General features: G+C 39.8%; 1 long non-coding RNA gene across 1 annotated transcript; it reads left to right on the top strand.

The window, feature by feature from the left end:
• Nucleotides 1-55,174: 55,174 nt before the first annotated feature.
• Nucleotides 55,175-71,115, top strand: LOC123379812. The gene is made up of 3 exons (XR_006584680.1): nt 55,175-56,325; nt 56,784-56,835; nt 71,060-71,115. It is a non-coding gene; the product is annotated as an uncharacterized LOC123379812 (long non-coding RNA).
• The last annotated feature ends 974 nt before the right edge of the window (nt 71,116-72,089 follow it).

Below are 72,089 nucleotides of genomic sequence, written 5' to 3'. Positions count from 1 at the left end.
TATTAGAATAAAAGTCATATTAATAATGAGAGTCAGTAGTTTGTTCTAAAAACTGGAAAGGGAGTATTTCATTAAGGAATGAATGTGGCTGTCCCATTAATTGTCACAAACATATGAAATGTATCATAATAGGCACCATGCTTGCCCTTAAAAGGATACTTCTTAGCAATAAAGAGACCCCAGAAGAACAATACATAAACCCCCAGAGCTGCTGTAAGACCAGCTTAACAAAAGATTTCCTACAGGATCTATTCTAAAGCAGTTTCAAACACTGTCTTTACATAACACTATCCAATGTGTATCTACAACCATGTGGACAAGACAAAGAGGACAACGGAAAGCCAATGAAATTAAGACAAAAAAATAAAGTTCCAGCCAACTACATCAGCAACATCTCCCTTTAACTATTAACCCCTATTCTCTTATATTCATCTTATTATCAGGAGGAGAATAAGTAGGAAACCCAGTAACAGATGTGGGTATTTAAAAGCAAAAAATGGGTGCACATGGGTGGCTCAGTCACTTAAGTGTCTGACTCTTGATTTTGGTTCAGGTCATGATCTCATGGTTGTGAGATTGAGCCCCACAAAGGGCTCTGCGCTGGGATTCTGTCTCCTGTCTCTCTGTCCCTCCCCTGCGTGCACTCTTTCTTTCTGTGTCTCAAAAATAAATAAGAATAAATAAATAAATAAATGCAAAAACAGAAATTTGAGACAAATTTTATTGACTTCTTTCTGGTTTGCTTTCACAGTGTGCAGGTTAACCCTTATTTTTTAAAAACAGTGTTAGATTAGCATCACTTATTTTTATGATGACATAAAATGCTCTTACTGTCCCAGAGTAGAACTCTTTGTAACACTTAGTAGAATTCTAAAGGTTTGTGAAGCTTGCATAGAGTCACCAACTAGCTTTGTACCGACTCTGCACTTTTGGCTAAGCCAGTTACTGTTTCCAGAACCATATCATGGTTAAACCCAGGTGCTTGGATAAATTACTGGAATATATTAATCAATTAAAGGAACAATCTCAGTTTCCGTCTACTTAGTATAAGGAACGTCATTAGTGATTGTATAGTTATCCTTGTGTTCTCAGAACAAGTGGGTAATTCTGTTTTTCTGTTAAATGAAAACATTTTTTCCCGTCCTGGCTATGTGATTATAAAGATGTACCTGCTAGCCTCCATTACTATCAATTCTTGTGTTTCCCTCTATCTACATAGAATTTTATTTTCTTCATTAATTAGAACTTTTAGGTTGCAAACCAACCAACCAACAACCAACCAACCAGGAAAGTCGTATGGCTTGGGTCTTTGAGCTCTCTGTCAAGCTTCAAGAGAATAATAATAATGATAAAGATAATAATAATGATGATAATGACTATAATTTATTGAACTATGATTACCAAGGTTTCCATAAATCATCTTTGTCTTGCCACGAGTCTGCAGGATAGGAGGTTTTATTTCTTTTTCATAGATGGTAAAGCAAGAATCAGAGAGGTTGTGCCTCTTCGGAAGTGACACAACTTTAAGAGCTGGATTTCAAAACCTGTCTTTTGCCCTATACTCTGTTGGCTCAGTGTAAACAATCTTCCCATGACTTTGTATATATCACTTTTCTCAGAGAAGGTGGCCATGCTGTGCTGGTTAGGAGAACAGATATTGGAGCCAGACCTCCCATATTTAAATCCCAACATGACCACGTAACTTGTGAATGAGAACAGCTTACTTAACCCTCAAAGCCTCAATTTCCTCATCTGCCATAAAGGATAATAAACATATTCAATTACTTAAGTTAATACTCAGAAAGCACTCAAAATTGTGCCTGGCCCCGAGTAAATGTCTCATAAGTGTTCCCTACCATTATTTTGAGAGCTTAATGAGATTATAATACATATATAAAGCAGTTAGCTAAGTATCTGGACCTTAGAAAATGCTTAATACTTCTATTTTACTTATTAGAATCTTTTCTTTTATAACACATACAGCTTGAACCTAGTCTTTTAGGAATATGATTGGTTTCTCCTTCTTCTCTCCTTCCCTCCATCCCTCCTTTTCTCTCCTACCTCCCTATCTTCTTCCCTTCCTCTCCTTTTGTGCCAACTATGACTTACTCAACTGTGTTTTCTATGAACCACTTTTTCAGGGAAACCCATTGCTTACCTTAATGTAACAGACCAGCATAAGACATATTTTAATTCAGTATCACATATTCAAACACAGAGCACTTCACTTCCTCATCTGAGGATCAGATGGATCAGACTTTTAGTAAAACAGTAGTTAATTAAAAAAATTAAATAATTCAGATTTCAAAAGTAGAAATTAACTTAAAGAGAACAATTTCCTGTTTTATGAGAGAGATTGATTCATCAGTTAAGGATAGTAATGATGGAACTCTCAATGTCTGAAATACATATTGGTCTAAAGTGACTGTATTAGGGTTCTCTAGGGAAACACAACCAATTATAGAGAGAGTGAGAACAGAAGAGAGAGAGAGTGGGGGTGGGAGAGGAGGAGAGAGGGAGAAAGTTTATAAGGATTTGGCTCACTTTCATATGGAGGTTGACAAGTCTCAAGCTCTGCAGTTGGAAACCTGGAGACCCAGGAGAGCAAATGATGTAAATTCCAGTCCAAAAGCTGACAGTCTCCAGACTCAAGAAGAGTTGACCTCTTGATTTGGATCTAAGGCAGGAAAAGACCAACATCCTGCTCAAGCAGTCAGATGGGAGGAGTTACCTCACCTTTTTGTTCTATGTGGGTATTCAACTGATTTCATGAGGCCCACTCACATTGGGGAGGACAATCATGTTTATTCAGTCTACGGATTCTAATGATAATTTCCTATGGAAACACTCTCACAGACACATTCATAATAATGTTTGCATAAACTTCTGGGCACCCCATGGCCCAGTCAAGTTGACCATTAATCAGCACAGTGGTCAAAATGTTTGAATGATCCAACTATTTTACTTCGGGTTTTGATGTGTAACTGCAACTCTGCCCAGAACAAACTTACTTTGCCTGTCTTTTGCTAAGAGATTCATTGCCTTCTTTTTTTTTTTTTTTTTAAGGCTTTTGATTTAGCATCAATCTTCTCAGACTTATCCTTAATTAGTTGGAGTAAGACTCTTCAGCTGTAATTAATAGCTGTGTAATGAGAAAAGGAGAACTCCAACCCCATCACTGCCCCATTCCCCACTGAGTGAATTGTCACCCTTCTTCAACAAAACATCTTTCTCTGACTTTTATGTACTATGAAAATTCATAGCTGCTCTAGGGTTGTGAGATTTTTCTGTGGCGAATTTGGCATTCATTGTAAAGATATTATTTTAGTTACCATCAAATTTAATTTTGGGGTCAGGGTTGCTGTTAGGTATAAAAAGAACAAACCCAGAGTGAAAATAAGAAAAAAGAAACTAAGGCAATAAGAAAATTCAGGTGTCAAGAGTAAACAACAATAGGCAAAGAAGCTCATGCAAACATAATGGCAACTGAAAATGAAGCCAAGGTCCTTTTGTGGGCAGTTTGTCCCACTCTTCAGTACTTGGTCTAGTGACCTAGTGACCTGTATTTTAAATCTATATGACAGCTTTATGGGAAGCATTGGGGGAATTTGGTGAGGCATCTCACAAACCATGTAATAATCACCTAAGAAATTCTTCCCAGCAAGACTAGACTTTTTAAAATCGGGCAGGTCACAACATGCTATTGCCTGTGTAAATTAAAACAGAATCTTACCATAAATAGGAACCAAAAGTTTATATTGATGTCCATCATTTTATTTTTTAAATGGCTGTCCTACTCTTCTATCTTTTGTTTTTAAAAAACAGCATTATTGAGATATAATTCACATACCGTATAACTCACTCATTTATAAGGTACACGTCAGTGGTTTTTAGTATGTTCACAGAGTTGTGCAACCATCATCGCTATCTAATTCTGGAATATTTTCATGACCCCAAAAATAAATCTCATATTCATTAGCACTTTTTTTAAAGTTCATTTTATTTTTTGAGAGAGAGGGAGAGAGAGAGAGAGAGAATGAGCAGGGGAGGGGCAGAGAGAGAGGGAGACACAGAATCCAAAGCAGGCTCCAAGCTCCAAGCGGTCAGCACAGAGCCTGACGTAGGACTTGAACTCATCAACTGTGAGATCATGACCTGAGCCAATGTCGGTGGCTTAACTGAGCCATCCAGGCGCCCCTAGCAGTCACTTTCTATTCTCTTACACCCACCTCCCTAGCCAACCACTAACCAGCACTCTATCTCTATGGATTTGCCTATTCTGGAAATTTCATATAAATGAAATCATACAATATGTGGTCTTTTATGATTGGTTTCTTTTATTTAGCATAGCTTTTTCTTTTTTTTTAATTTTTTAATTAATTATTTTCAATATGTGAAATTTATTGTCAAATTGGTTTCCATACAACACCCAGTGCTCATCCCAAAAGGTGCCCTCCTCAATACCCATCACCCACCCTCCCCTCCCTCCCACCCCCCATCAACCCTCAGTTTAGCATAGCTTTTTCAATGTTCATTCATGTTATAGTATGTGTCAGTTGTCCATTCATTTTTATTGTTGAATAATATTCTATTGTGTGGCCATACCACATTTTATTCATTCATCATTTGATGGGCATTTCAGTTGCTTCCCCTTTTGAATTTTTATGTATAATGCTGCTATAAACATTTGTGTACATTCTCTGTATCAACACGTGTTTTCATTTCTCTTGGGTACATACCTAGAGTGGAATGGCTGGGTCATATACCAATTCTGTGTTTAACTTTTGAGGTACTGCCTCCATCACGGTACTGCCAGAATCACAAAGTGATTTCTGAGGTAGTTGCACCATTTTGCATTCTGACCAGGAATATATGAGGGTTCCGATTTCTTCACATCCTGGCCAATACTTGTTATTGTTTGTCTTTGTGATTTTAGCCATTCTGGGAGGTGTCAAGTGGTATCTCATTTTGGTTTTGATTTGCATTTCTTTAATGGATCATGATGTTGCACATCTTTTCATGTACTTACTGGTTATTTGTACATCTTTGGAGAAATGTCTATTCAATTTCTTTGCCCATTTTTAATTTTTTTTTTAATTAGGTATTTGTATTGTTGAGTCGTAAGAGCTCTTTATGTATTCTGTACACAAGTCCCTTATCAGATACATGATTTGCAAACATTTTCTCCCATCCTATGGGTTGTCTTTTCACTTTCTTGATGGTGTTCTTTGAAGCACAAAAGTTTGTGTTTTTTAAATATTTATTTATTTATTTTGAGAGAGACAGACAGACAGAGAGCATGAGGGGAGGAGGTGCAGAGAGACAGGGAGAGAGAGAATCTTAAGCAGGCTCTGTGGTGTCATCACAGAGCCTGATGCAGGGCTCCGTCCCACAAACCATGAGATCATGACCTGAGCCAAACTCAAGAGTTGGACACTTAACCGACTGAACCACCCAGATGCCCCTGAAGCATAACATTTTTAAACAAATTTTTATGAAGTCTCATTTATCTTTTTTCTTTGATCTCTTGTACTTTTGGTGTGTAAGTAAGAAACCATTGCTAATCCAAGGTCATGCAGATTTATTCATATTTTCTTCTAGGAGTTTTAGATTTTACATTTAGGTGTATGATCTGTTTTATGTTAATTTTTGTGTGTGGTGTGACGTAGGTATCCACATTCTTTCATTTGCATATGGATATCAAGCTGGTCCAGCACCATTTGTTGAATAGAGTATTTTTTGCCCATTGAATTTTCATAGCACTCTTGTCAAAATCAATGGACCATTGTTATGGACTTAATATTTGTGTCCCCCCATCCCCACCAAATTCATATGTTGAAATCTAATCCCCAAAATAGTGGTATTTGGAGTTGAGGTCTTTGGAAAGTACTTGGGTCAAGAGGGTGGAGCCCCCATGGATAGGATTAGTTCTTTTATAAGCAGAGGCCAGAGAGCTAGGTATCTCTCTTCCCACCCTTTGAGAACACAAAAAGTCATCAGTCTCTAACCTGAAAGAGGACTCTTACTAAAACTCCACCATACTGGCACCCTGATCTTGGACTTACAGCCATTGGAATTGTGAGAAATAAATTGCTGTCAATTATATGCCATCTAGTTTATGATATTTTGTTATAGCAGCCCAAGTTGACAACCATAAATGTAAGGGATTATTTCTAGACACTCAATTCTATTTCATTAATCAATATATTGAGCCTTATGCCATACCATACTCTTTTGATTACTATAGCTTTACTGTACTAAGTTTTGAAAATTTGAAATGTTTTTCCAATTTTGTTCTTCTCTTTTAAGATTGTTTTTGACTATTCTGGATCCCTCGCATTTTTATATTCACGTAATTTAATTTTTTAATTTTTATTTTTTTAGAGAGAGAGAGAGAGCATGTGAGTGGGAGAGGGGCAGAGGAGAGAGAGAGAAAGAGAGATGGGAGAGAGAGAGAGAGAGAGAGAGAGAGAGAACCCCAAGCAGGCTCCATGCCCAGAGTATAGTGGATTGACCATGGAGCTCAATCCATAACTCTGGGATCCTGCCTGAGCTGAAATCAAGAGTTGGATGCTCAACTGACTGAGCCACCCAGGTTCCCCTTTCATATGAATTTTAGAATTAGCTTGCCAACATCTTGAAAACAACTGCAATTTTGACAGGGATTTCTATCCCTTTCTACAGATTGAATCTGTAGATCAGTTTGGAGATTATGCCGTCCTAACAATATTAAGTCTTCTGATCCATGAACACGGGACGTCTTTCCATTTATTTAGATCTTTGTTAATTTTTTTCAACAGTGTTTTGTAGTTTTCAGTGTATGAGTATTGTACTTTCGTTGTTGTTGTTAAACTCTTGATATTAAACCCTAAGTATGAATGATGTTTAGCAATGTTTGGGAACTATGTCTTGGTCAACTCTGCTCTGTATCCCTCCTTCCTGGCTTAGTGTCTTGAATTGTGGTTGGCAATCCCTGTGCTTATTGAAGTGAATTGAGAAAATATATTTTATATTTTTAGAAACTTTATGAATATTGGTTCTTTTTTATTATAGCATCTCATTTAAAAAAAAGAATAAGTATTAACCCTATTTAATAAGAAAGTTAACTAATAGATAATATATGAAGGCCAAGAAGATTAATTGGCATGGCCAAACATACTTGGACCATGTCAAATGTAAAATTAGAGCAACATTCAACATTTCCCCCCACTATTGTATTAATACTGAAAGTTTTTATTTTTTTATTAAAACAATTTTTTTTAATGTTTACTTATTTTTGAGACCGATAGAGTCAGAGCACAAGCAGGAGAGGGGCAGAGAGAAAGACATAGAATCCAAAGCAGGCTCCAGGCCCTGAGCTGTCAGCACAGAGCCTGACACGAGGCTCAAACTCACGAACCATGAGATCGTGACCTGAGCCGAAGCCCGATACTTAACCAGATGAGCCGCCCAGGCACCCCTGAAAGCTTTTAAACCAGAAAGCACATGGAAAAGATCAGGGGGAAAAAGAGGATGGCAGTATGTGACTTTTACTGAATTACATAAAAAATGTATATTGTCATATCATCCAGATCCTTTAGGGCTAAAAGAAGGGTTGCATTCAGAAGATGTATTTCTTTTTTGAGCTTTTCAATTAGCAAAGTGGAGAAAAGGCTTACAGTTATCACCACGTCACATTTCAGTGACTCATTGATGTGAAGATATAAGTCTCTTGACTTAATTAAAGTCTGACTACCAGAGATGGAGTTAAACATACAGCAAACCTTCTAGACACTCTTTTCTACTTGTGTTTCAGAGTGGAGGGATCTCTATTACCACTTGACATCTCCTAGAATGTTGTGTCTCTTCATTAGACTTGTGCATCCAGTTAAGCGTTTGGTTGAGCATCCAATAGAGAAGTGCATGAGATAAAACAGGTATTAAATTATTATGACTAAATGAGTGATGGGTATATTAAGGAGGGCACTTGTGATGAGTGCTGAGTGTTATGTAAGTGATGAATCACTGAATTCTACTTCAGAAACTAACTTTACACTATATGTTAACCAAATAGACTTTAAATAAAAACTTGAAATAAAAGTAAAATAATAACAAAAGGATAAAAATAAATTACAGTGACTGAAAGGAGAGCAGGGTATCTAGCATTTACAGACCAGGAAGACGTTGTCAAGGCGAGGCGACCAAATGGACAAAAAGTAAAGTGTTAGACCTGGCTAGATATTACTGATCATTACACTTAGAGTTTCCAACGCTGGAAACAGGAGGTGAATTAAGAGAAATGCCTGTCATCAAGGATATCAGACATTGTGGCATAGGGAGGAAATGCCATCATTGATGCCTTTCAGGTCTAAACTTGATGAACGATGATGGCTGCCTGGACCCAAGATGGAGAAATTTTCAACTGTAAGTGGTTCAAAAAGAAATGACCTCAGGAAGTATTCCCAAAGGAATACTTCCCCAAGGAAGTAATACCTCACGAAGTATTCCCCAAGGAAGCCACATTAAAACCTATGACATTTCTTCTCTGTAGAAAAATGTAAGTAGATTTTCAGATTTTTCCCTGAAAAAGAATTTGCAGATAAAGAAGTAAGTTGAACTGCGGTTGGCCACATATTTATTATCTTATTGATTGTTTGAGAGTCTAACCAATGAAATAAAGAAGTAAACGTTTTAATGAAGGCTACAGAATAGACCCTGGGCATAACATGTGGGTGCAACATTTTTTTAATTTCACTATATTTAAATCATTTTAGAGGTCTTTAAAACTTGTGCTTTTGCTGAGCCACAAGCTTGAATTCTGAATTTGAGGTTGGAATGAGAGAGCAAGTTCCTTAGTTGGGAAGTGACCTAGCTAGTGAGTAAGAGGTAGTCTTTAAAAAGTTGTTTTGTTTTATTGTGTTTTTGTTTTTAATTTGCCATCAGCTCTGGTAAAAACAGGTGGGAGGTAGGGGCACCTGGGTGGCTCAGTCGGTTGAGCGGCCAACTTCGGCTCAGGTCATGATCTTGCAGTCCGTGAGTTCAAGCCCCACGTTGGGCTCTGTGCTGACAGCTCGGAGCCTGCAGCCTGTTTCAGATTCTGTGTCTCCCTCTCTCTGGCCCTCCCCCGTCATGCTATGTCTCTCTCTGTCTCAAAAATAAATAAACATTAAAAAAAATTAAAAAAAAAAAACAGGTGGGAGGTAACATGAATATTTACAGTAAAATATTTGAATTACTGGAGTCTTATTTTGCAATATCCCTATCTTCTATTAGCATAGATAATAGAGTTTATTTAGAGGAGATAGGGCAGTCCCGCATTTCTATTAAAAAATTTCTGGGGCTCCTAGGTGACTCAGTTAAGCGTCCAACTTCAGCTCACGTAATGATCTCAAGGTTCATGACTTCAAGCCCCCCATCGGGCTCTGTGATGACAGCTGGGAGCCTAGAGCCTGCTTTGGATTCTGTGTCTCCACCTCTCTCTCTCTCCTTTCCTGCTCTCTCTCTCTCTCTCTCTCTCTCTCTCAAAAATAAATAAACATCAAAAAAATTTAAAAAAAGAAAATCTCAGACATGGCAAATAGTAGGAAGATGAAGCTTTCATCACGAAGCTACATTTCTATGGTAAGTATCCAAATTTAAGTGAGGAGAATATTAAATAAAAACTGCAAGAGTTTATTTTTTCATCTTAATTTCAAGGAGGCTTATAGTTTTTTAAAAAGAAAAGATTCATATTGCCATTATTGCTAAGGAAAGTTGAGATACAGTTTTGAGTAAGAGGTTACCTAGGCATTCTCCTCAAACTGTTGTGTGAATAATACACCATCGATTCCAGGTTATAAGGGTAAAGTTATTTTTACTGCGGTCGTTGTTTAGATGCAACACAGTTTTGTGGAGGGCTTACTCAGAAGTCTCTTTGACAGGTCTTTGGAAAATACGAACTCAAACTTAAGCCCTTCTAAGGACTAAGGATCTTTCAAGTCCCAGGAGAAGGGAGCCAGACTTGGGTTCATTGGACTTAGCAACACAAGACCTGCTTTTGAGGAAGAAATAACAGAGCTGTGAATTTGGACCCATGGTAGGACCTGACAGTAACTCTGAAGCTGCAAGGAGTCTTGGAGCACAGATTTTTGTTCTTTGTTTTTTATAAGCTGGACAAGCTTCAGTCAACAATACATCAACCTTTGTGTCCTCCTTTTTGAGACACTGGGCTCCGAGGCGGGGTCTCTGAAGTTCAGAAGCTGCTGGGCAGGGAGATACTATCCCTTCTGTCAGCAGATTTTCTCCCCACAGGCATTTGAGGGATAAACAAATGAATATATAGGCTAAGCCCTCCTTCTGATTTTGAAATCAATAATAGCGAAGGAAGGAGCAATTAAGAGGTAGATCAATAGCTGAAACAAAATGAGCACTAGGAATTTCCCTCTATTTGAGAAAATTGTCTTATATTAAGACACACTGGTTTTTTTCTTTTAAAATCATTTTTTTTTTCTGTTTCAGGTTTTCATTCTTTACATGGAAACAGTGTAATAGTTTGAGTCAATATACCTCAGAGATGGTACATTTTATTTGCCTCAAGCCTTTTATACTCGAATTTTTTTTTTATGATGACTTTTATTTTTGTTTTTAAGTCAATGGTTGGCTTTATAAGAGGTCGAGCACTCGTAGATACATACCCTCCTGCAGTGTGTATGTATTCCTTCTCCGGATCTGCAGAAATGCTGCTTTTCCTGAATTCATCTTAAAATTATCTTTCATGGAGGCGTAGAACAAGGTTTTCTGGATTTAGCAGATTTCAAGACAATTTTAGTAATTATAAACCTTGAAGTTTTAAATAAGACTGGAGCTCATTTAAAAAAAGCTGAGCCATTCTTAAGGGAGAACTATAAAAATTTCCAATCAAGGGCTATAAAATTGAAGACTTCAATTCTATACCACGGCCACTAGGGGAGAGACGGAGGGAAGACGATGAGGATGGGGTGTCACCAAGATGGGGAGAGACACACACAGACGGTTCTTCCCCCAAATGACAAGAGAATGAAAAGTGGCTCAGCTAGAGAGATTGACAGAGAATGAGAGACAGGAGGGGATATTTACTGCAAATGCTCTGAGAAGACACTCTGCTTTCTCACCATCTTAGTAAATAATCTGCTTTTGAGCCCTCCTTTGCTTAGGTTTTTGACCTCCTATGCCTCTTACGAAGGACGGGATGATTGTCTTTACTCTCCCTGTATCCTTTTAAAAATATCACTTGGAGCCCTTTTGACTGACTTTATTTCTTTGTTCACGAGGAAATAATCAATGTCCCTTGAAATGCATGTCCTTTCTAGTGATATTAAATAGTATTCCTGACTTAATCGGGAAATACCTTCCCTACTCTTGTTTACTAAAGCTAATGTTTCTTCTCTCCAAGTCTAGTTAGTCATTTAATGAATGGGTAAGGTGTTAGAAATTTACTTTTCAACTTAGCTGTTGGATCATTTAATTTAAATTTGACACAAAAGTTGCCTGATTGGCTTACTGTTGGTTTCAGTGGATATCTAGATATCTACATTACCTGGCTATGTGAAAGTTAGTACCTACTGATGTGGTGAATAAAATGATATTAAAAAAATTTTTTTTTAATTTATTCATTTTTGAGGAGGGGAGGAGGGGCAGAGAGAGAGAGAGAGGGAGACACAGAATCTGAAGCACACTCCAGGCTCCAAGCCATCGGCACAGAGCCTGACACAGGGCTTGAACTCATGAACCGTGAGATCATGACCTGAACCAAAGTTGGACGCTTAGTAGGCTGAGCCACCCAGGTGCCCCAATAAGATGATATTTGTGAAAACTGAAAACAAACTGAGTGTTGATGGGGGGTGGGAGGGAGGGGAGGGTGGGTGATGGGTATTGAGGAGGGCACCTGTTGGGATGAGCACTGGGTGTTGTATGGAAACCAATTTGACAATAAATTTCATATTAAAAAAAAGTTTCCCATTGCCTTGCACATAGCAGGTACTCCTTGGTTATTATTTTTCTTACTTCCTTAATAGTGAAGTTTATGAAAGATTTTTTTTTTAAGTAGCAAAATTATGATTTAGGATTAAATGGGTTAATAAAAGCTTTAATTTCCTTTTTTGAGTAGGTTTCATGTTCATATATACAGAAAGCCTTGCTAGGATCAAACTAAAATTAAAAATTTTTTAAATTTCACAACACTAATATTTAATTTAATGTTTCATATCTGCATTTATGGCTTAACACACAAAATTTCCTCTATTTTAACATGTCTCTTTGGTATCACTAACTAGGATTTTAGATATAAAACACAGTTCCTTCTTCTATGAAGCTAAAACTTGTGTCTGCAGTCTTGTAGGAATCTTAGCAATAGAACAAGTCATTTAGGGTTATTCTGGAAAGTTACAAAGTATTGTTACAGCTATGGGTGCCTATGATGGTTTCATTCATTCATTATTTTATCCAATGAACACTGATTGAGCACCCAGGTCCAGCTGTGCCCATTCTAGCCTACAGTGGTGACAAACACAGGGTGACTTCCTCCTTTCATGGAGCTTTTCATTGTTGTGATTGTAAATTAGCTGAGCAGTCTGGAGGTTTTGGTTTTGGAGGATTTATTTTAAACAACAATCATATCATGTGAATAGGTCAGGGATGAGGTAAAGTTACTCTGAAAGTTACTCGTGTAGATCTCGGTCTTCCTCTTTAAAAAAAAAAAATGTTTTTGAGAGGAGGGGAGGGGCAGAGAGAGGGAGACAGAGGATCCAAAGAGGGCTCTGCACTGATAGCAGTGAGCCCAATGTGGGGCTCAGACCCACAAACCATGAGATTATGACTTGAGCTGAAGTCAGATACTCAATGGCCTGAGCCACCCAGGCACTCTCTGTCTTCATCTTTTTGGAGACTGCAAATATTTGCATCTCCTAAGAATCTTGTAGGAAAGTTTCTTGCAATATAGGCTGATGGGAAGTTAAGCCAAAAGATTTATTTATTTAAATTTTTTTTTAGTGTTTATTTTTGAGAGAGAGAGAGAGAGAGAGAGAACGATCACGTGTGCACACGCGAATGGGGCAAGTGCAGAGAGCAAGAGAGAGACACACAGAATCTGAAGCAGGCCCCAGGCTCCACTGAGCTACCTGGGCGCCCCCTAAGCCACAAAATTTCTAAGGTCCCTTTCCTACCTAGGATTTGGTGAATTGATAAACCAAGGGAAGGGGATCTCTCCAAAGTGACCCCAGAAAAACACAGAAACCCCCTTAAAAAGTGCTATTTGACTCAATGTAACTGTAGTGAACTCTAATGAGTCTGCAGGGATGGGTTATGTCTATTGCACTATTGACCCTTGCTCATCTTTTATCATTTCGTGCAAAGAAAGTCTGGAGACTAACGGACAAGCATTATGGAGCTTTATTGATCTCTGCTTCTGACTGTGAACTGGAGCTAGAGACTTGTTAAGCTCAATGAGCTCAACTGAGACTCAGGCTGCCCATGTTTATGCAGAAGCTGCACCTTAGCTTCTGTGTCTGCAGAGGTTTCATATGTAAACAGTTTTGAGCTGGGCTTTTTGGTGTTTGTAAAACAAAAAAAAGAAGAAGAAGTGTGCCCTCTTAGTTTTTGGTGAAATATGGAAATTTCTGTTGTTTTTACTTCAGAAGTATATGTGTTTAGAATTTGTTACTACAGAATGCTTTTCAATTTAACATTTTGAAAAGTAAATAAAATTCTAACTTCCTGAAGCTTTGCTGAGTGGGCAGTGTTAATTTCACTTCGGTGTCCATTGTGGTTGGAGATATTTAAACAGAGGATCCATAACAATGAATATTATAGGGCAGTGGTTAGCGATGAATATTATAGGTCAGTGGTTCTCAGAGTGTGGTCTTTGGCCCAGTGGCATTAGCCTCACCTGGGGACTTGTTAGAACTTTCCCTTGCTCCGGGTGGTTCTGATGCATGCTAACATTTGGCAGCCCTGTGATAGGAATAGAAGACTTAGGTCAATAATTCTCCAGGAGGAGAAAGAGGAAGGAGAGTATCAGAAACATTTGGGTTTCTTCTTAAGCTCACAGTCTCTCTTCCCTTTCTCATACTCTTCCTTCTATCTTCCATTACTGCACAGTGAGCCATTACTCTGAGAATCTGAACACAACTTTGGGAGGTGTTGGGGTGAACCATTAGACTGGATAAATGTAATTTTCCAAGAGATGGCCAATCCTGGTGAGCTTTTTACAACACTTGTTGATAAAGATTTATAAAGTTCTGTTGTCATTGCATCTACTATAGAAATACTGATAGCCCCCACTACTCTTAGGAGTTAGAAGTAGGAGATGCGCAATTGTTTTATAGTCTAGGACTAGCACCTGGTTGCAGATCTTTCCTAGCAAACTTGAAAAATTTGTTACTCTTTTCCAAAATAAAAGTTTTAATCCTACTGTATTATGCCTTGCACTTTGGGTTTCTCAGAGGTAAGCCACCCTTTAACTGGCATTGAGGAAAGATAATGCAATGGCCGGAATATGCATGAGCCCTTTCCCAGGCTGTCTGGGCACAAATCCTGGCTACATATGTGATCTTCAGAAAGTTCCTTTAGTTCCCATGGTCAGTTGTTTTCATTTGTAAGATCAAGCTAGTAATAATGTCTACCTCTTACTCTGTTTCAAGCATTTAGTGAGATAATACATGTTAAATGTGAGATTTACACAAACATTTAGTGAGGTAATATATTTACCTAATAAATATTAGGTACTCCTATTCTTACTGTTACATAATGATATAAAATTACACACACGCGCGCACACACACACATATATAATCTGATAATCTGTCAGGATAGAGTGAAGAGGCTATGGAATTAGACACACATAGGTTTGACTTCTTGGTATGTGTCTTACTGTAAGTAACTGCCATTCTTGAGCCTTGATTTTCTTAGTTGTGAAATGGAGACAATGCTATCTGCTTTGCAAGGCTGTTGTGAGCAGAAACAGTAACACTCTAAAGGAGGCTGGTGGTATACTCAATACAAATGGCTATTATTCTTTTCATTGCTGCTTGCTATCTTGACTAAATTTTAAACAGCGACTTCCCTTTCCTATGGAAATCTAGGAGTCTGATTTAGAGGAAATGTGTATATGCTGTGGAATAGCCCATATGCCACCACGTTGCTATTAGAATGTGACTCATTATTTCTAAACTTAGTGTTCCTTTATTTGTATGCTATTTGCTTTTCTCAGAAATCCCTGTGTTCTGATCCAATCATGAACTTTGGGTATTAAAAGAAAGCAACCTCAATTAAATGCATTTTTGTTGGGAGCAACCACAAGTCACTCAGATGTGGTTGTTTGACCAAGAAGTGATGTAAAGAGGACTGTGGCATTTTATATTTGTACACAGCTTTTCTATTTATAGAATTTTAAATGCTATTATCCTTTTTATTGAGCCACAACTTACATATGGTGAAATGCATGGGTCTTAAGTGTGCATTCTATCAGTCTTAACAAACGCATATTCTCTGTTAAGGGACAGAACATTTCCATCACCCCAGAAAGTTTCCTCATGTCCCTTCTCAGTCAATTCCCCCCACCCAGCCCCACGCAACCACTGTCCTGATTTTTGTCATCACTTGTTAGCTTTTCTTGCTAGAAAACTTCATATAAATTGGGTCATTCAGGCTTTTGTGTCTGGCTCTCCCCCCCACGCCCACCCCGCTTAGTGTAATGCTTTTGACAGTCATCTGTGTTGTTGCAGGTATCAGTAATTTGTTTTTTCTGTTAATGAGTAATATTCTATTGTGTGGATACACCACAGTTTTTTTTTTTTTTCTTTTATCCTTTTTCTTATTGAGGGACACCTGGGCTATTTCCATTACTTTTTTTGATTCTCAGTGTAATAATGTGGGATAGGCAGAGGTTTTACTATCTCCATTTTCCACATTAGGAAACTTGGACTCAGAGCAGTGGCACAATATGTTTTCACTGCCAGCAAATGATGATTCCAGGCAGAAAACTTGGCCTTCTGCTTCCAGGACCTCTGTTTCCCTCCCATTAAAAAAAAATGTTTATTTATTTAATCTTTTTTTTGAGAGAGAGAGAGAGAGAGAGAGAGATTGAGCAGGGGAGGGGCAGAGAGAGAAGGAGACAGAGGATCCGAAGCAGACTCTGTGCTGACAGCAGAGAGCCCAATGTGGGGCTCTAACTCATGAATGTGAGATCGTGACCTGAGTTGAAGTCAGACACTTAACTGACTGAGCCACCCAGGTGCCCCGCCCTCCATTTTCGAAGACCAGTTTGCTTTGATTTGACCCTGACTCATATTTGATTGAGAAAGACTCAAAACATCAAAATTCGGGAATTCAGCCTAATCTGGGGTAGCCCTTGGCAAAGCCTTAGTGTCTCAGAGGAGCAAATGGATTTCCGAGGCCGGCCCAAGGGTTGGACCAGAACAGGGGATCTGGATGGGTTAGATTATAGATCTCCAGATGTCCCTCCCAAAGATACTCCAGGAGAGCAACCTTGTCTTCTATGGTGCAGAGGGGAAGGGGGATGGATGTGGAATAGGACCGGCCTCGGTTACACTTCAGCTCTGCCACGTGCTGGCTGTGAGCGCTCAGGCAAGTCAACCTCCCTGAGTCTGTTCCCTTCTATAAGGGAGGTAGTCTGGTGCTTTTCTCCCAGGTTCTGATGAAGAAGTTTCTGACACATGACCTGCCCTTTCTATGCTCTATCAAGGGTGGGCTTAAGGGAGCATTACAATGTGCTGTTGACCTTGCTGTGAACTAATCCTCCCTTTTATCTCTGAAGACAGTAATTCATTATTTATAGACTCTGAACAGAGACAAGAAAGTTTACTTGTCAGTAAGGTCTTCACCAAAATAAATCAAAGGAGGGGCACAGAGGGACTCATTTGCTTTAAGAGGGCTGGGAAAGTGAATAAAGCTAAATGTAGCCTTTGGAGACACTTTGTCGTCCCCTCTCAAGAAAAATGCGAACATCTTCAGGAGGCTGCCCCTTGTTTAGGGCGCTGACTAGGCATATGGTTAAAGAAGGCCTGTAGGAAAAACAAAAGGAGAAAGCGTTTTGTTTCGGCTTCCATCATCCCATTCCTGCCCTGTTATGGATTTAGTAATGTCTCTGGGTTTCAGTTTCTCTCCTGTAACCCTTAAATAGCACTCTTTATCACTCATCAGGATTTAATGTGAAATTTGAGGAGTTCAATTTGCCAATAATTTACATGCCTGCAAACATTTTGGTAAAGAAAAAATAGTACTCATGTGCGTACTATGTAATTTAAGGTTAAGTGTGCTTCCAAGAAAACCTTACAACCTGTAAGACTGAGATGTGGATGACTTAAGTATGGGATACATTAAACTCTAGCAAAAATTGGAACAAGGCATAGAAGAAACTACGGTTGAATAATTAGCTTGGTTGGTAAGAGCGTCTAAAGGAATTTTCAAACAGCTCATGACATTACTGAGCTTTTTTCAACCAGGATTGAAAATAGCTCATCTCAAGTGACTGAACACGTACCACTGCTCTGTAGAACAACCCTGTTTCACAGCACTTACCTGTAATGTCTCCCTCAGTGTTCCCAAGGAAAGGACACACTTCTAAAGACTCAGTGCCTGTGGTTGGGGAACAAGAACAATCCTAATGTGTGGAGACTGGAGTGCCTGCAAAGTACTTATGCAGGAAGTGAAATGATATGGTTCATTTATGGTTCTCCATAATTGCTGTTTGAACACCATCACTCTGTTGCCTCAGATTTTTAACGTAACAGATCCCTCGCGTGTAGGAGGAAGAAAGAACATGCCTCTCAATATGGGCTGCCTTTTTATTTTATTTTATTTTATTTTTATTTTTTATAACGTTTTTTTATTTATTTTTGAGACAGAGAGAGACAGAGCATGAACGGGGGAGGGCCAGAGAGAGAGGGAGACACAGAATCTGAAACAGGCTCCAGGCTCTGAGCTGTCAGCACAGAGCCCGACGCGGGGCTCGAACTCCCGGACCGCGAGATCATGACCTGAGCTGAAGTCGGACGCTTAACCGACTGAGCCACCCGGGTGCCCCTGGCCTGCCTTTTTAAATGAAAAACACTTGAGAGGGAAGAGATGACCAGAAGACAAAGATGAATAAGTTAAAGGGAAAAGCATAGAGAAAAAGGTGTCCTATGCGGTGGATGTTTATGTAGCAATTGTTTGGTTTGGGCTTTTTGTTGGAGGACATTTTCTTTCAGAACTTATACTCAGTTAGGTATTACTCTCAAGTGGATTACATAATTTCCATATTTCTTTATATGTCTGTCTCCCTTCGAGGCATAAAGAGAAGGACACTTCGAATCTCAGGAGACAACAGGACATACATGCTTTTAGTTACTTTTTAAAAAGGTATCCTTTATTGAGTGCCTTTCATGTGCGAGACACTGGAAAAATCACTTTTATTTGTAGTATTTTATTTGGTTCACGTAATGATCATATGAAAAAAGTATAATTATTTTTTTTATTATTATTATGCTACAGATGAGGAAAACCCAAGGCAAGAAGTTGCCAAGTTTAGACAACTGGTAAGTAGCAATGGCTATATACTATATTGAGTTTCTCGACAGTGGAGATCCTTGTCTCATCCCTCTTGGATCTTTAGCACTCAGCTCCGTGTCTAAAATATAATATTTGTTGAATGATTTACAGAACCTAAATATTTTTGTTTATTTATTTATTTAAAAAATGTTTGTAATGTTTATTTATTTTTGAGAGAGAGAGAGAGAGAGAGAGACAGAGTGTGAGCGGGGGAGGGGTAGAGAGAGAGGGAGACAGAATCCCAGCAGGCTCCAGGCTCTGAGCTGTCAGCACAGAGCCTGACACAGGGCTTGAACTCACGAACCTCGAGATCATGGCCTGAGCCGAAGTTGGGTGTTTAACCGACTGAGCCACCCAGGTGCCCCAAACCTAATTATTTTTATAGTGACTTTTGCAAAACAACTGGTGTCCTTAGATCTTTTTCCCCTCTATGCTCATAATCAAGAGGTGGGGCTTAGGTAAAATTTGGAGTCTCTTTTGGAAATGTTAGCTTTGAGATGCCAATTAGACACCCAAATGTGGAGTGGATGTTATTTAAATAATTGTATTTGTGGAAAGGAACAAAGAAAAAAAGAGACAAAGACCCCAGACTCTTAAATACAGAGAACTAGTAGTTGCATGGTTGCATGGTGGGGGGGGGGGGGTGGTGGTCAGGGAATGGGTGAAATAGGTAAAAGGGATTAAGAGCACGCTTATTTGTGATGAGCACTGAGAAATGTATAGAATTGTTGAATCACTATATTGTACACCTGAAATGTATATAACACTATGTTAATTATACTTGAATTTAAAAAGATGTATATATGGGATCAGAGCTTAAGGAGGGGAGAAGTCAGGACTGGAGATAAAAATAAGGTTGTCATTAGTGAATAGATAACATTTAAAATCATGGGCCTAGAAAAGATCCATGGTGGGGTTGGGGTTGGGGGTTGGGATGGGGGGCTGGTGGGAACAGAAAGGCTGGAAGAGAAGAAGGCTGAAGACTTAGGCCTGGGATCTACGATTAGCAGCTGGGTATAGAAGAAGGAAAAGGAGGTTGGAATAGGGAAAGAGAGAAGAGCTTCAGGTCCTAAGAGAAAAAAGCTTATCAGGAAGAGGAATGTGGACAACGGCATCAAAATGCAGTGAGAGGTCAGTTTGGACGAAGACAAAAACCCAGTCTTTGGGTTGAGTGTGACTGAAAGTCCTTGACAAGACTTGTTTCTTGGGAGTGGTGGGGATGAAAGATGATTAGAGGGGTTGGCCAGGGAGTGGAGAGAGAGAGAGGACTTTAGAATTTTGCTCTAAAGAAAGCCAAAGAATGTGGCAGAGGCTGAATGGGGTCCTAGGGTCAAGGGAGCGTTGGGTTCTTTAAATAGATGTTATCATTTATATTTTATCCAGTAGTGAGGGAGAAACAGAAGACGCTGAGGAGAGAAGGGAAAATCATGGAGTCATGTCCTTGAGGAGACAAAGAGGAGAGGGAAGCCGAAATGCAGTGGAGGGATGGGGCTTCCATGGAGAAGGGACGCTTCTCCCATGTTCCAGGAGGGGAGGCAGGGTGTGGGGGATTAACGATAAATACTCCTCCTTTACATTCGTTCTTTACACTCCCAAGAGCTGATGAATTTTGCATATGCCAACCGACAAAATTTATTCTTATGGATAAGTATATACGCAGAAAATATTCAGTCAGAAGCTGGTGTAAGAATAAGGCAAAATGTGATGGTCAAAGACAATTTCATTATCAGATCAACATTTAATATTGAACTTTAAACTGCTTGCTGTTTTCTATAGCTGCTATCTCAGACTAAAAGGAAGAGTTAGTCATACATATAAATGCAACAAAACCTTTAATAAAATGGTGAACTGTGGAAGTTTTAAAACCAAGAATTCTGTCTTCTGTTTCAAAGAATTTAAATCTTCGCAGAAATGATAAAAGCAACAGTGTCTATAATCAATTGTAAACTCTGTGTGCTAAGAACCTATCACATTCCTGGTACTTTTCAAACAGTCTTGCTGATCTTCACAACAAAGCAAACAAAGTGGTTTTATTACCGGTTGATAAGTGAGAAAACTGCCAGGGAGGTTCTGCAAGGTTTAATGATTTGCTCAAGGTCGCCCAGCTGGTAAGGTGAGATTTAAATTAAAGCTCATTCTGGATTCAGAGTTGCTTTCTCTCATACACTGTCTTGATACAGCAAATGTTTTGATATAGGTAATGCCTCCATTTAACATGTGGAAAGCATTTGACTAGAAAGATTAAGTTCCTCAAATATCAAAAGACGTTGCATTTATTCGCACAAAGTGCTCCTATTTTACTTTTAGTCTCATGTATAGACATGGCTGGAGGAAAGGAAGGAAGGAGGGAGGGAAGAAGGGAAACCTACGTACAACTAGAGACACAGTCGTATCAGGAACTGTCATATCTCATGATCCAGCCTCAACAGGAGTCAATTTCTGACCAATCTGAGTTCATCTCTATCTCCCCCCCCCCCAACTTCCTCTCCCGGCCACTAGATTATTTGAAATCCCAGATGTCATATCATGTCATCCATTCATATTTCAATATATATTTCTAAAAGATAATTTTTAAAATGTCACCTTGATATTATTGCCACATATTTTAAAAATTAACAATAATACCTTAGATTTGCCAAATATCGAGTCAGTATTAAAATCACCTCGAGGGGCGCCTGGGTGGCGCAGTCGGTTAAGCGTCCGACTTCAGCCAGGTCACGATTTCACGGTCCGTGAGTTCGAGCCCCGCGTCGGGCTCTGGGCTGATGGCTCAGAGCCTGGAGCCTGTTTCCGATTCTGTGTCTCCCTCTCTCTCTGCCCCTCCCCCGTTCATGCTCTGTCTCTCTCTGTCCCAAAAATAAATAAACGTTGAAAAAAAAAAAAAATAAAAAAATTAAAAAAAAAATCACCTCGAGCAGCTCATGAATGACTGTAACAGCTCCCTCCGTTTCTGAAGGGCTGCACAGGGTAGCTGGTTGAATGGTTTCTCAAGTCTCTTTTAATCTATAGTTTCTGTGGCCTTTTTTCCCCCTCCCTCTTGCAATTTGTTTGTTATTTGTCCTGTAGAGTTTCCATTTTTTGGATTTTTGCTGCTTGCATCACTGGGCTTTGGTTTAACATGTTTCCCTGAGTTGGTATTTCTTAGAAATTGATTACTGATCAGATTCAGCAGCATGAAAGCAGGCTGCATAGCATATATCTCAATATTTTAAAGTTATAAACTAAGCCGTGTCCACAGTCAGCCTGCCATTCCCACCCATGGTCAGCAGAAGGAGATTTACACTCCTAGAGACCAGCCTTGCCGGAATGACTGCCAGGATCCCCTGGGGCAGGACAGGGTGGAGTCAGGGACTAGACCTGAAACTTCTGAGACTGGATCTCCCTGCACCCGTGTGGAGACCTACGAGAGCAAGCTCCCCAGGGAGCCAAGGGATCGGGTGATACTGCCCCACACCTTACTCTTCCAACTCAAGATTTCCAGGGAGTTAAAGCACCTTCTAAAATTTAGCCTTCTAGTAGAGGGATAGGAAGGAGTGCAGACGTCTGGGAAAACCAGTCTTCTGAGACCCTTACTTTTGCCAGTGCTCGTTTCTCTTCCTGTTCATTGTGGGCGCTGAAGGCTGTTGCTCTCTTCTCTACCCTGCAAATGTTTCTAAATGGAGGATTAAGGCTTGCTCTGCTCTAAACCTCACTATGGGGGTCCTTTCTCACCTGTGCGATGTTTTAGCTGTTGCCTGCTGAAGACACCCAGGGTGCTGCATCCAAGCCACAAAAAATCTCAGCCATCAGTCACAAGAGCTGACAAACTCTGGGAAAATCATACGTCCACTTGTCCACTTTATTTAGATGCCACAGAGGACAGACTGAAATAATTTTGTCTTATCTTTTGAATTCATCATCTTTAGAATCAAAAGTCAGGCAGTTTGAACCAAATTTTCTCATTTCTGTCTGAGGGATCAAAGCCACTCTGATGTCTAGATTTATCTAGGGTTACTATGGAGATGGCTCCCTTGTGTCAAGATTTACATAGACAACCTAGAAGGGCAAGGAATTTGGGCTCCTGAGTTCTTTAAAGGCCTTGCAAGGTGGGGGGAGACCAAAAGCAGACAGAGTGTACAAACCTTGAATTTAACATTTTGACTGGTACACGCCAGTGAACCATCACTGGTTGGGAGAGGGGGGTTGGCTATGGTCTGCAGACAATGGTGTCCATATTCACAATTTTTTTCACCCCACACACACCAGTATCAGCTCTGACGCTGTCATTGGTTCACAGCTTGCTCCTTCGTTTTGGTTACTGAGTTTGTGACTTCTAGCCTATATAGCCTCAGAATTATAAAGCACATGTAAGTTCTACTGAAAGTGAAAATAGGGGAAAAGGAAGGAAATTTTAGTAATGTACTGATGTCTAGGAAGACTGAGTTTTGGGTCTCACTGGGTGGTCCTGAATTGTTTTTTTTTTTTCATCTTAGGGCACATAAGCCAGGATTCCCAAGCTTTACCCTGGACTGTATCCAAGAGTCAATTTATTTACCTTCCTCTCCCTTCCCCTAGGTCTCTTTCACATGCTTCCAACAGCCCAGCATTAAATTTATTTTTATTAAAAAAAAAAAAGTTTATTTACTTTTGAGGGGGTGGGGTAGGAAACATGAGTGGAAAGGGGCAGAGAGAGGGAGAGAGAGACTCCCAAGCAGGCTTCGCACTGTCAGCACAGAGCCTGATGGGGGACTCAATGTCACGAGCCTTAAGATCATGACCTGGGGTGAAACCAAGAGTTGGATGCTTAGATGCCCCAACCACCAGGTGCCCCAGCATTAAATTTAAGTCTCTCCTGTTTACAATGAAAAATTTGTGCAAAATTTATATTGAATTGCATAGTGCTTTTGGTGTTTCAATATAAGCTACTTCCAGTCAATAAAATTGCCCCAAAGCTTCAAGTAAAATAGATGTTCCAGAATAACGTGCCCTGTTACCTGTAGCTCCAAGTACAGCCTAGTGTACTGCCCATGCTCCTGCTGGAGCACAAAATTCCATTTGAGAAAGAGCAGAGAAGGATACTTTTTGCTAAAAGCTGTGAAGGACCATTGCCTCTGGTCCTCTGTGATGTTTGAAATTCCATTTGAAATGGTGTTCTTTAAGCTCTGTGTTCTCCTTGACAATGCAACTAGAAAGGGGAGCATAATAAGTTATTCACATCTTAGCAGTGGCTAGTGATACCTCCAAGAGAGCATGCATTTAAATCATGATAGCTGCATAATAATTTGTTATGAGGGGAATCATGAATGAAAATTGAGTGGCAGTTCTATATTTGAGAGATGAGGAAACCAAAATAATTACTTGTAAGTCATGGAACTGGTTGATAAATTCCTAGGAGGTCTGGACCTCATTTAATTATGTCTGATTAAAAAAAATTTTTTTTAATGTTTATTTTTTGAGAGAAAGACAGAGAGAGAGAGAGAGAGAGAGAGACAGAGACAGAGACAGAGACAGAACAGGACCAGGGGTGGGGCAGAGTGAGAGGCAGACACAGAATCTGAAGCAGGTTCCAGGCTTCGAAATGTCAGCACAGAGCCTGACATGGGGCTCGTACTCATGGAGGTGAGATCATGACCTGAACCGAAGTTGGACGCTTAACTGACTGAGCCACTCAGGTGCCCCTATTTCTGACTTTTTAATGCCTAGCACATAAGAAGTACTAAATCAATGATTGTTGAATGAACAACTGGGGAAAATAGGGTTCACATCTCTGGCCACTATGATTTCTGTTTGGGAAAACCAAAGGGTCTCAGTCTTTTGCGAACAAATTTATGTAACTCAAAAAGGATTTCTGCTCTCGGTACCACTCCTCTCCCTGGAACCAGGGGTTGAAGTCTTGTTTTTACTGCATTTAACCATTCTGTGTCCTGTTCCAGGGGCTTCTTCCTTTGCAAGTTCTTTTTTATTTCTTAATCTCCTCTGCTCTTCTCTGGCTTAGGCCTTGGTGTTTTCCCTGCTGGAGGATTATACTAGGCTTCCAGTTGTTTTTTTCTGCCTTTAGACACTTGCCCTCCAGATATTCTGGTAGTATTAGAACTCACACATCATTTGTGTTTACTCCCTGCTCCAAAACCTTTATCGATGGCCTGTGACCCATCACATCCAATTGAACTTCTTTCCTTGGCTTTGAAAACCTTCCTGCTCTCACCTAACCTAACTCTGGGGGCTTATCTACAAAGCTACCAACATAAAACCTACATTCTTGACAATCTAGTTGTTTTATAACATTTCCTCGCGCTGGAAAACATTTTGTTGAATTGTGAGGTTGCCATTGACACTTGATGGTAATCAGTTTGAGGATGGGGTATATCCTGTACCTCTTTGAGTTCATTTTCTGACACAGCAAATCCCCTTGTGATGATGTCCATCAGAGATGCCAATTTCAGCTTCTCCGTGGGGTCCTACAGCAGGACTAGGGTGCAGAGGGGTTGTCCCTGGTGCTGGGGCACAGGTGAGGGCACATGAAAGAGTGAGTGAAGAACTGAAAGTGGTGGGTGAGATTGGGGAGCTGGTGCTGAAGGCACATTTTATCTTTTTAAACTTCCTGGAAGGGTTGGATCATTGTGGGCAATCCTGACATTTTCTGGTGTGGTGAAATCGACTTTCAGCCTGGCATGTGATGAGAAAAAAACGTACTGAGAAGGGGTTCACACTAATGTCTGGGAGAGGGCTCAGGTGGTTGGAAACCCCAATGGAAACTAGCACACAGGTCACTAAATGGGGATCTGGGAGGCATGAACCAAGTTGATGACCAGCTTTCCCAGATTGAGGACAAGTATGCCTTTTTTTTGGGAAAGACTGGCTTAGCAGGGATTGTAGGCAGCTAAGCCCTATCTACATGCAAAAACTGTCCTGAAAATTTTGGTCTGCATTAAATTCAGATGCCCCAGTGTTTGAGGGAAGTTGGCCATTTGTGTGTGTGTGTGTGTGTGTGTGTGTGTGTGTGTGTGTGTATGTAGCCTAAGCAAAGGAGGCTGTATATGACACTAAGACTTCCTGTAACCATAAACCCAAGAGTCTTGTGTAAAGGTCTTTAAACTCCTGAGTTAACAGAACCTGGGTCTAGGACACCTCTGATTTCATACGTTGTATTAACTCTTCCCAAAATAGCATTCATATTTATCATACTCCATGCCTTTATTTCTGGTGTCCAAACACAGCTCTTTTCTATCCCAACACCACTGTCATGGAATTTTCTTTGACTACAAGTAGAACATTTCCCTTCACCTTCTCTTACTTTCCCTCTTCCACTTTGCTTTCTTCCACCGCTTCTTGAGAACTTTCTTTTGTACTTTGCAAGAGGGTCAGCTTTCAGAATTCTACAGTCTACAGTGAAGCTTTGTGAAGGTGTGTGGGACCCAGAGACGTGAGAATTCTTTTGTTTCTAGCTATGTGTTTTCAGCACAATAGTAAAAATACTTTAAGTTGTAAAAATTAAAATTTCTCTTGAGACATCTTCATGTATGGTAGAACAAAAGTCAGGAGATGTCAAATGGTTGTCACTAAGAGAAAACTATTTTCTGGCTCCAAAAATTCTCTTCAAAACAAATATGTGTATACCTGCAAGTGATACCTGCAAGTTTTGAATGTGCAAATGTTGACTCCGTAGATGGATGAACCCAGGTTGAACAGGCTCTGTTTTTTTTTCAACGGTTGGCCCTATTATGACACCAACAAAGGGTTATGTTTTTCCTCCCCACCTGATGAATTTTTTAGAACAGGATCATTTCCTGCCTAGAATATATAACATCTATGGAAAATACTAAACAGATTTTTATCACCCCGTGTCTTCCTTTGAAAATTCATTTAATGGTTTAGGTTAGATACCTGGTCTCACCTAATCACTTCTCCCCCTCCCCTCCCCCTCCTCCTCCTCCCCTTCCTCCTCCTCCTCCCCCTCCTTCTTCTAATATAATTTATTGTCAAGTTGGCTAATATACAATGTATACAGTGTGCTCTTGGTTTTGGGGGTAGATTCCTGTGATTAATCACTTCCATACAACACCCAGTGCTCATACCAACAAGTGCCCTCCTCAATGCCCCTCACCCATTTTCCCCTCTCTTCCCCCACCCCTATCAACCTTCAGTTTGTTCTCTGTATTTAAGAGTCTTTTATGGTTTGTCTCCTCTGTTTGAAACTATTTTTTCCCCTTCCCTTCCCCCATGGTCTTCTGTTAAGTTTCTCAAGTTCCACATATTAGAGAAAACATATGATATCTTTCTCTGACTTATTTCACTTAGCATAATACCCTCCAGTTCCATCCACGTTGTTGCAAATCACTTCTTTAGTGACCTCTGCTGGTGACCTACATCAGGTCACTAGAGAATTTGGTGGGGATTGCTGAGTTGTTTTATTCATTCTCTTTTAACTGCTTTTAATCAAATCTTACATGTGCAGACATAAAGTTTCATTGGAAATTAGCATCTGCCCTCTGTAGTAAGCAGTGTAGGTGATTTTAGCCCTACTTAACAAATATTGGACTTGAAGACCTAAAGTGGGCAAAGAACTTACCCAAGGTCCAACTTCAGTTCTTATCCTCCTAAACTCTATTTCCCTCCCACTTCCATTGGGAAGGTTTCACAGAATTTTCAATTCCTGGCAATAGTTTTTAAAGTCAATTCCTAGAATATTATTTTTGGAGTAAGCTTGGGCTCTGGAAATGTTTGAGGTTAAAAAGAAGAATCAGATTTTTTTGGTGAAATAATGTCTTAGTTATGTGATGGCCCTATGTTGCCCCCTAATGGAACTTGCAATATTTGCAAAACTCTTTACTGATTTAGTCTTGCACTAAACTGAGACAAGAAGATGCTTTGGCTTCTCTTAGGATAACATGTTATCTTACCATTTTCATATATTAAATCAATTGCTACTGAAATCTTGCCATATTTACGGAGAATGTGATCGGGGTAAGTCTACAGAGAACTTTGTACAAATTTCTAACTATATATCATAGACCCCTTAACCTGCATCCTCAAAACTGATCATTTTGCACACATCTCTCTCTCTTTTTTTAATGTAAAGCTTTTCAATTTTTAAAAAGTTTATTGTTTGTTTTGAGGGAGGGAGCAGAGGAGACATAGAGAGAGAGGGAGAGAGAGAATCCCAAACAGGCTCTTCACTGACAGTGCAGAGCCCCACATAGGGATCCATCTCATGAACTGTGATATCATGACCTGAGCCAAAGTCAAGAGTTGTGGGCAGTTAACCAACTGAGCTGCCCATGTGCCCCTACACATCTCTTTCTAAACAGTGCATTTAGGGGCACCCAGATAGCTCAGTTGGTTAAGCATCTGAGTTTGGCTCAGGTCATGATCTTGAGGTCTACGGGTTCCAGCCCTGTGTCAGACCCTGTGCTGACAGCTCAGAGCCTGGAGCCTGCTTCCGGTTCTGTATCTCTCTCTCTCTGTCCCTCTCTGCTCATGTTCTTTTTCTCTCTCAAAAATAAATAAACATTAAAAAAATCTTTTTTAATGCATCTAATGAGGGGCACCTGGGTGGCTCAGTCAGTTAAGCGTCTGACTTCAGCTGAGGTCATGATCTCACGGTTCGTGGGTTTAAGCCCCGCATCAGGCTCTGTGCTGACAGCTGAGAGCCTGGAGCCTGCTTCAGATTCTGTTGCCTGTCTCCTTCTCTCTCTCTTTCTCTCAAAAGTAAATAAGTAAACTTAAAAAAAATTTTTTTAAATGCATCTCACAAAATGCGGTGGCGGACTTACTATTTTACTAAGTTTGAGGGACAAGAGCGTGGCTAATTTTAGGTTGCATAGTTGTGAGACATTTAGAAAAAAATCTTTAAAGTGGGTTTGAATTCTAGCTCTGCCCCTTTTGTTGGCTGCATAAACTCAGGTAAGACTCTTCATTTTCTCAAGCCTCGGTGTCTTCCTCTGCAGATGCGGGGAGAAGGATGTGCAATTTGTGAAGCATTTGAAACAATTCCTGGTGCAGAGTATGCTTGCAAAAAGAAAGTAGGAGTGGCAGGGGAAGCAGCCGCAACCCCGGGATCTTATTCTCCTCTATTATTACATGAGAAGATTGTAGAAATGGAACTCCATAGAGTCTTTATATCTCTGGTCCTGCCTACAGATGTCAGATGCAGTTTTCACTTCTGCCCACCTGGGAAAGCCCTTCCCTCCCACCACACCTGGGAGGAGCAGGGATTTCAGTTAATTTGCCAGCAGGGGCTCCTGGCCACAGTTTCTGAGTACTTCATGGAGGTAGATGCAACGGGAGCTACCTCAGATACTAGACCCCCTCCAGGGGTGTGCCATCAGTCTGCCCCTGGACCACACTCCCCAGATGCTGCCACTGGCTGGGGAAAGACGCGACAGGTAAATGGGACCCGGTGGTGGGCGGCGACAGTGGCTGTGGGGAGGTTGGCACGTCTATGAAATGGACCGAGAGAAGGGCCCAGAAGAGATTGAGGACCAGGGAATTCTGCCCGTCGTCCTAGTCTCGACGTCACCATTTCAGAGATAAACAGAGGAGGCCATTAGTGGAAGCAGTGAAAACTGATTTTATTCAGAACTACTGACAGGAGGGGAAAGAGCTGAGCTCCATTCTGATTTGCGTGGAGGTGACTGGGCGTTGTAGCCGGAGGAAGCATGGGGGATGAGAGTGGGGCTCCCCTGGAAAAGGACAAAGGCTGGGCAGTATCAATGTGTTGAGGCCAGCTGTGAGTGCTAGCTGGTGGTGATGGAAGTGAGAATTCTCTCCTTAGGCCCAGGCTGGGAGGCAGAGGCCCTACACTTCCATTTCACTTACATTTCAAAGGCTCTCAGGTCATTAAGGACACTCCCGAGTTGTAAGAGATACAATACATCTCAAGGGGAGAGAGGAAGGATTCACAATTGTAAGTTCCTTTTAGCAGATGCTTTAAGAAATGGAGGTTGGGCCTATCCTGGGGTGTTGGCTAAAAAAAGCGGCCAATTTTCCTGTCAGCGGTGAGCTTTCTCAGGCAGGTGTTTTGATGGGGTGGAGGGGGGAGGGGGCTGCGGTCATCCTAGGGACACGACCTTATGCTGCTAAAAGCTAACCTAGAGTTTGGTCATCTCTTAGTGCAGAGGTACAGGTGGAGGTCTGCAGTTCTCACCGGTGAAAACTTCTCTGACCAATATAATTCCTTGTGGGTCCCCATCTGTCAACTCTGATGGTGTTTGGAAACTGGAGCATTAGTGGTTCATCCACTCACTCCACAAAGATCAGTTGGGAGTCTTCTATCTGCTGGGCATCGTTCAGGAGTCAGGGAGTCTTAGAACGGTTTGTATTGTTCACTTGACATTTATTTGTGTTAGTCTTCCCTTACCTAAATAGATAACTTCTTTGAGATGAGAAATACTGTTTTATTTATTTATTTATTGTCTTCCACACATTTTGTAATTTAGTAGAGCCCAATAAATGTTCAATTAAATTTATTCAATATAATTGAACAACACGGAATAAATAAAGAAGGTAAAGGAAAATATTTTGAACCAGACTTTGAGCAATTGGGGAGTTATGTGGTGAAGAAAATGACAACATTGAAACGATGCAAGAGATTATTTTACTGGCCTTTTTGACAGGAAGGAAAAACTGAAATTCACCCTAAAGGCCACGCTAACTTCTCCTGTTTTCTGAAATAGTCTAGAAAATATTTGCTATTTGCTTCCTTAAATGCAAGGAAGGAGTGAATCTCTGAGATGCATTGTGTAGGTGATATTAAAACTACATTTTTAGTGTATCTGAAATAGTGAAAATTTCTACTAGTTTAACACTTAACTAAACCCTAAAAATAGGTACGACGGATTTTATTTCTTCTGGATGCTAGGAATATGCTCGGATCTTGCCAGCTCTGCAGCAAATGGCGGGGGTGGTTCTTGGATGGCAGATCTCCCTGGAGGGGGCCAGGCTGCAGTTGGCCGAGTCGTAATGTTTTCATCTGAGGTGTTGGCATGAAGGCTTCCACCACTGTTTCCTCCCCTGTGGTTCCTAAAGGAAGGCCAAGGTTGGCTAAGGGTCAGGACTGCCAAAGAACTGAAAGAGAAGGCAGCTTTGATCAAAATGCATGTGTTTTACATAGCAGCCTTTCCCCTATAACAGCCCCAAAATGTCATTGATTTCAGTGGATCTCAGCTAGGGTGATTTGCCTCCCAGGGAACATGGAGCAGTCTCTAGAGGCATGTCTGATTGTCCTAACTCAAGGATATGCTACTGGCATCTAGTGGGCAGAGGACAGGGATGCTGCTAAACACCCTCCAGTGTAGGACATGGGACAGTCTACAGGGTGGCACCCACAACAAGGACCCATCCAGCCCCAAGTGACAAAGGTGCCAAAATTGAGGAACCACATTCTGTACTTTAAGACCAGAAAACCAGTTTCTTGCTTAGTGTGCCAGCTAACACCTTACTAGTCAAAGGCTGGTCCCCATATGACAGCGGCATCGCCTGGAAGTTGGTGAGAAATACAGACTCTCAGGACCGACTCCAGGCTCACTAACTTCGAATATACATTTTCATAGGATCCCCAGGCAACTTACGTGCATGCTCAAAACTGAGCATTTGAAAAGCATGACTAACATTCTCTGAGAACTACAGAGGGCATGGCAGTGTGATTAAGTGCTTGGGGTAACCAAGTCAAGAAGAGACCTAGTCCTGGCCCTGCCTAGGTAGTGTCTTTAAATTCATAACAACTCATTTCTCCGCCTATTTTTGTTTTTCATTTTCACTGGACTACCTTTCACTTCTTTGCTCCCATTCCCTCCCTCCCCCTTCCTTCCCTGTCTCCCTCCTGTCTTTCCTTCTCTTTTAGTTACTCTGCTTCATCAAAACTGTATCTGTTTGCCTTTATCCCATGTGTGTGCATTGGTTGTCCTAGGACTTAAATCTTGAGCCACTCTTGATACAAAAAAGAGAAAAGGAAAGCAGACACTTATCTCTTTAATTAAAGGAAATTGTCCTAGCGGGAGAAGTGGGCAGAACCTGGAAGGACAGCCATTCTTCCTGAAACTTGATCTAACAATTAAATTCAGCCTCCTGCACTGAGCCTTCACTGGTGAGAAAGTAAAAAAGGCAGGGAATCTCATCCAGCACTAATTTAATCAGAAGCCAGTGCACTCAATCTCTATGATATACCTTTTGTCAACACAGCTTTTGGTTTTGAATAGACCATCTAAAACCCTGGGAATTTATCGTATTGACTTACAAGCAAATTTTCTGCTGAACCGAGGTATAACAGAATTGATGAAAAACCATGTTAGTCTGCACACCATGCCAGTGTACCGTGAAATTATGGAGTTTTAAAGGATCCTATTTAGGGGCACCTGGGTGGTTCAATCAGTTAAGCATCCGACTCTTGATCTCAGCTCAGGTCCTGATCTCATGTCTGGTGAGACTGAGCCCACATCGGGCTGCTTGGGCTTGCTGACAGCATAGAGCCTGGTTGGGATTCTCTCTCTCTCTCTCTCTCTCTCTGCCCCTCCTCAGCTTTCTCTCCTTTTCAAATCAGGTAAATAAACTTTAAAATAAAAATAAAATATCTTATTTAGAAATTCTCCCTTTTTTGAAAGCTTTTGACTGTGTCAGTTTCACCATCTATTAGCTCCATGTTTCTCTATAGAAAATATCAGCTAAAATTTTAAACCATTAAAGCAAACTCTAGTTCAAGTTGATAAATACTAAGTACCTATTGTCTACAAGAATGAGAATAAGAATTGTGGAAGATTAAAAAAGATTAAGACATAATCCTTGCTCTAGTTTTTAATCTGGGGTGTGTATGTGTGAGGAAGCAGACAAGCACATGCAGAAGTTTGTGGATAAGTGTATTGACGTGCGTACCAACAAAGAACTGCAGTAGTTCACAAATATTTATTTTTTTGTTGTTATAGAAAAGTGGATTTTGAAATTAGGGGAAGAGAAAAAGGCTGAAGGGGCTCCAGTTCCTAAAAAGCTGTGGTTTTCTCAGTGACATTTTATATCCTGGTTAACAATGGCATCACGTTTCAGGGAAGTTTAGGGAGCTTGAGTAGACTTGACATTCTCGGTTTATCACCCTATTTATGCCTGTTTTTCCAAGAGTTTCTTCATAGCTACATTTTCCAATGGCTCTCATCACTTTTCCACGACTCTTTCTGTTTTTCCCCTTCAAAATGACAGTGGTTCCAAAGCAGAGACTTACTCTTTTTGATTGAAGTCATACACGGAAGACAGTGAACTATTGTGTAAATATTGAAGAGAACACGCCAAAAACAATAGGTAGTGGGTATTTTATCCATTTAATTGACTAAAATTTGTCTTGCTTAGGAATGACTTTTTAAAAATAATGCTTATATTAGTCACTGTGCAAATTTCTTTACTTGGCATCTGTTTGAGTCTTCAATAATAAGGCTCTAAAAATGATCTTCAACTTTCCCCTGAGATCCATTCAATTTTCAAATGGACATACACTATCTGGAAATGATAAGTAATGAGAAATTTAGTCTTTTTGATCGAACCCCACCCCCTTCCCCCTGACCTTGCAAATGACTGTGCCAACAGTGACATCAGTATTTGGACTGAATTCCTAAAGAAACTGAAATAAGATTGGGTCATACTAAAGCTTTATTCAATTAGGCAATCCCATTAGAAGATTAATTTTTAAAAGGCCAGATGAAACTGGTTTTATATGATGAGTTTCAGAGGGCAGTGCTCCCCTTTTAAAACTTGCAGGTGTGTCCTATGTGATGTTGAAGATCATTAAAGTAATTATGGATGTGTGTTCACCACCATATGAAGCAAGTCTACCTCATTAATAATGCGGGCCTTGATTTTCCAAACATGCGTTTATGTGCGCCAAATTCTGTGAGTCATTTGTTTTCTGAGTTGAATATATATTTCATTCTTACACATGGATTTTCTGCAGCCTCCAGCCCTTTGGCTGCTTTGTCTTGACATCAAAGCTCACAGAACTGGTTAGGTGGGTTTGTTTTGTTTTGTTTTTTTTTAAGATGAGATAGTAAGAAGTCTTCTTTGGAATGCTGAAGGCACATTGGCAACTTAGGGAGCTAAAAGCTGATGAAGAAGCTCTAGAAAGGAGTTAAAAAATTCTGCTTCTGAGAAAATAGATATGAGGAAATCACATTTTGAAAAATGGTGAAGTATTTTTGTTTTGTCCCACAATATTTTTTTTCTTCACTTTCAAACTTGAACCTTGAACTCAAAGGCTACAAGGAAGGGTAGGGTGGGTTCCATCTGGAACTCTTTGGATTGAGGGCATGACAGGTACGTCCTGGTCAGGACCAAAGAGAAAAAGAGGAGCCTATCCTTGTGGGAAGAAGGAGGTAACAGAGGCAGAGGGAACCAATGGTGATACAGAATGTGTCTGAGGGACTCCGTCTAGGCCAGAGTGTTGAATGTAGAGATATTTTAGGTAGGGTGAGAGCAGAGGTGAAGGAAGAGCAGTCTTCCTTCTTGCTAGGAGGAAACCTCACAGAGTTATTCTTCCCAAAACAATGTGGGCAACTGCAGGGTCAGGTAAGTGGAGTGTGGGTGGTAGGTGAAGGGGAAGGGTATAAACATGGTTGGGGCAAAGTGACTCTAAGCAAGGGTAGGGTGGCTCAGCTGGACAGGAGGTAGAATGGAAGTTGAAGATTAGACCTCATCAGACCCAGCTGAGAAAGACTGATGGTTTCTCAGGCCCAGGTTTGAAGAGTAGATGCCAGGTAGGGGCTCCAGTGACCAGGAAAGGGAGATAGAAGGCAAAAAGAATGGTGTGTTTGTATCGAGGACCCACCACCACTTCTGAGCTGCCATCTTGGAGAGGAGAAGGGGAAGTGGAATAAACTTACAGCGCTCAGCCTTCTTCTCAGAAAGCCCAAGCTACTCAAAGACACTGTTTGTTTAATGGGGTTTACCAATTGGATTATATTTGCATCTTTCTCTCCTGGTGGGGTGCCCAAAAGGAATATCAAGAATCATAGGAAGCAAATAAGCAGAGGGGTTTCTGTGTCCAAACGTGTGCAGAATGATACAATTTGCAAGGCTGGCCCACACACATGGGGGCCTATGAATGTAATTCATAAACTGATGGGCAGGTTGGGCTCAGTGACCTTAGAACAAAGACCTCACCGATGAACCTTCAAACACTCGGATAACACTCGGAGGACTGCACAGATCATGAAGCCGTTTCCTATGAGGAGAGTACCTCTCTTTTATAATACCTGCCCCAAGAGTCAGAACAATAGGATGGCCAAAATCTGACCACGTAGTTTTGGTTTGTTCATTTTCAATTTGTTCTTCAATGCAGCATAGGAGAGCAACATTCCTAGTTGTTTTTTTTTTGTTTGTTTGTTTTTTGTTTTGCTTTTTTATTTTTTAGGAAACTATCATTTCTCCCTTCTTTCACGTTATTTTTATGAATCTTATCATCTTCACTGTCAAGTCTGAGGTCAAAAGTATAGTCCTCCACCGATGGATGTCAGACTATATTAGTCTTGTGGGAGACCACTAATGAATTTATGCTGCTCAAACATTACACCCTTTCTTTTCCCCCATGAAAGACACAGGACCTGGAGCAGGCAGTTTGTAGAGCCTGAAGTAATCCAGTGTTAACTAAATGCTGCTAATTGAACACAGAAAAAAGGCCCAGATAAGAAAGAAAAATCAGCCGTGTTGAAAAATGCCCCTTTGAAAACTCAAGAGGGAAAGACTCACTAATATTTGCTATGGGAACTGGTAGCAGTGGGAATATACATATTTTGAATAACAAATTATGTTGCTGATGAAGGTAATAGGATATACAGTAAATAACATATGTTCTTGAGCCTGTGATCTTAAATTAGGGTGAGGGGGTTATGAAAAAGGTGGAGAAAAATCCTTCAGATAGAGTTGGACTGAAACACTCATTTTGTGTGTAAGTAAATCCTGTCTATAGAATCATCTTTCCTTCAGCAAAAGAACTGACTTCTTTCATGGTTCTGGGCAAGAATGAGTGAATTGAATTTTTGAGAAGGTAATTACTCTACAAGATGTTGTCAATAAAGTAAAAGGATCAAGTAAAATGTAGGAAAATTTGTCTCATGTGGTCTCATGTGGAATGACTTTTATGTGCTAGTCCAGTGCTTGGCACACAGTACTTATTGAGCAAATGATTCAATCGTATTTCTTTATAGCATATAAGAAAGTAAGTTTTCTAAAACCAATATTTAACAGGCACATGATCTCAGGGCTACCTGACCGTAATTTCACCATAACTCTTTCCCACCATATCATGCCACCTCCTGATTATGCTGTTTAAGCACCTACTTTGGATGTGTCATAATTGGATAAAACCCTGCTGTTCTCATGGGGAGTTTTTTTCTGAGAAAGTCCCCGCTGGCCGGGAGGCAGTGCCTTCTGAAGGCTTTATCAACTCATTGCTTTCTTGTGAAACCTAAGCCCCGGCCACTGTGGGCCCATAGACTTGGCCTTCTATTAAAAGTTGTTGCCCCCACGTTTTGTATTAGATCCCATCCCCTTTGTTACTCAAGGACATTGCTGTGGAAACTTTCATCCCTTTCTTGTAACCTCCAGTTTTCCCTCTCTCTGGTAGCATACAATCATGTTATCATTTCTCCCATCTGTTGAAAACCTTCTCTTGATCTCATATCACTCTCCAGCCATCACTTCATTTCTAGGTTCCCTTTTTATGAAAATTCCTTGAAATAACTATTATACTCTCCATCTCATGTGTCATCCTTTACCTTGTAATCCTCTCTGATCACACTTCCAGCCCCTGGACCTCAGGACCACTGCTCTTGTCAGGGCCACCATGATCTGCCCTGCTAACATCAAGGGTCAGTCCTCGCCCTCAGCTTTTAGCAATGGAGATGGATTATTTTGTGCTCCTGGAGACCATTGGCTTGTGGACACCACATTCTTGGTTTGTCTCCTACTTTGCTTGACTCTCTTTCTGAACCTTCTTTGCTGGGTCCTCTGATTGCCAGAACTTCTAAACGCTGGATGTCCTAGGGGTGTTTTCAGACCTCATTTCTGCTCTTTCTACGCTTGTTCTCTTTACGATCTCGTTCCTCTACACTGATGTCTCTCAAATTTCTATTTCCAACCCAGACTCTGCCTTGAATGCTGGTCTCCTGTATGCAGCTACCCATTCAGTAGCTCATAGGCACTTCAAACATCATCTGCCCCCAGCCTTCTGCTGTTGTTATCAATCTGGTCCAAATCACCATTGTTTCTTACCTAATTAATGCCAGTAGCTTCCCAACTAGTCTTTCTGTTTCTACTGCTGTCCCTCTACAGTCTATTCTTAAAGTAGTGTTGCCTGAAACTCACCTCTTGGTGGGTGTTGAGCCAGGACACAACCAAGTCAAGGAATAGGAAAAGGAAAGATTTTACTTGAAACAACTAAAGGAGAACACCGGAGATATTTCCCAAAGCTGTGTCTCCTCAAACAGCAAAATTGAGGAAATTTCAAGCTAAGGGTTCATGCATATTTATGAAGGGGCTTGTGCAATGGGGATTTCAGCATGGCATTGGGGCAAAGTCATCTTAAGGTGACAGAGTCCAGGTCGAAGTCATGAGGGCTGGCAAGGGTCAAGACATCATCAGTTCTCTGGATTTAGTTGTCCGGTATCTGAGTGCTTAAAGGGGTTTAGATCCTGCAAGATAACTCAAGAATGCACTTCAGGTCAATCTTCACTTTTGAGCCAGCACTGGGAGATTTACCACTGATTTATTGCTCCTGATATGATTAGGCTATCTCCTGGGCTATTTGTTAGTGGCTATTTGTTCTTGCATTCTTTTGTTCCCTTAGAATCGTAATCTACTGGGGTCAATTCTTCTGCAATTTCAACATATCCCAGGAAGTTCTGCAAGAAATCTGCTTTGGGCAAGTAGTGCCTGTCAGGCATAGATGGTGAGATGGCTGGGGGCCTAAAATGACTTTTCCTTTGGTGGGGGAGCTATGCCTGTCTTTCTTTTTCAGGGGACCCCCAACTATTTCTGCTTACCATAGTAGTCAGAGTGATTCTTTTTATGCATATAGGCTATATCTTGGCTGTGGCTGACACCCCAACTTTTCTTCGTCTCGAAGTAAAACTCCCAGTTTGATGCTGCTGCCAAGGCCCTGTCCCCCTCCCTGGGTCACTTCTCTCCGGCCACACTGGCTTCCTTGCTGTTTCTCACCAGGCAGATCCATTCCTGCCTCAACACCCTTGCACTTGCACAGATCCATTCCTGCCTCAACAGCCTTGCACCCTTGCACCCTTGCACCTCGCAATTCCCTTCTCCTCATGGAATGATCTTTTTTCAGATCCACAGAACTGAGCTCCCTAAGTTGTCTGCTTAGATGTTACTTCGTGTGTGAAGCCTCCACCCACTGCCTCAATTTCCCCAGTGGTATGGTATAAGTCTCTTCCCAGCTTTATTTCCCTCCTTAGCCCCTCTAACATTTGTCAAAAAGAAAACCAGGTTCAAAATGGAGTCACTTATGCTAGACCAGTCACCAAACTGGGACTTAATATCTAACCCAATTGTAGTTTCAACCATCCCCAGAAACGAAGTCTTAACAGGTCACTTAAGGAATTTAAGGTCAGCAACAGTGAGGTAATCAGTTGTATGGTCCTCTTCATCACCCAGCAGGAGATGAGATAATCTCAATAAGAACTCCATTCCTCTTAGGGGGAAAGTGACCTTGCCTAAAGCAATCCTTTCTTTTCTTTTGTTAATAATTTCCTTGTCCCACCCTCCTTCCTATAAAAACCTTCTGCTTTGTACAACACCTTACAGCTCCTTTCTATTTGCTGGATGGGATGCTTAATAGATGAATTGCTTAATAAAGTCCATTAGATCTTCAAATGCACTCAAATTCAGAGGCATTTTTGTTAACACCTTCAAGTGTGTATATAAGACGACATATTTGTATATCCTCTCTGCCTTAACCCTCTAGTGTGATAACTCCTTGAGATCAGAGATTTCTGTTTTCTTCATGACTGTATTTGTAGGCCCCAGAAGAATGTCCTGCAAATGTAGCTGATCAGTAAATTGTATCTATCTATCTATCTATCTATCTATGAGAGAGAGAGAACCTGTGTGCCAGCAGGAGAGAGGGGTAAAGGGGGAGAGAGAGAATGTTAAGCAGGTTCCCTGCTCAGCGCCCATCTCAGTGTGTAGCCAGACAAGGGGCTCGAATCCCAAACTGGCTCCATGCTCAGTGCGGAGCATGACAGGAGGCTTGATCCCACGACCCTGGGATCGTGCCAAGTGAGACATTCAACCAACTGACGCACGCATGAGCCCCAAGTAAATATTTACTGAATTACAAGAACAAATCAGGCTATATCTGGTAGTACGTGGCCAGCCAAATTGTAATAAATATTTGGAATCAAGAATTAATCTGGTTGCCTTTTAAGAATGGCTTTTCAGGAGTCACTTGCTTTTCTTCAGTTTTTTATACTAATGATTAATGAAGTTACAATTCTAAATCATGCTGTAAATACCATTCTATAAATTATGATAATTTTAGTAAATCTGTGTGATAGTAAATACTAATACAGGCATAGTTTTCATCTGAAGCACTGATTATGATAATTGAAATTCCATTTGTACATTTTCTTGTGTTGTAACAAATTAAATAGAATATTTAAAATGTTATTTTTATATAATAATGTATATTATGCATAATGAAGTATTTATAACTTTTTATTTTTATAATTTTTTATTTTTTATTTTATTAAAAAAATTTTTTTAATATGAAATTTATTGTCAAATTGGTTTCCATACAACACCCAGAGGTCATCCCAACAGGTGCCCTCCTCAATGCCTGTCACCCACCCCCCTCTCCCTCCCATCCCCCATCAACCCTCAGTTTATTCTCAGTTTTTAAGACTCTTTTATGGTTTGGCTCCCTCCCTTTCTAACTTTTTTTTTCCTTCCCCTCCCTCATGGTCTTCTGTTAAGTTTCTCAGGATCCACATAAGAGTGGAAACATATGGTATCTGTCTTTCTCTGTATGACTTATTTCACTTAGCATAACACTCTCCAGTTCCATCCACGTTGCTACAAAAGGCCATATTTCATTCTTTCTCATTGCCAAGTAGTATTCCATTGTGTATATAAACCACAATTTCTTTATCCATTCATCAGTTGATGGACATTTAGGCTCTTTCCATAATTTGGCTATTGTTGAAAGTGCTGCTATAAACATTGGGCTACAAGTGCCCCTATGCATCAGCACTCTTGTATCCCTTGGGTCAATTCCTAGCAGTGCTATTGCTGGGTCATAGGGTAGACCTATTTTTAATTTTTTGAGGAACCTCTGCACTGTTTTCCAGAGTGGCTGCACCAGTTTGCATTCCCACCAACAGTGCAAGAGGGTTCCCGTTTCTCCACATCCTCTCCAGCATCGATGGTCTCCTGATTTGTTCATTTTAGCGACTCTGACTGGCGTGAGGTGATATCTCAATGTGGTTTTGATTTGTATTTCTCTGATGAGGAGTGATGTTGAGCATCTTTTCTTGTGCCTGTTGGCCATCTGGATGTCTTCTTTAGAGAAGTGTCTATCATGTTTTCTGCCCATTTCTTCACTGGATTATTTGTTTTTTGGGTGTGGAGTTTGGTGAGTTCTTTATAGATTTTGGAAATTAGCCCTTTGTCCGATAATGTCATTTGCAAATATCTTTTCCCATTCTGTTGGTTGCCTTTTAGTTTTGTTGATTGTTTCCTTTGCTGTGCAGAAGCTTTTTAATATCTTGATGAGGTCCCAATAGTTCACTTTTGCTTTTAATTCCCTTGCCTTTGGGGATGTGTCAAGTAAGAAATTGCTGTGGCTGAGGTCAGAGAGGTTTTTTCCTGCTTTCTCCTCTAGGGTTTTGATGGTTCCCTGTCTCACATTCATGTCCTTTATCCATTTTGAGTTTATTTTTGTGAATGGTGTAAGGAAGTGGTCTAGTTTCATTCTTCTGCATGTTGCTGTCCAGTTCTCCCAGCACCATTTGTTAAAGAGACTGTCTTTTTTCCATTGGATATTCTTTCCTGCTTTGTCAAAGAGCAGTTGGCCATACTTTTGTGGGTTCAATTCTGGAGTCTCTATTCTATCCCATTGGTCTATTTTTGTGCCAATGTGTCTGTTTTTGTGCCAATACCATGCTGTCTTGATGATTATAGCTTTATAGTAGAGGCTAAAGTCTGGAATTGTGATGCTTCCTGCTTTGGTCCTCTTCTTCAATATTACTTTGGCTATTCTGGGTCTTTTGTGGTTCCATACAAATTTTAGGATTGCTTGTTCTAGCTTTGAGAAGAATGCTGGTACAATTTTGATTGGGATTGCATTGAATGTGTAGATAGCTTTGGGTAGTATTGACATTTTAACAATATTTATTCTTCCAACCCATGAGCATGGAATGTTTTTCCATTTCTTTGTATCTTTTTCAATTTCCTTCATAAGCTTTCTAGAGTTTTCAGCATACAGATCTTTTACATCTCTGGTTAGGTTTATTCCTAGGTATTCTATGATTCTTGATGCAATTGTGAATGGGGTCAGCTTCTTTATTTGTCTTTCTGTTGCTTCATTATTAGTGTATAAGAATGCAACTGATTTCTGTATATTAATTTTGTATCCTGCAACTTTGCTGCATTCATGTATTAGTTCTAGCAGACTTTTGGTGGAGTCTATCCGGTTTTCCATGTATAATATCATGTCATCTGCAAAAAGTGAAAGCTTGACTTCATCTTTGCCAATCTTGATGCCTTTGATTTCCTTTTTTTATCTGATTGCTGATGCTAACACTTCCAACACTATGGTAAACAACAGTGGTGAGAGTGGACATCCCTGTTGTGTTCCTGATCTCAGGGGGAACGTTCTCAGTTTTCCCCATTGAGGATGATGTTAGCTGTGGGCTTTTCATAAATGGCTTTTATGATGTTTAAGTATGTTTCTTCTATCCCGACTTTCTCGAGGGTTTTTGTTAAATTAATTAATTTAAATAAAATTAAATAGAATATTTAAAATGTTATTTTTATATAATAATGTATATTATGCATAATGAAGCATTTATTACTTTTTATTTTTTATAAATTTTTTTTTAGAAAAATTCTCTTTAGGAAACAAATGCAGCAGTCTTGAGGGCCGCAGAAGCCAGAGAATAGACAAGCTAATATCGCCCTCTAGTGTAAAACATGAAACATGCAACATTGGAATCTGACACTCTCAGATCAAAGATTCCATTATTTTAGTCCAGGCAATGCCTAGGGCTTGGATGTTTCCATTTTATCATCTGTTTTTATAGTGTTGAGCTAAAAAGTTTTACTTAATATTTAAAACGCAAGTTATTATATAAAAGACTTGAGTAAGTAATAGACAAAAACAATATATGACCAAATCAACTTTTAAAAAAGGTGTTCACATTTTATTATCAATTAGCAATAAAAAAAATTAAGGGTGGCATACTTTTTTCATCTATCAAATCAGTAAAAAGTTTGAGAAGAAAGTGAAGGTGTGAGCAAAGAAGCATTTACATTGTTGGTTGGAGCATAATTTAATACTAAGTTCTTAACCTGGGGTCAGTTGAGGGGCAGGGAAGTTTCCCTAAAATTGCATGCAAATTTTGGTGTGTATTTCTCTTTTTTTTTCTGAAGAGAGGTGGAAGTTCCATCAGATTCTCAAAGGGACCCATGCTCTCAAATGTTAAAAACAAATGCTTAGTTGATTTCTGAGAGTCAAATTGGCAATTTGTGCCCTCCCAGAAATGTCGAGGGTAAGTGAATTTCAGCATTGTTTTGAATGCTTAACAAGTACAAACCACCTAAATGTTCAACAATAGAGGAATTTCAAATAAATCATATTCCAGCCCTAGGATGGAGTCGCTGTGGCTGTTAGCAATGGTGGTGTGGAATTAATGACTCCTTCACTTGCAAATTACGTTAGTAAAGGAGCTAGTAAGGGAGGCTGGGTAGGGAAGCAACAATTCCTGAACCTGATTTTTAATGTTTTTCTTAAACTGCAAGTTACCAGAGTTTTTCCAGTACAATGGTGCCATTGAAAGCCTTGATTAGGTCTGTCCATCTTTCCATGTGATACTGTGTTTTCGGCACAAACCTGCCTTCTCCGTCCACAGGAGTGGGGGATGGAGAGGGGTCGTACTATAGTATTGTGAGAACACAGCATTACTTGTGGAGATAAAATTCCTACCCTGGAGGAATCCTGACTTCAGAACACAATGAATGCAGCTGTTACAACTGATGAAACAGCTACTGAAAGGGCAGGAGCTTCAAGATACAAGGTAAAGAGAGAAAAAAAAAAAGCCAGGTGCAGGACAGTCCACAGCACTATCTTTGGTGTGAGTTTACAGGCGTCTTTGTTTCTAATTGTGGACACTAAAAACCTTGGCAGCCGGGGTTTCCTCTGGGGAGCGGAAGTGGGTAGCTGGGAGGCACAGAGGGAAGACTCCTTTATTATTACTGCAGACCTTTTGTGCATGCAGCTCTTCCCTGTTAAAAAAAATTCTGTGTCTGGATCACTTCTTCAAGTAACAGACCCAGAAAACCGCAATAAGAAAAACCTACCTGAAGAAAATTTTGTCATAACAAAAATACTTCCCAGGCTCAGAGTTTTGGCTCCTTTGTTTTGAGCAACATCAAAATGTTCATGTATTTAGGTGAAGTTCTTTGTTAGGCTTTTGGTCAAGTTGTGTCCTGTTTTTTATTTCCTATTACAGGGTTTCTGAAATCTCACCTTGTCAATGGAGTGACTGTTAGCTGAAGTATTAATTGCAATAGATGAAAGTGAAAAATAAATTCAGGACATTAATTGTGGCGTTTCTATTAAAAAAAAAAGGATAGAATTCTAGAAAGATCTGCCATTCTGTAGGAAGGTCAGATCCTTTCTGTTCTGTATATCATGTTACACATTCGTGCCCAGCACAGACGGCTTGCATTGTGAAAAGGCTGACAACCAGAGTTATAATTAGGTCCTGCTTATTTCCTTTGGAGTTTATGGTCCAGAAAGTTCATGGAAATGATGAGAGCCTTATAACCTTCTGTTCTGGGTTGAATTGTACAACTTCCCCCCCACCCAACTCGTATGTTGAGGTCCTAAGTGTCCTTGTAGATGTAATTAAAGATGAAGTCATACTGGAATCGTGTGGGCTCTAGTCCAGTGTTACTGTGTCCTTGTAAAAAGGGAAAACTGAACACAGACATGCACACAGAAAGAACACCACGTGAAGGCAGAGACTGGGGTGATGATCCTGCAAGCCAAGGGATGCCAAAAATTGCCAGCAAAACACCAGAAGCTGGGGAAGACACCTGGAACAGATTCTTTCTCACACCCTCAGAAGGAACCAGTTCTGCTGGTACTTTGGACTTCGAGCCTCCAGAACTGTGAGATGGCAAGTTTCTGTTTAAGCCATTTGTTTGTGGTGCTTGGTTGGAGCACCCCTAGCCAATGAATATACTTTCCAATCCAAATGGAATCAAACAGTGAAATAAACCTGGAGAAGAGAAGGCAGACCACTCAAGAGTGGCCAAAGCATCCCCTCATTTTAAAAATGTGTAACCTTTTTTAATGGTACAGAAGACTCGGTGCAAATAGCGAATCGGGTTCTGGAGAGAATCTGATTCCCCAAGCATCAGGAGCTTCCCAAGTGTTAAGTGACCCAGCAGTAGCCACGCCCTCCAGCCCTGGGCGCCGGGCGCTGTGCTTCCAGTATCAGTAATCCTCCCACCAATGCCCATAGTTGATATAATTCTATTTTACAGACCAGGAAATGGAACCCCAGAGGAATAAGTGATGATTCTAAGGTGCAGAGGCAGGAAGTCATTGGAGTTCAAGAATTGGACACAGGTTTGATAGATACCATCAGATTCAGAATTGTTAGCCTGTAAATTCATCAACTTGATTTCGAGATGCTTGTTCCAACTCTTTTTTTTAAGTGTGCAGGATTTTCCTGCTGTTTTAGATAAAATGTGGGGTTGTAAGGATGGCACGGGGGACAGGTTGAATGGTGGGTTAGTGTCTAGAACATTGACAAAGAAAATATTGACTCTGTGAATGTGAGTGTGTGTACCCAGTGGATGGTGGCAGCCGGAACTTACAGTAACAGGGAGAGGCACCTCTAATAAAACTGAAGTTTTGTTTTGTTTTTGTTTTTGTTAGACTAAAGAATATAGTCACAACTCTATAATCTTATTTTTTCATCATTTTAAGGATGGAAGGAAGGTTCTACTTGAGGGCATCCTCAGTGACATCTGGTGATTTTGTAACCTGAAGTCAGTTCATCAGATCAAGTGGACTCTCCTGGATGAGAAATATTATTTTCTTCTCCATTCACTTGTACAAAATCTGTGGATTACTTGAAACTTCTAAAAATTTTATGGTAGCAAGCAAATTGAAACCTTACACTTTCCCACAAAATTCTCACATAATGTTAACATTTATAATTTAATCAGATCCATCTATGACATTTGACTATATGAAAATGCTATATAAATTATAATACTTAGTGAATGTTTGAGGAGTAGAATAAATAGTTCTTCATCTGGGCACATCTGTCCCCCTCCACAAGATAAGAGAAAACTTGCTTTCCATTTTTTCTTTTTTTAACATATGCTGTATTTTAAGGTAGAATTTCATTTAAATGCAAAAGATTGTTATTTTAAATATGAAATGAAATCTCATTTACTTTCATCTTCTGTTATACTTCCTAATTTAATTTGGTAATCTATTGGTAACTTTCTCTTATTTGTGGATAGTTAGTAAGGTTAAAAACAAAAGAAACATAGATTCATTTAAAGTTTTTTCACTTCTACATACATTGAAGTCTAGCAACTTTGTATAACACCCCATAACAGTGGAATATTTACTCACAAGCTTTCTCACATATTTTGAGAGATTTGTTAAGTGTTTTTGCCCCCAAAACATAACTTCTGGGCATTATTTTTTCTTTGTTTTTATTATATAACAGCTTATGTGAATAAAAATGAGATGCCATTTCTCTGGGGAGCAGAGGGTTTCTTTATATCACTTTAACAATAGCATTTCTTGCCCTGTTTCTTTTTTTTTTTTTCTCCAGGTGTGGAATTTCCAATGTACTAATACAAGTTCTCTGATGAACTGTCTAGGGGCCTATAACCCTGTCCTATCTTCAGCCTGCCCAGCTAGTTATTGGCCTTGCAGCATGACAAAGTGTTTTAAACAAACCTCCTCTGTTCACCCAGGCTTGCTTTAAAAGAGCTCTGAAACCGATCCAGGCCCAGATGGCCGGGTTTCACCAGCCTTCCCAGCCTGCTGTAACTTCCACCCCTGCCGCCATTTTCCACAGTGAGATAGATGGAGCAGAAAATAATATTAATCTTCAAGAGGAGGATGCATGCCTTATTGATCTCAGAACCTATCATTTAAAAACAATTTACCACCACAAACTGGGCGCCATTTTAGAGAAACATGAAACAAAACAGAAGAAATCTGTTTTCTAATGATTCAACCAGCTGGTTCCAGCAAAGGCACTGTATTGAGCTATCAGTTTGCTTGTGCTTTAGAAACACCATTAAACCATGCTTTGTCTGAAAACAGGAAAAAACCAGAAGACCAATGTCAAGATCCTTTTCTCTTTAGATGGTTGGCATTTATTGCCTAACTCCCAGTTTTCTTTACTAAAGCAGGTTACTATTATTGAATTGTGTGCTTCAATAAAAACAGAAACTGGGATAGAAATGATTAAGTTAACTGTATGAACTATTTCTTAATTTCTTACTGATAAAAGCTATGCCCAGCAACCTTGAACATGAGCACAGGTTTTGGTAAAGTAACTCAAAAAACCGTTCAGGGACAAAGTGGATATATGTCCAGTATCTTTGCAATGAGAAGTTTCAGTCTCTGCAAGACAGAAACCACCATGGAGTTGTAGGGGCTGAGGGCAGGCCACCATAAGATGGGCCACTCTGGAATAAAGATTATTTTGAGCTGAAAACAATCACAATCCTGTGGGCTCAAGAGAAACTTTTGCCCCTTTTTTCTCTACATAGATGAATATTGTTTCTTTCTTTCTTTCCTTTTTTTTTTTTTTTTTTTTGAGACCAAGGTGGAGAGAGCACATGTGAGCAGGGGATGGGCAGAGGGGAGGGAGAGAGAATCCCAAGTAGGCTCCACACCCAGTGTGAAGTCTGAGGTGGGGCTTGATCTTACAACCCTGAGATAATGACACGAGCAGAAATCAAGAGTCAGATGCTTAACTGACTGAGCCACCCATTACATAGAAGAATCTAAATTTGGGTCTTTCCCAGAATAAAGGTAATCAGCAGAGATAAATTTCATCTGAGTGACACATCTATATGGCAAGACAAACATTCTAATTACCAAACATCTGCTTCTCTTACCGCCCTATGAAGTGCTTTCCTTTCCTCTGAAATTCCAGACCCCTGCCCCTGTCTCTTTAGTTCAGGATGACATCTATACCTCATTTTGTCTGACTGTCTTTGGAATTTCCATGTCTGTGTGGGTTCCCTGTATGTACACCATTACATTTGATTTTTACCTGTTAACCTGTCTCATGTCCATTTGATTCTTAGTCCACCTAGAGGGACCCTTGAAGGGGACAGGAACTCCTGCTCCTGGACAGAGTTAAGAAAGAAGAATCTATCATCTCATTTTTGTTTTCTGTTGGTAGAGGTTATCACATCATTAATAATATTTATTACCAAGTTCAGTCCACAAAAGTATTATGTGGAGTACAGGAATATTAGGAATTAGGAATGTGCTAGGAGTTTTATAGAATTTGTAGTGTTTTTTCCAAGAAGATAGATAACTGAGCCACATGGGGTTTAGGCATACTGTCTATTCTTTTGACTACAAATGGAGTATGTACCCATTAAGAGGTTTAAGAAGGGTTTTATTAACCATGCTTTTTCTTTCTTCCACTTATAGCCTCCTAAAGCATAATTATAACAAGGGTATTTTATCACAGTTCCTACTTGTCCCTGGGAGTCTACCGTCCACAGTCTTCACTGGGGGGCTCGTGAGTATCCTGCATGGTGACGGTGAGGCTGCACTGAAGAGTCATTCACATATGGACTGGGCAAAGTCTCAAGGTACCTTGTGTATCAGTCTTGCGAAAAGGTCAGTGGGCAGGCTGTTTTATAGGTGAACTCTAGAAGGAAGCAGCAGGACCACAGATCTCATTGGTGAGACTTAAAAAGAGACCTTGAATTAGAGGATGGATGCTCATATACCTGCAAGACCGAAACGCATCCTCATCTAAGATCTTGGAAGGTAAGAGACATAACCATCTCTTTGGTTGAGGTAGAAGATACTCAAGACCATGACTCTCCTGATTTGGGGCAGGAGGAGAACCCAGGAGATGAGAATTCTTCCTGTGGGAAGGAAGGTATTTGGAATGAAGAGGGTTAAAGAAGCGTCTGCACCAACTCAATGGTAACATCTCCCCTCCCTTGTTCCGATGGCTTTCTGAGGTGTCTGGACAGGCTTGTAATGACTGGTGAGCTAGTCCTGGGCCACCAAATAGTGGTAAAGGGGAGGGGAGACCTGTCCATCCACCCCCTCCGAGCCTCCAGTGAGGAGAGGGCTGTAACCTTTCCAGGGGATTATGTCAGAGTTTTGTAGGGGTGGCTGGAGGAATTATAAGAAGCAAGGAAAGCCCACCCTAAAGCCGTAGCAGGTACTATCAGACTGTCCCTTGGTGCTGAGAGAGACTGGAGAGGACTATGGGAGATGTCACCAACAACTAATTTCCTAGTAGCCCTGCTGACATCTAGAGGGGCAGGGGGCAGTGAGAAGTCCTATGTGACCTTAGTAAGGGAGGAAGGTGGGGGACAGTGTCAAAGAGAGACTGTGAGTGTGCCCAACCGTAGTCTTTCTTGAATCTTTAGAAAGATCAAAACTTCATCTGCCACTAATGATCAAACTCTGTTAGTTGTTTTATGAATGGAAACAAAGGATTCTTAAATAAAGGAAATGGTGGTGAATGTGCTTTTTTAATTTAAATTTTACTTTAATCTCTTCTCACAAACTAGGCTGTAGTCACGTAGGCCTTTTGTCAATTCCTAGACCCTTCCAGCCTCAAGGTTTTGAGGCTCAGAACACTTGCCCTACTGGAACACTCTTTCCCTCACTTTGTACAACTGGCTCTTTTTCATCTAATATGATGATATAAATGGCATATCTTCAGAGAGTATCTCCTTAGCTACCTTATCTGATTAAACTCTTTGCCTCTGTGGTAGTCCTCCTGTTCATCTCCTTTCCAGCATTTCTCAAAATCTGTAAGTCTTGTATCTCTGTATTGCTTTTCTTGCTTCCTGTCTTATTCCGTTGGAATGTAATATTCATGAGGGCAAGGATCTTGTCAGTCTTATTTAACTTTTGTCTTTACTAAGCACAGTGCTTAGCATGCGGAAAAAGAAACATTGTTACTTGACAGCCAAATGTAAGTCTGGTACACTTATATATTTATTTGTGTTATAAATGTTAGCAGGCAATTCTTCAAAATGTAGTATCTCAGTGGTTTCAAGAAACCCACTTCCTACCTGAATAGACATTTTTCTAAAGAAGACCTACAGAGAGCCAACAGATACACAAAAAGATGCTCAACATCACTAGTCATCAGGGAAACACAAATCAAAACCACAATGAGAAATTACCTTATACCTGTCAGAATGGCAGATGGCAAAATCAAAAAGGCAAGAAATAACAAGTGTTGGCAAGGATTTGGAGAAAAAGGAACCCTTGTACACTATTGGTAGGAATACAAATTGGTGTAGCCACCGTGGAAAACACTATGGAGGTTTCTTAAAAAATTAAAAATAGAAATACTTTTTAATTATCCAGTAATTTTACTACTGGGTATTTACCCAAAGAAGATGAAAACACTAATTCAAAAAAATATGTGCTCCCTTATGTTTATTGCAGCATTATTTCCAATAGCCAAGATATGGAAGCATATGAGTATCTATCGATAGATAAAGAAGATGTGATATAGATGTATGATGGAATATTACTCAGCCAAACAAAAGGATAAGATCTTGCCATTTTGACAACATGGATGGACCTAGGGGGCATTACATTAAGTGAAATAAGTCAGACTGAGAAAGACGAATGCCATATGGTTTTACTCATATGTGGAATCTAAAAAACAAAACAAATGAATAAGCAAACAAATGAAAAACAGAATCAGACCTATAAATACAGAGAACAAATTGATGGTTGCCAGAGGGAAGTGGGGTGTGAGGATAGGCAAAATGAGTGAAGGGGATTGGGAAATATAGGCTCCCAGTCATGGAATGAGTAAGTCATAGGAATAAAAGGCACAGCATAGGGAATATAGTCAATGATGTTGTAATAGCTCCTATGGTGATAGATGGTAGCTACATTTATGGGGAGTAGAGCACAATGTATAAACATGTTAAATCACTATGTTGAACACCTGAAACTAATGTAACATTGTGTGTCAACTATACAGAAAAAAAAGCACCCACCTCTTAATACAAAATTGTTAGATTCTGCAGTCATTCTTCTGGTGTACTTCCTTGCCAAATGCATGAATCAATTATGAAGACAACTCTCATTCATGTCCAGACATTTTTTCATTGCCCTTCTTGACTATTTGCTAATGATTTTAAAGAGATGTTGCATTGTAGGGTAATTCAACCGACAAAAGGAGGTAATATGTTCTAACATCTGTTACCCCAGTGATTATTAGCACTGATCTCTTGATTTGGCCGGATGGGAGGATAGCTGCTCCCTCAGTAAAGGGGCAGCTTTCACAGGTGAAGGAAGCCTCTTCTTGGTTATAGGAAGTGCTTCCCTAATATTTTGCCTGGTGATGTTTCAAAAATCTAATGGCTGACTTTGTGGAAGACAGTTCCCTGTGGGTTTCTTGTGCTTCTGCTTGTTTCACACGAGGTTTTGTTCCCAACTATTCTCTCAAATAGTCTTGGAAGGTAGTGATGGCATCTATCTTAGGGGAGAAGGCAGATTTGTCTGCTCTTCAGGATAATAAAGATAATCTCTCCCCTCTGGAACAAAGAGGCAGGTTTGCTAGCAGTCTCCTTTAAACTCTGGGATTTGCAGAGGTGTGGGGCTCCTAAGCTGAGATCCAAACCCATTGTGTTGGCCACTGGACCTTGACCTGTAGCACTTGCAGGGTGGTAAGGACAACTGATATGAACATGCACGTCACGCTCCCTGCTGTGCCGCAAGTAATAAAGTCCTTTATCTTGGACCCACAAGGCGTATGTCTTATTATCTGGGAGCACTCAACCTGTACTTCTCCTGTCCCCCTGGGGAGAAAGCTTGGGAACTACAGTTCCCAGACTCCTTTACAGCTGGTTTCTGGTTAGATTCTTCTAATATGAGGGAGTCTTCTGCGATGAGAAGGGGGACGTAAGCAGAAGCCCTCTGACTTGGGCTCCAGCAGGAGTGCTGATGTGCAGGTGTGGGGGCCTGCAGGTGTCGTGGCAGTGGCAGCAGCAGCATCCAGTGCAAATGTCCTCCCACGGCTTGGAGCAGAGCTGCGTGGCCTTCTGGACATCCTGATGTGCTCAATACCTCCTTCCCCTCTGATCTCCTCTAGGCCTTCCAACGATGTTCATTTCTTTTCTGTTTTTTTTTTTTCTTTTAAGTTTATTTACTTATTTATTTTGAGAGAGAGCACGCACATAAGTGGGAGAGGGGCAGAGAGAGAGAGAGAGAGTCCCAAGTAGGCTCTGCACTGACAGTGGATCAATGTGGGGCTCGAACCCACAAACCGTGAGATCATGACCTCAGCCAAAGTCTGATGCTTAACCAACTGAGCCACCCAGGTGCCCCATTTCTTTTGCGTTTTAAGAATGCGTTCTACTTTTTCTGCCTGAACCCTGACTGCTTCACGCACACCCCCACCCCGCCCCCGCCCATTTAAGGCTCTTCTGGCAAGGTCTTGTAGAGGACAGCAGAAATACCAAGGGCTGGAGGTTCAATAAGCTTTTCTGAAACTAAGATGGGTGGATCTGAGGGGAAGGTTGTGGCCAGACTTAGCTCTCCAGTCTCAGGAAGAGATGCTGGAACACAGAGAATGTTGGGGAGTTGCTCCAAAGAACCAGGGCCACACAAATGTACCGATTAGATTAGAGAAGCAGAATGGAAGAGGAGCTTCGGAATGTGGCTGCAGGCCTTTTAAGAAAAAGCAGCCTGGGGCGTCTGGGTGGCTCAGCTGGTTAAGTGTCCGACTTCAGCTCAGGTCATGATCTCACGGTCCGTGATTTCCAGCCCCACGTCGGGCTCTGTGCTGACAGCTCAGAGCCTGGAGGCTGCTTCAGGTTCTGTGTCTCCCTCTCTCTCTGCCCCTTCCCTGCTCACGCTCTGTCCCTCAAAAATAAAAAAAAAAAAAAGAAAAAAAAAAAGAAAAAAAGCAGCCTTATCTGCTAATAAAATGTGGGCCAATGACCAGTTCTTAATTATCTTCCCCTCCTTATAGGAGGAAAAAGTGAGGGGAATGTACGGGAGAACCCAGAGTGCTTGGGGACCTGGACACGTCTGCTGCTCAGTGAGCAGTGGCAGAAACTTGGGAGTCAGGAGAGGCGGTCCTTGCTCCACAACAAAAAAACTCAACTCACTCTGTCAGCCAAGCAGGAATGAGGAGAAGCCCATAGTTTGTAACTGAGACACTCACCTTGGTACGATGAGATGCGTATTTCATTTGCTTTCCCTTTTATCACCAGCACAAAAGCTGGTGTGCTTCTCGTGCAGCTGAGTTCCTGCCAATGAGATCCCACATCTAGTACAACCTGGGGACGCTTCGTGTTTGTCTGTCCCGAAACTCACTGGAAGCTTTCGGGAAGAAATCTTGATTTGAAAAGGTTAAGAGTTGATGAACACTTGGATTTGACCTCAGACAAAAACCCTTTAAATCCTACTGGATTTATACATACAACCAGAGAGGTCTTGATGAAAGTTTGTGCCCTGGGAATGGTCAAGTTGAGTGTGGCTTGAAGCACTGTCTCTCCTAGATTATGTGACTCACTATGTAACTGTTGACATTTCTCCCGGGATTTCACAGCTGATCATGGAGCTGACACACTAGTTTCTTCAATAAGACTAATGATGTTTTCCAGTGCAGCCAGCTCCTGTGTTTTGTCTGCCATGTGCATGCTGATGCCATCAAAGGAAAAGTCCCATTTCTTTTTTTGGAAACTGGAAAGGTTGTCAGCAGTTTCAAAATGATGCAGTGTTTCTCAGCCAAGCAAAACTTGGCCTGAAAGAAAAATTGGGATACTCTGTGTACAGATGGGGTTTGTGGATGCTTGGCCCCACACGTGACTTTACTGCCTGCTGACATGTCAGAGTCACTCGCTGTTTTTGACACGGCCATGTGTTGGCAATCAATACCCTGTCAAGAATTCTGAAAGAAGTCGTGCTCACGGCTGTGAAGAGTGTTAAGTTCACAACTAGCATCTTTTCAAGAGGGTTTGTCAAGAAAATGGGAGCCAGATACAAAGTTCGGGCCGATTTCACAATTTACTGGTTTTCCAAAAGCATATTTTGAAACACGGGGTTGGATGGAAGTTTCCCTTTGTTGAGAGAAAAAGAAAGCAAACCTACTCTTAGAATAGTTTTGACATGGGAGCTGCTCTTTCATGGCCTGACTTACCTGGCAGATATTTTTAGTCACATACTTGAGTAAATATTTTGATTCAAGGTTCTGCAATGACAATTGTGGGTGCTACTGGAAAATTACAAGCTCTTTGGCCAAGCCGCTGCTGGAGTTGGCCAAATATGTATGTGAATTTCCCGATGCTAGATAAAGACGTCTGGCAATGGGGATGCTGAGGAGGTAGCATTGTATAGATTTCTGGTAATACAGTACAGTTTGTTTGGCAGCTACTTTGTTTTGATAACCTTAAAATAGGAATTAGGATTTGCAATTCCTTCCTTGCTGACAAAGATAGCATCAGTGATTCAGACTTTGCTGAAGATACTGTGATGGTTAATTTATGTGTCATTCTGACCGGACGATGGTGTACCCACTATTTGGCCAAACGTCATTCTGGGTGTTTCTGTGAGGGTGTTTTCGGATGAGAGTAGCATTTAAATTGGCAGATTGAGCAAAACAGATTGCCCTCCCTGATGTGGGTGGGCCTTATTCAATCAGTTGAAGGACTGACTAGAGCAAAAATGCTGACTGTCCCTTCAGTAAGACAGAATTCTTCCTGTTTGACTGTCTTTGAACTGGGATATTGGCTTTTGCCTGCCTTTGAACTTGAATTGAAACATTGCTACTTCCTGGGTCTCAAACCTGCTAGCCTTTGAATTGGAACCACACCATTGGGCCTCCTGGGACATGCCAGTCTTTGCGATCATGTCAGCCTCTTTCTTTCTTTCTTTCTTTCTTTCTTTCTTTCTTTCTTTCTTTCTTTCTTTCTTTCTTTCTTTCTTTCTTTCTGTTTATTTACTCCTGAGAGAGAGAGAGAGATTGAGAGAGAATGAGTGGGGGAGGGAGAGTGAGAGAGAGAGACTCCCAAGAAGGCTCTTCACTGTTAGCAGTAAGCCTGATGCAGGGCTTGAACTCACAAGCTATGAGATCATGACCTGAGCTGAAATCAAGAGTCGGCCGCTTAACTGACTGAGCCACCCAGGTGCCCCTGAGCCAATTTCTTATGATCTCTATCTCTATTGCCCTCTCAGTGTCTATATCCTTTTGGTTTTGTTTCTCTGGAGAACCTTGGCTAATATAGACACCTTTATTGATGTGAGGATAAAAGAGATAATTTGACTTCTAGTCAGTTCACAGTCCTCGAGAATCCTGGTGTTGCTTGACACAATTATCTTAATTCGGCAAACCGAGTGATGGTAGTTTTGATTTCCTTTACTGCAGAGAAAATAGTGTAATATTAAGGGCTGCCTCCCAATTCCTTTTAGAACTGTCTCTGTTGGGAAGCATACTTTGATAAATGTGTAACTGGGATTGGATTTTGTCACTACTCAGTTTTGCCCAGATGCTGAACTGGTGGCTTGCCCCTCCATACTTTGGCAAATCCTGGGCTTTTGAAAAATAAAGTATCTATATGACATGTTTTGGAGGTGGGGAGAGTTCAGGTAGATGTCCTGCTGGTGGGTGATCCGTGGGTGGCGAGCCTCCCCCATCAGCATGAGAGGAGAGCTAACATAGCCCTTGGGGTGGTTACTGAGCTGGCTGTGACTGTCAACTGGAATGGCCATAGGTGGTGGTTGGGCATCCACACAGCTTCCATTGGGCCCCCTGTAGACAGTGCTTTAGAGATCTGGCTGCCCTTGGTGGTGGCTTTGCCCCGCTCCCAACCGCATCCCCTTTGTGATTCATCCCTTCCCGCCTCCTGTCAGGTGATGTGCTAGTACAGGGCTTGTCCCTGTCGCCTCTTTACCCAGGCAACCCTCATTTAGTTCCCACGAAGATTTGAGGGAAAAATTGTCTCCTTCAGTTTTCTTTCTAATAAATGATTATAAATAAATTCCATGTCCTGATTCCCCGCAAGGCTTTCCTGCTTCTCACTTAACTTTTTTTTTTTTTTTTTTTAACATTTATTCATTTTTGAGAGACAGAGAAAAACAGAACACCAGTCGGGGAGGGGCAGAGAGAGAGGGAGACCCAGGACTGGAAGAAGGCTCCAGGCTCTGAGCTGTCAGCACAGAGCCCGCCATGGGGGTCCAACTCAGAAACCGTGACATCATGACCTGAGCCGAAGTCAGACGCTTGACCAACTGAGCCACCAGGGTACCTCTCCTGTTTCCCACTTAACAGCCTATTGCAGATTTAAAACAGGACTCAAAAAAGGTGAACCCAAAAATCCACCAAAAATTGAAACCCTCCATTGGATTTTTTGCTTTTTGTATGCCTGCCTTTATGATTCTAATTATTTTCACAGCAACTTGGCTGCCTGTTACAGACTGGGAAGAGTCAGTACAAAGAAGTGGTATAAAAATAACAGAAACAAGGTACAGAGATTATCACTGGGTAAAAGAGAAACCCCCTTAGGGCCTGGACATCAGTGGGTCTCAAAGCTTCAGAGAATGGCCATAACTGCTTCATCTGATAGAAAGAAAAATTTAGAGTCAGTAAAATAGTACAACATTGCTTGATGTGACCTTTCTGCCTGCCCCTCTCAAAAATAAGACTCAGTCAAATCTATTAATGTCACAAAAGCTTGTGTGTGAGAAGGGCCTCAGACAGAGTCAGTGTTGGGTGAGATAAGACAGAATATAAGGACATCTGAGCTTAGAAGTGAGGCCAGGCAGATGCCAGTTGGAGCAGGATTAACAGCGACCTTGAGAGAGAGCTTTGGATTTCACGAGCTGCAGAATTATTGACTATAAGGACATTTTACCTAGAGATCAAGGGGCCAGTGAGGCCTCCAGCTGCCTTGAGGGTTATCATAATTTACAGCTTTGTGTGATTAAGCAAAATGGAAATAAGTTGACTACAAAAGCCGACAAGTGTGTTATGTCAAAGATCATGGTGATTTTGACTTCTTCTTCTTCTTGCCAAATAACTTCAGAATTCTCATTTCTGAGCAGTCATCAAATCATTTTCATTTCCTTTGAACAATTTTAACTCATTTCGCATTTTTCAGGACGTTGCCATTAATTTCAGTACGAAAACAAAAGAAAGTGTACCAGCCAGGGCTGATAAAGCAGGAAAAGATTTTACTCAAAGACTATGGGATTGCTCCCAGAGTTACCAGGAGGGCTGGCAAACAAGCCTCGTGAAACCAGAAGGAACAGTGGCAGACTAGGAGTCAGAGCCATGGTCAAGATTGTACTACAGAACCAGACTCAGGGAGGTACACTGCTGCCTTTACGGGGCTGGGGATGCCTCAGTTTTTATCACCGCCACAGAAAGCACTGAACATTGCACCTAGCTGCTACTGCCCTTGACATCATAACGGATTCTCTCTCGCTCCTGCCTCTTTGTCTGGGTTCAGAATGCCAGGCTGCTGCATTTAAGTAACCAGACCTGTGCCAGTAGTCCATGTCCTAAGTCAGAGGCGATGGGGAACAGGCTTCTGGGTTTTGTGGCTCCCATGGTGGGAAGTAAGTTTGAGCAGTGAATGGGGTTAATATGGGGATAATATGCCAGGAAGTAAAAATGATTTTTTTTTAATAAAAATGGGGTCTTTTTCTATGTTAATGTGTGAAAGTAATAAACATTCAAAGCAGTAATATAAATTGTATGTAAAAATGAACTCAGGGTTTTGTTTTATTGAGATAGAGTTAACATACAATGTTATATTCGTTTCAGGTTTACAACACAGCGATTTGACAACTCGGTAGGTTACGCAACGCTCACCACGGTAAGTGTAGTTACCATCTGTCACCGTGCAAAGTTATTCTGGTATTAGTGACTATATTCTCTATGCTGTGCTTTTCATCCCTGTGACTTATTTCTTTTATAATTAAAAGCGTGTAACTTTTAAGCCCCTTCACTTCTTTTGCCCATCCCTCCACCCCCTTTCCTCTGGCAACCATCGTTTTTTAAATCTGTATTAGGGGCTCCTGGGTGGCTCAGTCGGTTGGGCGTCCGACTTCGGCCCAGGTCATGATCTCACTGTACGTGAGTTCAAGCCCCGCATCGGGCTCTGTGCTGACAGTGCAGAGCCTGGAGCCTGCTTCAGATTCTGTGTCTCCCTCTCTCTCTCTGACCCTCCCGCATTCATGCTCTGTCTCTCTCTGTCTCAAAAATAAATAAATGTTAAAAAAATCTGTATTAATGAGTCTATTTCCATTTTGTTTTGCTTCTTAGATTCCATATATAAGTGAAATCATATGGTATTTGTCTTTGTCTGACTTATTTCACTTAGCATAAAATACCCCCTAGGTCCATCCATGTTGTCTCAAATGGCAAGATCTCATTCTTTTTTATAGCTGAGTAATATTCTGTTGTATATAGCATTGATCCTTGAGCAATGTGGATTTGAACTGCATGTGTTCAGTTATAAGTTAATTTTTTTTCAGCGAATACAGTATAGTACTATAAATGTATTTTCTTTTTTATGACTTTCTTAAAACAATTTTCTTTTCTCCAGCTTACTGTACTATATAAATACAGTAGATAATATGTCTAACATACAAAATATGTGTTCATTGTCTGTTTATATCATCGGGAAGGCTTCTGGTGAAGAGTAGGTTGTTAGTAGTTAAGTTTTTGGAGGAGTCAAAAGTTATATGTGGATTCTAGACTGTACGAGTGTCAATCTTCCAACCTCTGTGTTGTTCAAGGGTCTACTGTATATACGACCTCTCCTTTATCCGTTCTTCTATAACGGACACTTAGGTTGCTTTAACGTCTTGGCTATTCCGAATAATGCTGCAATAAATATAGGGTACCATATATCTTTTTGGGTTAATGTTCTCATTCTCTTTGGGTAAATACCCAGAAATGGAATTACTGGGAAATATAGTATTTCTATTTTTAATTTTTTGAGGAAACTCCATACTGTTTTTCATGGTGGCCGCACCCATTTACACTCCCACCAACAGGGCACGGGGTTTCCCTTTCTTCATATCCTCACCAACACTTGTAATTTCTTGTCTTTGTGCTACTAGCCATTCTGACTGGTGTGAGGTGATACCTCACTGTGGTTTTAATTTGCATTTCTTTGGTGACTAGTGATGTTGAACATCTTTTCATGTGTTTTTTGGTCATCTGTGTATCTTCTTTGGAAAAATGTCTATTCAGGTCTTCTCACTTTTAATTGGATAATTATTATCGGTGTTACATTGTATGAATTCTTTATAGATTTTGGATCTATATTGGGTATATTATTTGCAAATATCTTCTATTCAGTAGGTTGGCTTTTCCTTTTGTTGATGGTTCCTTCACTGTGCAAAACACTCAGGTACTTAATTAATTAATTAACTTTTAAAAGTTTATTTATTTTAATGTTTTTATTTATTTTTGAGGCAGAGAGAGACAGAGCATGAGCAGGGGAGGGGCAGAGCGAGAGGGAGACACAGAATCTAAAGCAGGCTCCAGGCTCTGAGCTGTTAGCACAGAGCCCGAAGCGGGGCTCGAGCTCACAGACTGTGAGAGCATGACCTGAGCTGAAGTTGGACGCTTAACTGACTGAGCCACCCAGGCGCCCCAAAGTTTATTTATTTTTGAGAGACAGAGAGAGAAAGAAAGAGAGAGAGAGAGAACACTGCAGAGAGAGAGAGAGGGAAACAGAGACAGCAGGCCCTGTGCTGTCAGTACAGAGCCCAATGTGGGGCTAAATCTCATGAACCACAAGATCATGACCTGAACTGAAACCAAGAGTCAGACACTTAACTGAATGAGCCACCCAGGCACCCTAGATTCTGTTTGCTTATATACCAATTCTTATATTTTAAAAAATGGTGAAGTGATTAACCACAGTAAGCAAAAATGGTTATTTAGAGGGGACCTCAGGGGATGAGGAGGAGACAGAACTGATAAGAGTCTTTTGTGAATGTACCTTGTTCTATTTTTTGAGTTTGCCACATTGGTTTACATAATTTAAAAGAAAATTGAATAATAAAAAGGAACCCTTGAACATTAAAAACTAGTAGAAATAAATAAATCTAGCTGTATGCATGTTAGTTTGGTAGCATAATCACATGCATAAATGAATTATTTAAAGATACTTTAAAGCTCAGTATTATGGCTGTTCCTCACTAGTGGGGCAGATTGTGTCCCATCCAAGTAACATAAACACAAAGAGGTCCACACCCAGACACATCTTAGTAAAAATGATGAAAGCCAAATCAAAAAAATATCTCGAAACAAGTGAGAGAAAAATGACTCTTCACATACAGGGGAACTCCAGGAAGATTAATAGATGAGAAACAATGTAGGCTGGGAAACAATGTAGTGTGGATTGACCTATTCAAAGCTTAAAGGAAAATTTTGCCAACTAAGAACCTTACATTCACAGAAAAGATGAAGTAAAGGCATTCCCAGATAAACAAAAACTGAGAGAATTAAGTTGCTAGGAGATCCACCTTATCTGAAATGCCAATGGAAGTTCTTCCGGCTGAAGCCAAGTGATCCCAGACCTTAACTCATTTGTACGCTAGAAAACAAAAAGGACTGGTAAAGGTAAGTATGTAATTATTAAAAGATAATATAAATGCACACTTCTTCTCTTAACTACAATTTAAAAACAATTATATGGGGGCGCCTGCATGGCTAACTCGGTTGAGTGTCCGACTTTGGCTCAGGTCATGACCTCGCTGTTTGTGAGCTCCAAGCCCCATGTCAAGCTCTGTGCTGACAGCTCAGGGCCTGGAGGCTGCTTCAGATTCTGTGTCTCCCTCTCTTTGCCCCTTGCCCGCTCACACTCTGTCTGTCTCTCTCTCCGAAGTAAAGAAACATTAAAAAAATTTTTTTAAAGCAATTCTATGAAACTATGTATAGAACTGAATTATTGGTCCTATAACACATAGGAATACAATATATTTGACAAAAACAGCACAAAGGAAGTGGGTGGGAACAAAGCTGTGTTGGAGTAAGGAAATGACACCAGATGGTAACTTGAATCTATGGGAACAAAGGAAGAGAACCAGAAATGAAAAATAAAGATATTAATTTAACAAACTCTAGATATATACTTGCTCTTCTTTATTCTTTTCTTTAAACGACAACATTTTATAAAGTAATGATTAGAACATGTTTTGTTGGGTTTGTAACATATATAGATGTAGTACATATAATGATTATAGGCCAAAAAAGGGAAAGAAGGAATAGAGCTCTACCCATGAGAATTGAAAACATATATTCACATAAAAACTTGTCCACAAATGTTCATGGCAGCATTATTTCATAATATCCCCAAACTGGAATCAAATGTTCATCATCTGAGCAACAAGTGTGGTATATCCATAGAATGGAATATTATTCAGCCATTAAAAGGAATGAAGTACTCATATGTGTTTAATAGGGATGAACCTTGAAAACATACTAAGTGATGAGGTGCCTGGGTGGCTTAGTTGTTTAAGCATCTGACCTTGGCTCGGGTCATGATCTTGTGGTTCATGGGTTCGAGTCCTGTGTCAGGCTCTGTGCTGACAGCTCAGAGCCTGGAGCCTGCTTTAGATTCTGTGTCTCCCTCTCTCTCTGCCCCTCCCCTGCTTGTGCTCTGTCTCTCAAAAATTAATAAACTTTAAAACAAAATAATAAAAAAAAAGGAAACATGCTAAGTGAAAGAAGGCAGACAGAAAAGACTGCCTATTGCATGATTCCATTTATATGAAATGTCCTTAATAGATAAATCAATAGAGACAGAAAGTAGACTAGTAGTTGCCTAGGGCAGGGGGTGGGCGAATTGGGGAGTTACTGCTGATGGGTGTGGGATTTCTTTTTAGGGGAATGAAGATGTTCTAAAATTCATTGTGGTGATAGTTGTACAATTCTGTGGATATAATAAAAATGGAATTGTATACCTTAAAAAGGTGAATTGCATAATATGTGGGTTATACTTAACAAAGATGTTTAAAAAAAAGTCTAATATGAAATCATGTCAACGGGGCATAGGAGCCGGTGCAAAGGATCTCCCCGTGCATGGGGCGGTAACATCAAGAAGACTGACTACATTGAATTGAAACACAGCGTATATATAAAAGCCAGTGAGTTTGTAATGACAACAAAACAAAACAAAACAAAATGTCTCACGATTCACCACTGGAGGTTGCCAGAGCACCAATCATTGCTCTGATAAAGGGAAAGAACGAAGCACATCCTGTGTTGCTTCTATGAATTGTATATTTATGTAACTGCATAGCTGATGAGGGAAAATTCTTCTTTATAGAAGAAGTACAGTTAATAGATGCAGAAAGAATGGTAGAACTAGAAAATCACAGTTTTGCAACTTCTAACAAAATTATGCTTTTAGGCAACAAGTATGGATAAATGATAAAAGCATGAGGTAAATTGTGATGGGGAATTCTGTAGTGGAGGGATCCGGCTGATACAACCTGAACTCTCTGATTTCATATTAAAAAAATAGCTTTATTGAGAAATAATTTACATATAATAAAGTTCACCCTAAAAGTGTACAATTCAGTGGTTCTTAGTATAGTCACTTAGTATAGAGTGGTACAACCACCACCACTGTCTAATTCCAGAACAAGTTTCTTCACTTCTAAAAGAAGCCCCATGGCTATTAGCAATAGTTCTCTATTTCTTCTTCCCACCTGCCTTTGGAAACCGCTACTCTACTTTCTCTTTCCATAGATTTGCTTATTCTGGACATTTCATTTAAACAGAATAATATAATATGGCTTCTTTCATTTACCATAATGTTTTTATGTTCATCTACACTGTAGTATATAACAGCATTCATTCTTTTTTTTTTTTTAAGTGTATTTATTTTGACAGAGAGATAGCATGAGTGGAGGGAGGGCAGAGAGAGAGAGGGCGAGAGGGAGAGAGAGAATCCCAAGCAGGCTCTGTGCTGTCAGCATGTAGCCTAATGCGGGGCTTGAACTCACGGACTGTGAGATAATGACCTGAGCTGAAATCAAGAGTTGGATGCTTAACTGACTGAGCCACTCAGTGCCCTAGCATTCATTCTTTTAATGGTTGAATAATACTCTATTATATGGATATACCACCTTTTGTTTATGCATTCATTACTTGATGGACATTGGGTTGTTTCCTTTTTTTGGCCATTGTGAATCATGCTGCTAAGAGCATTTGTGTACAAGCCTTTGAACATAGGTTTTCAGTTCTCTTGTGTATACCTAGAATGAAATTGCTGGACCATATGGTAACTTATGTTTAACTTTTTAAGGCGATTACATCTTATCACTGAGAGTAGGACAATCAAATATTATGCCCCTCATAATGTGACACAAAATAATTTTACAACATACCTATAAAGCATTCTGGTCTAAACAATTGAATCTGAATGTAATCAAGCATCTAGATGAAGAGCCTTTAAACTTTTTCCATTAAGGGCCAGGCAGTAAATATTTTAGCCTTTGTGGACCACACAATCTCTGTCACAACTTCTCAACATTCCTGTTGTAGCACAAAAGGTGAAGACGATATGTAAATGAATTGTGTGGCTTTGCCCCACTAATTTTGTTTTCCCCCCCGAAGCAAGTAGCAGTTCCTATCTGGCCCACAAGCCACACTGTGCCACAAGATTTTATAGGAAACTTGGTGGTTATAGAAACACCTTAAATCACCCAAACCCAGAAAGCGAGACAAATGACTAAGTTTTTGCAAAAAAAACACTGATGGCTTAAAGAAGGCTCAAATTCTACTTTTCCCATAAATTCTTTCTTTTTGATCTCATGTTGCATGTTTCTTGAATGAGTAATAAACAGGAAGCGTGGGTGTATTGAAAAGAACACTCCGGAATTACAATGTATCTTCCAGGGACTTTACTGTGCTTCCCTTTCTCTTAGTGGTAAAGGAACCTCTGTCTGGACCAATTGTAGTTCTTTGTCCCTATGGCAACAATCATCTCTCCAAGACATGAACATTTGATCTAAGACCAGTTAGAAATTTTTCCTCAGATTTTTCTTTTCAAAGTAAAGCTGGGGGAGAAAAGCTATCTTTTCTCTCTGGTGTAGGAGAGACTCTGGTCAGAATTTCAGGTTTGGGTAGCCACTGATCTTTAGAGAATGAAGCCATTCTCTAAAGGAGAAGGAAAAATGTGAGTGAAAGAGAGGGAGAGAGAGAGACAGAGACAGAGAATGGGGAAGGAAGGAAGAGATGTTACTTGCAACCAAAGAGTTCTGTTTCATATGCCCATCTTAAATAATTTTTGAGAGGATTAGATAGATTATGTGTAAAATTGCTGACATTTTAGAATTTTAATAAATGGCATCATTTTTAACTAAATCACAAAGTGCTTATTAAATCACCTGCATTATGGGGCGCCTGGGTGGCTCAGTCGGTTAAGCGTCCGACTTCAGCTCAGGTCACGATCTCGTGGTCCGTGGGTTTGAGCCCTGTGTCGGACTCTGGGCTGATGGCTCAGAGCCTGGAGCCTGTTTCCGATTCTGTGTCTCCCTCTCTCTCTGCCCCTCCCCCGTTCATGCTCTATCTCTGTCTCAAAAATAAATAAAGGTTAAAAAAAATGTTTAAATCACCTGCATTATTTAATTTCCTATGTTTATATGCCTTGCCTTGCAACCAGATGGTCAGTTACCTGAGGACAGGACACATGCATATTATACTTCCTTGCTTTCCACAAAGTCTAGCATGAGTTAAGTTCATTTCTGTAAAAAAGATATGCTTCATTGATAAATAAGAACATGAAATTGAATTATTTGATTATAACCTAGAACGACCTTAGTATCTTCTAATGAAGATAGACTTGTTTTCTGTCAGTTTATCCTATGTTAGAAGTGGCATTTTAATGTAAGCTCTTCTGGGGAGTATTACTATTTTTTTTCAGTTAGTGTAAGAAATATGGTTAGTCAGTTAAATTCTAAAAAATGTTTTTCCTGGAAATTCATGGATGAGATGTTATTGCCCATGTAATTTAGGTTCTAACGTTGAATATTTAAGGCACAGTTTTAGCTTAATTGCTGGAAAGCAATATCACCACAAGTTGGAATAGTTTTTAAAATAGAGGAAGACTTAAAATTACAGTGAACATGTCATTTAGAATAATTGGCATTCTAAACAAAATCTGAAAGAAGTCATTAGAGGTATTCAGAGCAATTAGCTGATTCTTAAAAGACTCATGTAACTGGATTTATTTACTCTATACGTTTAGAGGCTTTAAATATATAACACTATAATTGCTGTCCTAGTTTTTAAATAAGTAAGTGAAACTCTTTTATTTTTTCTAAAACCCAAGTTGCTTAGAACCCTAAAAATATCTATTGCTAGACATATCAAATATGACGTCAGGCCCAGTTTCCAAAATTTTTAACTATGATTATGTCTTAGTTACAACATCTAGGTGATGCGTATCCTATAGCTTGCTCTTTTTAGCTAATGGTAATTTTTAACAACTATCTCATTCTCAGGAAATAGTACAATTAAATAAAAAATTTGTCATCTTTATAGTATTTCCTTATTTTTATTCATATGTAAAATGTCTTTTCCAAAAATGCTGTCCTGAGAAAGTATTTTCTTCATGTGGTTTGTGTAATATATAAGCATAATTTTATTTACATAAGTTATAGGAAAAAACTGTGATGCTTTTGTTTGAGCTTAAATTAATATTCAATTTTATGTAAATATTTAAAAATTATATTCTTGACTGCCATTTTTGTTCATGATGAATTTAACCATGGACAAGATTTATCTTAAACAACTAAATAACAAAAGAGATGAAACAATGGTTTTCAGATATTGGACAACAGGCAGTATAGGAAAATGATCTTTGTTTTTTAATGTTTATTTATTTTTGAAGGAGAGAGAGAGAGAGCGAGAGCGAGCAGGGGAGGGGCAGAGAGAGAGAGGGAAACACAGAATCTGAAGCAGGATCCAGCTCTGAGCTGTCAAGCACAGAGCCTGACACAGGGCTTGAACTCACAAGCTGTGAGATCATGACCTGAGTCGAAGTCTCTTAACTGGCTGAGCCACCCAGGTGCCTCAGGAAAGTGATCTGTGAGAGAAGGGCACAAACCAGGTGAGCCTTACGATTGCCCAAGCTACAGGCTAACGGGAGTCTCCAGGCTTCAGTGCAGGGAGGAGAGCCCAACCAGGACCTGGCACTCTCCTTTAGTTGAGGAGACAGAGGGCAGAATTCATGGAGGCCCAGGCACTTACAGTGGAAAGGGCAGAGTACTGGAGAGGAGAGAGGGCATAGGGAGAGAGTTTTGGAGACCTGGCTCTCAGATATTTCTTCACAAAGGATCAAGTGGAATAGCCAGTGGAGCTCACATGGTGCCAGGAATAGTTTGTGCTTCTACCAGAGTGGAAAAGCCTCTTTATTCCCAAGGAATTGAGTAGAGAGTCAACTTAGCCCCAGATGAAGGGTAGAAAACTATGGCGAGCAGCTGAAATCTGGCCTTTTTTGTCCAACCCACAAACTAGGAATGGTTTTACTTTTTTTTTTTAATGAGAGAGAGAGAGCAAGCGAGCATACAAGAGGGGGAGGGGCTGAGGGGGAGAGAGAGATAGAGATAGAGAGAGAGAGAGAGAGAGAGAGAGAGAGAATCCTAAGAAGTCTCCATCCTCATTGTGGAGCCTGAAGTGGGACTTGATCCCATGACTCGTCCATCACGACCTGAACTGAAATCAAGAGTTGGCTCAACCAACTCAGCCACCCAGGTGCCCCTGTCTACTTTGTTGTTTTTATTTTATTTTTTAAAGTTTGTATTTAAATTCTAGTTAGTTAACATACAACATGATATTAGTTTCAGGCGTACAGTTTAGTGATTCAACACTTAATAACACCTGCTGCTCATCACAGCAAGTGCATCCTTAATCCCTATCACCTATTTAACACCTGCCCCCACTTCCCCGGCTTTACTTTTTTTTTAAGCTTATTTATTTATTTTGAGAGAAGAGAGAGAGTGGGGGATGGGCAGAGAGAGATGGAGAGAGAGAGGGAGAGAGAGAGAGAGAGAGAGAGAATTCCAAGCAAGCTCTGCGCTGTCAGTGGGACTCAGACTCACAAACCATGAGATCATGACCTGAGCTGAAGTTGGATGCTTAACTGACTGAGACACCCAGGCACCCCTCCCCTGGGGTTTTATTTATTTTTTTTTTAAAGTTGTTAAAGGCAAATAAAGAAGAGTATGCAACAGGGTATATGTGGTCCATAAAGCCTAGCTGTTAACTATGTTGTCCTTTACAAAAACAAGTTTGCTGAGCCCTACCCTAGATTAATGGCTGTTCCAAACCTGCCTAATAAAGCTTAAAAGCAAATGTCAAAATATTTTCTCCAAGTAAATTAACTACGTCTTAGAACTTTGTCTAAAAATGTGTAAACAAAAAAAAGTAGTATCCATTTCCAAGAAATTTTCTACATCCCTGAAAAACGTCCAAAAATATTTAAAGGAATACAAAACATCCAGTACCTGACAATGTAAAAACCATAATGTCTGGCATCTAATAAAAAATTGCTAGGCATTCAGAGATATAGTAAATTATAATCCATAATGAAGAGAAAAATCAATTAATAGAAAAAGTCAATAGAAACATAAATGGTGGAATTAGTTGATAGAATTAGTAGAAAAGGACAATAAATCCATTATTATAAATATATTCCGTATGTTGAAAAAGTCAGAGAAAAACATAAGCATGATGAAGAGAGAAACAAAAGATACAAAAAGACCTAAATTGAATTTCTAGAGATGAAACATATGGTCTTTGAGATTAAAATGCACTGAATGGAATTAAACAGGTGATTGATTATACACTATAGAAGGAAAAATTAGTGAATTTGAAGACACAGTAATGGAAACTATCCTAAATGAACACTGCAAGAAAAAAGACACAGAAAAATGAACGGAGCACAAACTGTTGGGGACCTTCAGTATCTTCATATATTTGCCATTGGAGTCTCTGAAGGAGAAAAGAGATGGGAGGAAGGCAGCAAAAATGTCTGAAGAAATAATGGCTGAAGTGTTGCCAAATTCGAGAAGACTGTAAACCCCATAGATATAAAAAACTCAACAAACCTTGATCAGAAGACACATGAAGAACACCACACAAGGCAGATGATTAAATTGCTTAAAAGCAGGAATAGAAAAAATAATTAAATCAAAGGAAGATGACATACAGAAAAACAGAAATCCATATGACACAGAAAGAATGCAAATCAGAAAATAGTAGGGTATCAAATTTAAAGTACCAAATGACATAATCTCTATTATTTTATTTTATTTTTTATTTAAAAGAACTTAATGTTCATTTATTTTTGAGAGAGACAGAGAGAGTGGGAGACAGAATCCAAAGCAGGCTCCAGGCTCTGAGCTGTCAGCACAGAGCCTGACGGGCGGCTCAGTGTCACAAACTGAGAGATCATGACCTGAGCCAAAGTTGGATGCTTAACTGACTGAGCCACCCAGGTACCCCCATAATCCCTATTATTTTAGACATCTATACTCAACTGAAATATATTTAAAAATGGAGGTGCAATAAAAGTATTTTTCAGACATATAAAAGTTGATAGAATTTATTACCAGCAGAGCAGTACTATAAGAAGTGTCATAGAAAGTTTTTCCAGAAAAAGAAAAGTGATGTCAGATGGAAATTTGTATTTATTCAAAGAAATAAAGAGAAGTGGAGGTAAAAAATATTTGTGTAAATGTAAGAGTTTTTTTCTTACTTAAAAAAATCCCTTTAAAGGATAATGGTTTAAAGCAAAACTAGTAACAATGTATTTAATAGTTTATAACATATACAGAGGTAGACTGCAATAGTACTACAAGGTCCAGGATGGGGGAAATGGAAGTAGATTGTTAAAGAGTTCTACTGGTATATGTAAAGTAGTATAATATTAGTTGAAGGTAGACTGTAACAGCTCATACATACTGTGCTCCTAGAGCAGGGGTGAGTGAATCCTACAGATATTAAAAAGATGTATATCATGAACAATTTTATGCTAATTAATTCAACAACTTTGTCGAATAGATCAATTCCTTGAAAGATACAAAATACTGTAGCTCAAATAGGAGAAAGAGATAAGCTGTGTAGTCCTGTATCTATTAAATAAATGGAATTTGGGGGAGTCTGGATGGCTTAGTTGGTTAAGCTCTGACTCTTGGTTTTGACTAGGGTCATGATCTTATGGTATCATGAGTTCGAGCCCTGCATCGGCTCTGTGCTGGTAGTGGGGAGCTTGCTTGGGATTCTCTCTTTTCCCTCTTTCTGGCCCTCATCCAATCATACTGTCTGTGTCTCTCTCAAAATAAATAAATAAACTTTACAAAGAAAGAAAGAAAGAAAGAAAAGAAAAGAAAAGAATTTGTAGCTAAAAGTCTTCTCACAAAGAAAAATTCTGGTGCAGAAGATTTCATGTGAATTCTACCACATATTTGAGGAAGAAATACCAGTTTTATGCTTTTTTTCCCCCAGAAAATAGAAGAGGAGAGAAAAAGTTCCAACTTATTTTATGACGTCGGCATAACCCTGATACCAAAACTAGATAAGGACATGCCCATAAAACTGGAGATCAGTATCTCTTATAAACATGAATGCAGAAATTCATTTAAAAAATTACCAATTTGATTCTGGCAATATAGTAAGAGGATAATATATTATGACCAAATAGGATTTATCCCAGGAATGCAAGATTGGTTTAACATCTTAAAAATCAATAATGTAATGTAAAATATTAACAAAGAAAGAAAAGCATATAGAAAAAGCATTTGATGAAATTCAGCATAGCTTCCTGGTAGAAACTCTCAGAAAAATAAGAATACAAGGGAATTTCCCCAACCTGATAAAGAGTAGCTATGAAAAACTTACAGCTAACATCATATTTAATGATTAAAGACTGATAATTTCCTTTTAACTTTGGCATCAAGAATGTTTACTTTCACTGCTTATGGTTAGCATTAGAATAAATGCCCTGGCCAGCAAAATAAGGCAAGAAAAATAAAAGTCATACAGACTGGGAAAAGTAAAGTAAAACTGTCTTTATTCACAGAAAATATAATAGTTTATGCAGAAAATTCCAGTGAGTCTATAAAAAGCAACTAGAAGTGATAAGTGTTAGCAAATTGTAGGATACTAAATCAATATACATAATAAAAGAATTTAAATTAAATAAACAATATTCTTTACATTAGCACCAGCGTATGAAATATTTAGGGATATATTTGACAAATATATCAAGACCTATATACTAAATACCATAAAACATTGTTGAGAAAATTATAAAAAAGATAAATAAGTGGAGGGATATTCCAGGTACACAGATTAGAAGCGTCAATATTGTTAAAATGTCAATTCTACACAAAGAAAATGATATTTAACTTAATCCCAGTCAAAATCTTTGAAGAAATTTTTAGTAGAAATTGATAAGCCGATTCTAAAATTCTAAAATGCAATGGACCCAGATAGCCAAAACAATTGTGAAAACAAATAAAGCTTTTTTTTTTATGCTACTAGATTTCAAGAGTTTTTATATGGCTTCAGTAATCCCATAGTGTCCAATACTGTCTTGTTAACTATTCTATACAGTAAATCTCCAGGATTTATTCATCTTGAATAGCTGAAACTTTGTATTCCTTGACTAATCCTCTTGTTTCCCCCTCCTCCCAGGCCCTGGCAGCCATTAATCTATTCTCTGCTTCCGTGAGTTGTACTATTTTAGATTCATCATTAATAATATTGTCTTGTATACTTAAAACTGCTGAGAGGATAGATCTTATGTTAAGATCACACACACAATAAATAAAGAAGGCAAGAGGAAACTTTTGTAGGTGACAAATTAAAAAAAATTATAGATGGATATGTTTAAAGCCTAGATTGTGGTTATGGTTTCATGGATTTATACTTACATCCAAATTTTTTAAGTTGTGTGAATTAAATATGTACCGATTTTGTTTCCCAAACACCAACCTTTCTTTTATTTTTCACGGAATTCTCCAATTATGGTTTTACTCCCAGGTTTATTGAGGTATAATTGACAAAACAAACAAACAAACAAACAAACATAAAAACTCGTAAAAACATAAATAAAGCTGTAAGATATTTAAAGTATAATAAATACTGGGGCTCCTGGGTGGCTTAGTCAGTTAAGCGTCTGACTTCGGCTCAGGTTGTGATCTCACAGTTTGAGCCCTGCGTTGGGCTCTGTGCTGACAGCTCAGAGCCTGGTGCCTGCTTCAGATTCTGTGTCTCCCTCTCTCTGTTCCTCCCCCGCTCGTGCTCTCTCTCTTTCCCTCTCTCTCAAAAATAAACATTAAAAATAAAAAAATATTAAAATATGTACATATTTTTGTATGTCAGTCATACCTCCCTCAATAAAATACTTAAAAAGAAGGACAGTGTCATATTGGTATAATGATAGATACACATCTGGATCAAGGGAACAGACTAGAGAGTCCAGAAATAGACCCATCCATATGTATACAGCGGATTTTTTTGCTTTATCTTTTTACCCTGGGTTTTATTTTTCTTCATAGAATTCATCCTTGCTAGACATTTCAGATAATTATTTGGTAATTGTCCCTCCCTGCTAAATTTTTTTTATTGTAGTAAAAAAATCACATGAAATCTCCCCTTTTCAAAAATTTTAAGTATACAGCACAATGTCATTAACTAGAAACACAGTGTTTGTGCAGCAGACCTCTAGAACTTTTTTATCCTGCATGACTAACTCTACCCAATGAACAGCACCTCCCCATTTCCCCCTCCCCTCAGCCCTTGACAACCATTCTTCTGCTTCTGCTCTGTTTCTATGAGTTTGACTACTTTAGAAACCTCAGTAGAATCTTACAGCATTTGTCCTTTTGTTACTGGCTTATTTCATTTGGCATAGTAAAATTATGTCCTTGAGGTTCATTCTTGCAGCATATAACAGGATTTCTTTCCTCTTTTTATGGTTGAATAGTTTTCCATTGTGTGTGTATACATATATACCACATATCTTCTTTTTAAAAATTTTTTTAATGTATATTTATTTTAAGAGAAAGAGAGCACGAGCAAGGGAGGAGAAGAGAGAGGGAGAGAGAGAATCTCAAGCAGGCTCCGTGCTGTCAGCACAAACTGAAATCATGAGCTCAGCTGAAGTCAAGAGTTGGACGCTTAACCAAGTCAGCCACCCAGGTACCCCACCCCATTTTCTTTATTTATTAATCTGTTGATGCACATTTAGGTTGCTTCTACCTATTGGCTATTGAATAATGCTGTCATGAATATGAGTATGCAAATATCTCTTTGAGATTCTGATTTCAATTCTATAGGATAAATACCCAGAAGTGGGATTTCTGGATCATATGGTAATTGTATTTTATAATTTTGGGGGGAACCTGCATAGTGTCTTCTATAGCAGTTGCTCCATTTTATATTCCCATCAACAGTACCCAAGGATTTAAATTTCTCCACGTCCTCTGCATCACTTGTTATTTGGATTTTTTTTTTTTTTTTGTTTTTGATAATGGTCATCCTAACAGATATGAGGTGATATCTCATGGTACTTTTGATTTGCATTTTCTTGATGATCGGTGAAGTTGCATACACTTGTTGGCCATTTTATGTCTTATTTGGAGAAATATCTATTTGAGTCCTTTGCCTATTTTTAAATTTGTTTGTTTATTTATTTATTATCGCTATTGGGTTTTAGGAGTTCCTTATGTGTTTTGGCTATTAACCCTTTATCAGATATTGATTTGCAAATATTATCTCCGATTCCATAGATCGTCTTTTCACTCTGCTGGAGGCAGAATTACACAGGGGCACATGAAAACTGTTGGGGTGAATGTTTGTTATCTTGACTGTGGTGATGATATTATGGATATATCCGTATGTTAAAACTCTTCAAGTTGTACACTTTAACTGTGTGCAGTTTTCTGCATGCCAATTATATTTCAAAGAGTTGTGAGACAAATAAATAAATAAACAACAACGACAAAAGACCCCAGAAATTTACATTCTCTTACCTAAAGTGGTGTTTTTTTGGTGTTACATAAACTATATATTATATATTAATTTGCAAAA

The sequence above is a fragment of the Felis catus genome, chromosome C2 (assembly GCF_018350175.1).
Source record: "Felis catus isolate Fca126 chromosome C2, F.catus_Fca126_mat1.0, whole genome shotgun sequence".
Lineage (NCBI taxonomy): Eukaryota > Metazoa > Chordata > Mammalia > Carnivora > Felidae > Felis > Felis catus.
This window is presented reverse-complemented; position numbering and strand designations above follow the sequence as displayed.